Source organism: Mytilus edulis, chromosome 12 (assembly GCF_963676685.1).
Source record: "Mytilus edulis chromosome 12, xbMytEdul2.2, whole genome shotgun sequence".
Lineage (NCBI taxonomy): Eukaryota > Metazoa > Mollusca > Bivalvia > Mytilida > Mytilidae > Mytilus > Mytilus edulis.
Genome location: NC_092355.1, coordinates 33,305,410 through 33,374,808, shown reverse-complemented (window position 1 = coordinate 33,374,808; position 69,399 = coordinate 33,305,410). Strand labels below are relative to the sequence as shown.

The window sequence follows — 69,399 nt, the reverse complement described above, 5'->3', positions numbered from 1 at the left end:
TATATACCACTGTGCACGTCATATAGCACAACACCTAATGCCGTGTCTTTGATATACAACTCTGAGCGTCATAGAGCACAACACCTAGTGCTGTGCCTTTGATATACCACTGTGAACGTCATATAGCACAACACCTAATGCTGTGCCTTTGATATACCGCTGTGAACGTCATAGAGCACAACACATAATTCTGTGCCTTTAATATACCACTGTGAAGGTCATAAAGCACAACACCTAATTCCGTGCCTTTGATATACCACTGTGAAAGTCATAGAGCACAACACCCAATGTCGTGTCTTTGATATACCACTATGCACTACAGGATAGTCAATTAGTAATATTCTTAGTACTTTATTCCAATATCGTGATAACGATTATATATTAAGATAAACAAATGATTTCAGTTAGTGATCAAAATAAATGATAACCTTATACATGTTATAACACCTAGTTTTACAGGTAATATTTGAAATTCATTTTTTTTTCAAAACTATCACACGATGTCCTTGTCCTGACATGGATGGAGTTTTATATAACATTAATCCTCAAATTACGCTTTGATTTAATAATGGAGAAACAGATACACGTTTTTGAAGAATATTGTCCTGAGAGGGAAGTTACTAAATTTGAAAATTGCATGATCCCTCGAACTAGGATTAACATCTAAAGTATTACAGGGAGGTTTTTCTGAATTTTATTGATTAACGTACAAATTTGTTTTTGAATTTACGATTTTGCAACGGATAAATTAGCATACAAAAATTCCAATGACACATGATAAAGTAAAGCGATGACAGAGGAGTAAATATCAATTTTTATGCAAGTTTTCGTAATCATTTGAAAGAATTTAGAGAAAATTCTTTTAAACTAGGTAGAGGTAAACTCTTGACCTATTTATCAATTAAACATTTTTTTGGTACAGAAAAATATCTGCAATTAAAAACATTTAACGATATGAATCCCTCAAAGTAACAATATCCATTAGCTATTTCAACATTAAGATATAACGGTTAGTCCGTCGCTTGAAAATGTATTACTAATTAGTTTTCCTCATCAAAAATCAAAAGTCGCCACTTTGGTCGGATTATGATATTTTCCCTTCTTTTCTGGAAAAAAAGGTGGGGGCATTGTCGAGTAGATTTGGATTGTTACCACCGTTTTTCTCTCATGAAAAATATAAATTTGTAAACGATGCTTTTTTACTCCTTTCGTACTGATGAATTTGAATACAAGTATCAGCAACTCTTTAGTAATCCTCACATGTATAAAACATACTCTTATAATATTTTCTTAACGTCTCTGAGTTTTTTTTTCGTCATTTTATCATCGAGTGCGATTATCATAATTGATTTTTAAAACTAACTATTTTTTAACAACAAATTAAATTAACTGTTTAAATCTCACCAAATACTTTTTATCGTACAAACTTTTTTCTGTTTAATTTTAAAAAAATCCTATTATTCAGTTTGTCTATATATTAAATGTAACATTAAAAAATATTTCACTTAAAATAAATAAAAGGTGTAGGTAGATGTTGCACTTTAGTCACACATTACATCAATGTTACACATGTGTTGTATATCATACAACGTTCAATTAATTATGCAGAATCAATGATGACTATTCTAGACCAGGAAGTTTTGCTAGTAATTTACATTGTAGACAATTATAAATTCATAAACAAATAACGATTTCTAGAATGTGCAATGTGTTGTAAGCTTGATTTCACAAAGGAAGGGCTTCCAAAAAATATTTCAGCAAGCTGGACATCACGATTTCAATCCCTCAAGACTAAGTGGCAAAGGCAATTATTGTTATCAGTAGACCATCATATAACTAACGATTGTTATTAAGAAACATTATTAAACTTTAATTTAATATACATTTGATGTTCTAACGTAAAATGTTAAATTAACAGTGCATCATTCAAGGAGTGCAACATCACTGTACAACTATCTGCCTTAAATTCTATATTTACTAGAACACATCCGCGAAATCGCGGGCATATACAGCTTGTGGACAGTTGTAGGATGATTTTTTGTAAAAGATATTATGTATGGAGAATTTCATAAAAGGTATCAAAAGCCCTCTCCCTTTTTCAAGAGTCCGATATTTGTTTCCGTTCCGTTAAATTAAATTATTTCTCTTGTGACTGGCCTAAGACCATAATTATTCTTCTCCTTTGCTACAATGCTTCTTTTGGTAAAAGTTAAATCAAATTAACAATTTGCACCGTTTCAAACCACAGGGACTCGGTTAGCAGATTAAAATTTTGTTAATCAATGTTTTTTATATTTTTTTTTAGTATTTCAGTATACGGATATGGATAGTAAAGTGCACATTGCTAGAAAACAAAGAAAGATCGATTGCATCGTCAAATACGTTAATAAAGTAATACAAATAGACAGGAAATACTAAAAAAAAATATAAAAAAACATTGATTAACAAAATGTTAATCTGCTAACCGAGTCCCTGTGTTTCAAACATGAAGTAAATGTAACTGCTTTTATATAGACCATTATTAGTCTATAAAATATGCATCTAGGACAATCTATCAGTGTTTTTTTTTTCTTTTGAGAGCCTTATTAACATGCCAATGGTTGGATATGAGTCATGTATTTATAAATGACTAAGGCTAATTTGAGGGGTGGTCGGAGGGGTCATGATCCCGAAATCCCGGGCTTAAAACCATAAAATCGCAAGAAACAGAATTTAAAGAAATGCATATCCCGAAATCCCGAAAAATATATTCCCGGATCCCGTAAGGATCAATCCCCAAATCCCGAGCTTAAAAACAACCGATCCCGACGCCCCGAAAAAGGTCCTTCCTACTTCTAATCTTTACCTTTCTTTCATTTTTGCCAAATCACAATTTTCCCTTTCAACAATAAATTTGTATGCCCCATTTATGGCCATTTTGTTTTCTAGTCTGTACATCCGTTCGTTTGTTCGTCAGTCCGTCCGTGTCTGTCCCGCTTCAGGTTAAAGTTTTTGGTCGAGGTATAGATGAAGTTGAGCACGGTTTTCTTATTTTAATATATATGCAAGTGGTATGACCCCTTAATAAGTAAACATTTCAAAGAAAACAGTAGACATAATCAGGGCCGACTTTCTATACTAACATACTAACATAGAAAGTCCCTGACAGAATACAGAGAGTCTCTATATATTAAAGTAGTATAATCGTAGTTTACATGTAGATAAACGCGAAAAATAATTGTCTTCTCTATGGAGGTATAATAGTTGTGGTTCTTGCGATCTAAACACCATGATATGAGACGCGAAAAATAATTGTCCTCTCTAAGGAGGTATAATAGTTGTGATTCTTGCGATCTAAACACTATGATATGGAGAACGCTCTGAAAGGCTTATTTTTGTTCATTTTTGTTATCCATCATACGATTGGTTGTACTTGTGTCAAATGTTTTACTTATTTTAATATATATACAACTGGTATATGACCCCTTAAATAGTAAACATTTCAAAGAAAACAGTAAACAGAATACAGAGAGTCTCTTTATATTAAAGTAGTATAATTTAGTTTACATGTAGATACACGCGAAACATAAATGTCCTCTATAAGGAGGTATATTAGTTGTGGTTCTTGCGATCTAAACACCATGATATGGAGATCGCTTTGACTTGCTTATTTATTTTTCATTTTTGTTGTCTATCATACGATTGGAAGTGTTTGTGCATCATTCAAACCGGAAGTCTTATCTATGACTAAAAGTCAGTCCGATGACGGAATCATATCCGGACTTCTTTTTTGTTGTTTTTCTCCCAATATAACTCAATCTGAATAACCATAAGAATGGATGACAAATGCGACTATGCATGTTACCTATAGGACACAGAGGCATGATGATTGATTTATTGTGGAAGGAAGAGAAGTGACACACAAAATGAGGTCTTCTCGTTAAATAATGTAGATCGAAAATGATATTGTCGAAAAAGCGCATTTTTTTAATACTGGATGTTCACTTGACAATAGTGAAAACAGGACCAGAAATTAATTCGTGAAATCTGTGTACGTTTACAAAGCACGATTGAGTGTAAATAGCTCAATCCAAGTGATTTTTTTAAAAGAAAATACTTGAAATGAACGTTAAATAAACGTAGCAATGATAATCAGGTACATTTCAGCTGTCCGACATAGAAAATACTTTTAAAAATCATTATTCTGTATAAGACCATAATAATAGATTATTTAATATAATAAATTTAATAACACAAGCTGAGAGGGGCTTAGAGCATATTGTACCTATCGAAAAAGCATTGTGGCTTCGCCGCGGTTGACAATGTTTTCTCGGGGTATCAATCTGCTCTATCACCCTCTCAGCTTTGTGTTATTTATATAATATGGGATAGTTGAATTTAATTTTAGTAAAAAAGGTGAAGACTTGGAATGTGTCAAAAGTCTGATGGGATCACTAAACTTTTTAAGTTTTTACAAAATTGATATTATGATATTTTACCTTCTTTTATGATTGAAAAGTAAATTAAATCAAGGAAAAGAATGTATTGATTTGTTTGTTATAAAAAAAACCATCGTATACTCATAAATCAGGATATTTATAGCCGATTATACGGCTATATTATCAGAGCTACATGTAGTTTTAATTTAAAAAAAAACAACAGAATAACAGATAACTGTTAGAAAGCGGAAAGACATTCTTCAAACTAAATATCAGACTTTGACCTAAAATATAAAATCTGAATTAAAGTATCGGGAGTTTTTAGTTCGTTGGAAACATTTCTAGCCTTCAATAGAGATGTATCATTCGTAGAAATTCTATCAATTATAAGGCGAATAACGAGATTGTGAGGTACACTATGATACTCAAATTAATCTGTTTGGCGACTCATCTTGACATCACATGAGGTACACTATAATACTCAAATGAATATGTTTGGCGATTCATCTTGACATCACATGAGGTACACTATAATACAAAAATGAATCTGTTTGGCGATTCATCATGAATATGTTTGGCGATTCATCTTGACATCACATGAGGTACACTATAATACAAAAATGAATCTGTTTGGCGATTCATCTTGACATCACATGAGGTACACTATAATACGCAAATGAATCTGTTTGGCGATTCATCCTGACATCACATGGGTATACTATAATATTCAAATGAATCTGTTTGGCGATTCATCTTGACATCACATGAGGTACACTATACTACTCAGATGAATCTGTTTGGCGATTCATCTTGACATCACATGAGGTACACTATAATACTCAAATGAATCTGTTTGGCGATTCATCTTGACATCACATGAGGTACACTATACTACTCAGATGAATCTGTTTGGCGATTCATCTTGAAATCACATGAGGTACATTATACTACTCAAATGAATCTGTTTGGCGATTCATCTTCACATCACATGAGGTACACTATACTACTCAAATGAATCTGTTTGGCAATTAATCTTGACATCACATGGGTATACTATACAATTAAGCATCGAACATCAGAAACAATACTTTAACCTTTCAAAAAAGTTGTACAAGCAAATACTTCATTTAAAAGGGCATCATACGTTTGCACAGACACAACAAGAATGATTGATGTGTTCAAAGGATATGTCTACATTACATTGTATTATTGATAAAAAAAACAATGTTGAAAAAAAAATATATGTAATTACATTACCTATTCTCTGATACAATTCAAATGGTAAAGCGATGAATTACAATAGTGTAATGAAGACGTGTATAAAAATTTATGTTGATTAACCAACGTAAGTAATGAAGACAGCTGTTTACAAAAATCGAACATTGAAAATATTTACATAATTTGTTACAAGATTCAAAAGTGCATGCTTTTTGTCACTATAATATTAAACTAAAAGTACATGTACATGTTTATAAGGTCCGTATTCACGGAAGTTGTTTTAAAATTTGAATTTTGTTTTAATTCAAGGAATGTTCCACCTGCTAAATAATGCAGGGTCAAAACAGGATGTATTCCTACGATTCACATCGGTCAGTTTTATTGATGAGGACAATCGCATGTAACGCTTTGTATAATCAGTATGAATAAAATGAGAGTTCGAAGCAGGCCAATAAGACAGCTACCCACAGTAATCGTTATAGCAATAAAACTATACTTTTCTTTTTTTTATTTTACTTCAAATACTTTATTTCACTAAAAATTGTGAACACAGCCCCTTATAATACTATACTGACAACATATGTTTTTGTAGAGATGACACATATGATCAACTTTAAAAAAAAAATATACCCAACCAAGGTAAAATGATGGGCAATACAAACAAATTAAAGTTGAAGTTTTAAGCAAAATCTAAGAACGTATTAGAAATGAGATTTTTTATCATTTTTTTAAATAGTGGTAAAGATTTAATGACTGTTTGAAAAAAGAACTAGTATATCAAAAACATTATGGAGTTACATTGTAACCTTACTTTTTTTATATATCTCATTCAATGATATCTGGATAACTTATGAAATATTGGTAAATACAAATGTTTAAACATAATCAAAGGAATTGTTCATGTGCATGAATTGTCCTATGTGCATGTCGTCGTTGCAAGTCAATATAGTGTTAAAGTATTCAAACTACTATTCATACGAAACATATACTACACGGGTAACATTCTAACAACAGTAGATATGTATCTGTTAATCTCATGAACGTAATAGAGCACAACACATAATGCCACGCCTTTTATATACAAATGTGAACGTCATAGAGCACAACTACAAATGTACTAAAGCCATGCTTTTGATATGCTTTTTAAAAGGTAAAGAGCACATCTACTAAAGCCGTAAATATACCACTGTGAGCTTCATACAGCATAACACCTAATGCCGTGCTTTTGATATACTAATGTGAACGGTATAGAGCACATCTACTAAAGCCGTGCTTTTGAAACACCACTGTAAAAGGTATAGAGCACATCTACTTAAGCCGAGCTTGTGATATTCCAATGTGAAAGGTAAAGAGCACCACAACTAATGTTGTGTCTTTGATATACCACTATGAACGGTATAGAGCACCACAACTAATGTCGTGTTTTTGATATACCACTGTGAACGGTATAGAGCACAACAACTAATGTCATGTTTTTAATATACCACCGGTATAGAGCACAACAACTAATGTCGTGTCTTTGATATACCACTGTGAATGTTATAGATCACAACACGTATTGACAAGTCTTTGATATACCACTTTGCACTACAGGATACTTAGTGGGTTATATTCTTAGTACCTTATGAATGTACCGTGATAACGATTATATATAAAGATAAAAAAAAATGATTTCAGTTAGTGATCGAAATAAATAACAACCTTATAGCCTGATAACACCTAGTTTTACAGTTAATATTTGAAATTCATTTTTTTTCAAAATAATCACACGATGTCATTGATCTTTAATGGATTGAGTTTATATAACGTTAATCCTCATATTACGTTTTAACTTGATAATGGAGACACAGATACACGTTTTTTTAAAAGATATTGTCCTGAGAGGGGAGTTACTAAATTTGAAACTTGCATGATACCTCGAACCTGGATTATCATCTAAAGTATTCCAGAGAGGTTTTCTGAATTTTATTGATTAACCGTGTGGATGGCAAATCTCAGCAACTCTTTAGTAATCCTCACATGTATAATACATATATTTTACAATATTTTCTTCACTATTTTAGTGAAATATCAATCGCAATCATCCATGAATGAAGGTTGTTTATCATCGATTGCGATTATCATAATTGATTTTCAAAACTAATTATTTTTTTACAACAAATTAAATGAACCGTTTAAATATTACCATCTAATTTTAATCATACAAACTTTAAAAAAAAATATGCTTTTATTCAGTTTGTCTATATACGAAATGTAACATTAAAATATATTCACTTGTATATTTCACTTAAAATAGAAAAAAAAAGGTGTAGGTAGATGTTGTACTTCAGTCACGTATTACATCATTGTAAACATGTGTTGCATAGTAATTTACATTGTAGACAATTATAAATTGATAAACAAATAACGATGTCTAGAATGTGCAATGTGTTGTAAGCTAGATTTCACAAAGGAAGGGCTTCCAAAAAATATTTTAGCAAGCTGGACATCACGATTTCAATCCCTCAAGACTAAGTGTCAAAGGCAATTATTGTTATTAGTTGACCATCATATAACTAATGATTGTTATTAAGAAACGATATTAAACTTTAATTTGATATACATTTGATGTTCTAACGTAAAATGTTAAATTAACAGTGCATCATTCAAAGAGTGCAACATCACTGTACAAATATCTGCCTCAGATTCTATATTTATGCAAAATGATATTGTCGAAAATGTTTTTAAAAGAACATTTTTCTAATACTGAATGTTTAAAACAGGACCAGAAATTAATACGTGAAATCTGTGTATGTGTACGTTGTCAAAGCACGATTGAGTGTGAATAGCTCTATCCTAGTGATTTTTTTGAAAGAAAATACTTGAATTGAACGTTAAATGATAATCATGATTATTCAATTATTGTTGAAGAAATTAGGATGGTTAAGTAAATTTCATATTGCGCACATGCAACCTTTTGACTTGATAATAATTTGTTGCAAACCGCTGAAAAGTAAAAAGATTACTTTAAATAGATCTAGACCGAACAACAAATTTGGCTAAGTTTTTCATTTTTTGTATCCACATTGATAGTTCGTGATATACAGTATTTGTTGCATGCTCAGAATAACTAAGGGTTGTTTCTCTGCGAAGAAAGAAGTGTTTAAATAACACGATATATAACCATTAATATGTTTGATGATTATTAGGAGATTTCAAATACTCGTTCACCAGACAGCAACGAAACAACAGTGAAATTCACAATTACCAATTTAAACTTACTAGTATAAAGCAAGCCGTCGATAACAGCCGGTGCTTATATTTATGAGGTTAGCAACTTTCATATAGAAAGTTAAAAATAAATTGATAGTTGAATTTTACTTACGTAAAAAAGGAGAAGACTTAGAATGTGTCAAATATCTGATGGGGTCACTAAACTTTCTAAGTATTAACTAAATTGATTTGATGATCTTGTACCTTCTTTGATGATTGAAAAGTAAATCAAATCAAGAGAAACAAATATATTTTCTTGTTTGTTTTTAAGAAACATCATCGTATAATCATCAATCGGGCCATGTATAGCCGATTATACGGTATGGGTTGTTCTCACTGTGCATTACTTTGCCTATCATTACTAATATCCATTTCATTTAAACTTAAGTGGATTGTTGTTCCATTAGCACCCCCATTATCCATCTCCTTCTTTTGCATACAAACATCTTTTAGAAAGTTTGGTTTTCAATTATCAAATATTTACTGACATCTGTAGAATATTAAGTAATGTTTTCATATTGAGAATTTAAAAGATTCAGAACATGCACAAAATCTACATCATCCAGCCTATTTCATCAAAACTCCGCAAAACCTTTTTAATTTTTTGTTTGACAGTGTCAAAAAAATCCATAAGTATTGATTTTTGATTTTTGACAAATTTTTAGTATTTTGGACTTTCTCACGGTTCCCTTTGTTCTGAAGATAATGACACAAACAACTGTAGTTTCATTTTAATTCCATCTTTGCATAGTTTTGAGGTTTCTAATGGAAAAATTGAGTTTTATTCAAATATTGTTAACGGACTCGGGTATCTAATCATAACTCACTAAACGTCTATTCTTTGATATAGTTTTACTACAAGGTTATTGTTTTCCGTCCAGCACATTTCATAGGATATCATTCCATATATTACTCAAATAATAATAAAAGGATTTCGCAACTGGTGCATTATTTTAAGCTGGAATTACATATGAAATAGGACCCTCGGTTACTCGTCGGTTTTTGTTGGCTTCTTGTTTGACAATCTTTAGATTTCTTTGATAATTTAATATTAAAATTTTATTGGAAGAGACAATATTTGGCCATACAGTTGTTATTTTGTTATAAATGTCGAGTATTGCATGCCACTGTTTTAAATTGCGTTTCATTTTTCAAAGATTCGTTTTTACTATGATTTGAATTTAGTAATTGATGAAATCCTTTAAAAAAGAATCTCAATGCTATTCTTTACAAGAACAAAAATGAGTAAAGACAAAAAAAAAAACGTTTGCAAAGGGAACTTTAAATTCAGGTAATATCTTACAACTATTATGAAACATGTGAAACAAAAGGCCAAATAAAAAGGAACACCATTTTGCAAACAAGTGTAACTTTAACGGAATATAACACTTGTTATAATATGTCAGATATAAGTTGTATTCTTGGTTGAACATTAAGCAAAAACCTCTTGACCATATGTTAACATAAAACCAAGTTCAACAACAATAAGATACCAAAAAAGGGGGGTATTTAAACTCATTGATGACAAACTTACTAAACCATGGCAAACAACGAAACACTACAAAAAGACAAACAACTGTTTACAAAACACAACATAACTAATATTATTCAATAAATGTAGATAAATGTTATTACGCAAATTCAAAATTACTCAAGGATTTTAAAGAGTTCTCAATTTTAAGAATGGTCAAAAAAGACCAATTATTTTCAGGCTTCCCAATCATCAATAATGTTTTATTACCATTGATTGTAATAATTTTGAAGATTGTAGACATGACTGTATACTACTTTGATGAAATGTTTTAAAATAAGGCTTATCAAATGGGTTGACCGTTAATTCACCTTAGCACGTATAAATACATATTTAATTTTCAGATGCCCTTTTCAAAACTGACAAAACGTGAACTTTCAAATATCTAATAATTGACTGTAATTGGCCTTATTCACGTTTCTATCATATGACAATGACTCTATAAATATATGCACATTGTACCTTGAGAAAGCAGTGAGATTAGATTAGCCTGTGTTCATTTAATGATCAGACATCTCTTAGGTTAGTATTTTTTTTTATAGTATCCATGATCGAATAAATCATATATTACTTCTATGATTTCATGTAATATTGTACTCAAATTGAAAGATGTGTAAAAGCGAAAAAGTTACGTTTACATTTTAAATATTCTTACGGATTTGTGGGAATAGACGAATTTAAAAACAAATGCGTCAAAAACATTTGAAATTACACAGATAATAAATTTTGTCTTTGAATAAAATACATGTAATGCAATTAGATAAAGATTAATGAAACTTAAAATATCTATTGTATTACGCTAGTGAGTGAAACATAGTTTATACCTTTATCGGAAGAGAACTTTTTACGATCTGCATTTTTCATTTTTTTAACTGAATACATCATTAAAAACAGGGGATTCAATACTGATAAGGGACAGATACTTCTAGAAACATCTTGTACATATTTTGTTTTAAACTGGCCAAATGTGTCAGAAAAGTATCTGATGTGAAAATGCCTCTTTTTGATTTAATAAATCAATCTTTGTTTTCCAGAAAGTTTTGAATTCATATTCAGAAATCTATCATTCAACATACTGGATTTGTTGGTATGAATACAAATTGTGTACTACGTGTACTGAGTACAGTTTGTTTTACGTAAATGTAGGTTATTTCGACAACGTAAACGGCTCTTGCGATCCATGTATCAGCGGCCATGCACTTTTAAACTTATTGAAATGCCATAATGGGGAATATAAACGGGAGGACATTTCTATAATGAATTAATTCAAAATCTTACACATTACATTTTATTATTCTGAATATTTCTGATTTGCTCAAATACAAGTTTGGAAGATTTTTATTGTTTCTCAAAATGGCTCTCTTTTACAGCTAAACACGACGTTTGTAGTGGAAAATGTATTAAAAGGGTAATACTCGTGAAAAAAAAAGAGGCGAAAGATACCAAAAACATTTAATTATAATTTAATGTCCAAATTAAGGCATTATAAACTGCATTATTCAATGAATGTATGTATGCCATGAACATTTCAGAGAAGAAACAAAATAATTCTACAAAATTATTATATATTATTTTCCGTATAATATAGCACTATGGACAGGGTTTCTACAATTTTGTATATGTTTATACAGGACGAAATGGACAACCTTTTGCTGACAATCTTTGTATATGGATGCTTGTCATTGTTATCAGCATCAGGTAAGTCTCTAAATTGATACACACATGTAAATTCTTGATATTCTATACAAACAATGCATATTTAATATTCATTTATTTTTTAATTGAAAGTATTCTGGTAAACAAGTGAAAATACAACGGGGATCATGTTTTTTTCCAACACAAATGAAAATAAAACTTTGTTAACTGAATGAATCCGAACACGGTTCTTGTTTTACCTGCATCCGAAACGCTCAACAAAATATTCTGCTGTTTCAACAAAAGGGATCGCAAAATGATAGCCAAATCCATCTAATGTCAATTTACATGAGGGAGAGAGAACCTTAGTTTCTTAATATTTTCTTATCTTATAATCGTACCATGTATGTATCATTTTGTTACCAAAATCCATATTTACTGACTAGGGGGGTAATATTCCACAAGCACCGCCATTGTCCCATTCCAATACAAGGAAAATTAATACAACGTTTATATGTTGTGTGTTGATAAAAATGCCTTTTGGTATACCACGTATTAGGACAGGGATTGTCAATATACAATATTGAAGTAACATAAAGATACCGAAAGTTCCGAAGAATTGTTTTATTTTTTTCTTCAAAATATCAAGGAAAAATATTGCAAATATCATAAATATTCACAAATGTATATAAATTAATATATTCGTACAATATAAATATTTATTCATACATTATAAATATTTATCATATGTTTAGTAGTAAATACAGTAGTTTTGCATATGGGATAAATATCCTGCTGTTTAATCCATATCGCGCAACTTTGATGCGCACCCTTTATCGCATACCCTTTATCACACCCCTACCCTTTATCACACCCCTACTTTTTTTTTTTACTTAAAGTCAGTTTTGGTTTTTTTTTTTGCTAAAGAAAATTTTTCCTCAAAATAGATAATTTTTTTGAATGACGCCATTGTTTGGTATGTGACGTCACAAACGTCGAGTTTTCACATTGTATGTGACGTCACGAACGTCAAGTTTTTATATTTTTTGTCACACTAAATGCAACTATGAAAAATACAAAACACACAAATTAATACAATAATAAACAAAATATTTGTAAAACAACAGCACGCAACCTGTAAGGTAACCCAGGTGCTTTGGATAAGTAATTGAGCAGCTCTTTTTTAGGCTTTGAAACAAGACAAAAGTAGAACTGAAGGTAACCCAGTGTTATGGATCAGAAAACAGTTCATATAATATAATACTCTTCTGTTGAAATATATGATAAAGCGTATAATACATGGCAAAATCCGTATCACATGCCGTATCACCCTCGACCAATATCATCCCTCGGGCCTAAAGGCCCTTGGTCTGATATTGATGTCTCGGGATGATACGACATATGATACGGATTTTTCCATGTATTATTCTCTATATATTCATACATTTTACATGTATAACCTACGTTCATCTTACAGCGACCAAATGTGCAAGAAACCACGTAAAATGTCGGGATGGAATTCAATGTGTGTTTCACGGGTTCCTCTGTGACGGATTCAAAAATTGTGATGATCATTCTGACGAAGACGAAGACTTTTGCAAAGGTAAATCATAAAACTATATGTATCAGATCATGATATGCACCTTTCCACTTACTGGTGTTTTGTTATGTCCATAGGCTTTTACAGATACTAGTATTAAGTTTCATAACATTAAAATGGGTTGAATGCACCACCTCTTAATTGTGATAATCATTTTAACTATTAAAGACCACCCCTTCTGTAGATACGGTGAATGACCTTACAATATTTTATATCTGCATGATCTTTGAGACTGAAAATTTGCATGATCATTAATACCAAAATAATATCATGCCACGATGATTATATACTAGTATCCATTTACGAGAGTTTTATTAAATATTACAAAGATATGCAACTATTTTGCAAGCTCTGTAACTTGAATTGATAATACCTTACTCTATACCTAGCTACTCCCAGCATTTTCACCAAATCAGTGGTAAAACTTAAAACATAAGTTGCTGAACCAGTCTGATAAAACACTGTGTGTATAGGGAACAGAACACACTGCGTTCTATAATCTTTTCTAGTACTATGTTCTAATAGGAAAATGCATGTTTCACAAGAGTTCGTTACTTTGATTAGCGAACAATAATCGCGCGTCACATAACAATTAACATTCATATCAAAATGAAATGTTACGTTCGTGACAAAAAAATAAAGATAGATATAGAAAAACTGGATAAAACTTTACTGTGATTGTCTTTTTTATGTTTTTAGGATAAAAATTTATCATAAGAAATGAATGCTTGTTTTTGTAACTTTATTTGAGAGTAGAAGTGTAAATCGATTACACATTTTTAAAATGAAACATTTTTATATCCCAATAAAATAACAAAAAGAAGCATGCATTTCTTTTTATAAAACAACATAATCCAAGTAAGGTGTGTCATTACTACATACTATGGAATCTTAAAAGATCTTAACAAGAAAAAATAGAAGAGAACGGTATGAAGTCCATTTAGGAGAAAAATAGACATATTTTATTTCAATCAGAAACGGATACGTTTCCAGATAAAAGAATACATTTGTATTCACATACTTTTGATTATTAAAATAATGACATGGTCCAGATGTATACAAAGTTCTGTCTAAATGTATAAAAAAGTTTTAGAAATGAGTTTTTTTTAATTTATACAGCAAACATATGCCAGGATGGATATGTAAAATGTAAGGATAATCTTCAGTGTGTTCGTGCTATTGCCCTGTGTGATGGATACCACGGTTGCCGTGATAATTCTGATGAAGGTCAGGACTTTTGCAGAGGTAAAACACTAATGAGAATAAATTAAAACAGTTTCTACTGTTTATTGAATAATACAATTTTCACCTGGTTTCTACTCCGTACACAGTTTTTTTTTATACCTGAATTTACTGAGAAGCAAACGTTGCATAATTTGTTGTCATTTTAGGCAATATGTATCAAGCAAACATTTGCATAAATACCGACAAACATATTCAATAAAGCTAAAATAGGGAAACTGCAATCTACCAATGAATATAATGCATTGATTTAAGAGCAATATTTTATGAGTATCAGTATTAAAGAAATGCGAAGCCACTTTGTGTTTGATTTATTTTTCCAACAGTTTTGAATATAATCATCTTTGACTAAAAAAAATTGCACTAAAATTCTGTTATGTATACTGAGTTGTTATAAAGACATATGGATACTTTTAAATACTTCTTTTACTTTAAACAAAACGACAGGATGGTTTTTTTTCTAAACAATTGCTTCACTTATATTTTATAGCCAATAATATGACGTTAGTTTTACAAATTGTAGAAGAAACCTAGTGAATGTTCTAGTGATTTTGTAAAATCGAAGAATTTTAGGGTGATCAGGTTATGACCCTTACTTTAGTATTAATTATTAAGAAGCTTCTCACCGAATCTTTTGAATTTCAGTGGCCAAAAATTAAAATATTTTATTACGCGTATTGTTCCAGAAAGGTAGAAATTGTCACGAAAATATATATTTACAGATCACATATTTTCAGTTGTGATTGACTAACCTATACCATTTTATTAATAAACATTCTTGTTACAGCAACCAAATGTAAGGAACCATATGTAAAATGCAAGGATGGTCTTCAATGTGTACATTACGCGTTCAAGTGTGATGGAGACTATGATTGTCGTGATAAATCTGATGAAGATGAGGATGCCTGCCAAGGTAAAAGCTGCATGCATTACTACCAAATGTTGTAAAACATAGCATGACCACTGTCATGTCAAGGTCATATATTTTAGCTCACCTGGCACAATCGGTGCAAGTAGGCTTTGCTTATCCGCTTTTGTACGTCCATCGTCTTCTTTCCAACCTAAACGTTCGATATGCCTTAACAAAAATAATATAGGGGAAGGAGGAAATTGTTCAACGTTTATCTTGAAAGATCCTATAAATTAAGAAAATCTAACAGGAATGAGATATTCAGAATGATAAAATCTACCTACCGGTTATTAACAGTAAAACTATCAGACGTCTTGCCATTTCAATGACGAATTTTGTAAGGTAATGTTTATTATCTTTGAAATGTTACAGACATAGATGAACTTCGAATAGCAAGAATTGCATGAAAGACAATATCTTCAAGATTAATATTGTCATAATCGTAAAAGGACTTTTAAGAGAAGCCATTATAAAAGCAAGAAGAGGCAGTATGATTGAAAATTAGACAACTCTCCAACAAAAAACAGATGACGGAGAAGCTAACATTTATAGGGCAATTAAGTATTTCAACAATGGGACAAAACATACAGCATAGTAAGCTATAGAAGGTTACAACATTATCATGATTATAAATTAAAAAAAATGGGCGAAACTTAAATAACGGTCTCATTTACGAAAACATAAACCAAATACAAATATGGTATTAAGTAATAATTAGGGCTGGTACATAACTAATAAGTCTGGGTTTAACAGGTTTATATGAGAGATAAACTCTCTCCTCACCTTGGACGGTGGTGAAAAATTAGTGCACTAAAGCAAATTATGAAATTCAGAAAAGCCATATGTCATACATTTTGTCATATGATCGACATAAGGCACACAAAACAAAATCACAAAAGACACAATGAAGAGCTACTCACAGTTACTTAACGGGATTGCAGAGCCAATAACAACTTATTAGCAATCATGTCAATAAGACAAAATTATAAATCAGTACAAATCCATATTCCAAACCATCAGAGAAAACCCCGACCTCGTGCCACACCAATATATAGGTACCGATCGATTGTAGAGCAGTTAATACACATTATGTTCATAACAATGATATTTAGGATGGTTTTAATTTGGTGATAACAAAATCAATATATACCGATAAAAAACAATATAAATGATCGTATTACAATGATGAGTGTTAACCTTTTTGAAGATGTTCATCTACAGGATATATTAAGCCAATAACTTCCAATAAATATATGGCAGAGTATAATTTAAAATTATTGCTATTCAATGGAGATGTTTACCCATGTTATTAAAGTGTTTAACCATTTATCTTGAAATCTAAAAAAAATAGATATATTGACATATTTATTGCAAAATGATAAGCAAGACATGATTACCTAGGCAGTCAACTTGGTCAAGATTGTCCTTGATAGATTTCCTGCTCTTTAATGACAAAATCTCTTATTTGTTTAAGCATAACCAATAACAAAAGACAATGTTGAAATTAAATATATGTAATTTATTAATTTTGTAGAGCCTCTTCATGTTTAAGATGTACATCAACTTATATAAGTCAAAAGGACTTTTAAGATCCTTCAAAACAAAATTATATGACATGATTAAATTGTGTATTATCTCCTTCGATTTATGTATCTGTGATGGAAACATAATTTTATTTTCTTGTAATATTTTAGGGTCCCGTTTTCTTTAGCCTCATTTGTGGTGTTATGCTATTCATCTGTTGTAACGAGCGCTACTGATTTGTTTTATGGAGTCAAAATGCATATGCATGTCTTGCTTAACAAATTATCACTTTGTTTGTGCAACTAAATGTGAATATCATATTATTATATTATATTTGTTACACTTTTCCATTTTTAAAATGTTGTTTTCTTTCACTAGTAGCCAGATTAAAGTCTGAAACGGTCATTTTGGTCTGATCAAGTCTTGATTGACTTAATTTACCGCTAGAGAAATACGTTGAGACTTTTCAGATTTTAAGACACTGTTCAGATATGTTATGTCAAGTCTGTTCAGTCATGTCAAGTTAATCAAGATGGAAGGCTCTAGCGTTCAATCAAGTCTGTTAAGACTGTTTTGGACAAATTAAGACCAATCATAAAAAGTATCTTTCAAAACTTTCAGATCGGGTTAAGATCCGTTTAGTGTGTTAGAATGATATTAGGAGTTACGCCCCTTTATGTGGATGATACATTGTATTATAAATGCTAGAATAAAAAATGTATATTATTTTGAATTATTAAACATAAAATCATTCGTTGGCTTTTTATTTCTGTTGGTCTTTGTTTAAGGTGTAAGAGAATAAATTATATATTATACAATTTTGTTAGCTTGTTTTGTTTTGAAATAAATTATTCGCCAATAACTGTTTCTGATTTTATTTATTTTTTTTTTATTTTCTGGTGTTAATTTATGTATTTATCTACTTATTCTTTGAAAAAAGTAATTGCAAATTTTGGACGTAACACTAACAAAAGAGTGACAACAACATCTTATAAATTTCATACGTCCAAATCATGTTTCTGGATTATACTTCATCTGGAACGATCAACGCAAAATACAAGTATTTTGTATGTCAGATAATTTATATCGTTAATTTCGTTATCCTCATCAGGCCGCATCAGGGAACCATGTCTCCGTTTGAACTAAGCTTCTGAAACTGCTCTAAGGCCGTGAAGTGAGAGTGTTAAAACTATAAATAACATACCATCGGAAAGAGAAGGATGTCGATAGGTTTTACAGAAAAGAGAATGATCGGCTATAAATATGAATAATAGAGAAAATGGAAAAAAATATAAAGAATGGAGAATAATAAGGTGCTTGAATATAACGAATTGATAATAATAGACAAAAAGTATAAAGAAAAAACCCTGCCTACTAAACATTAAAGAATACAGAAATGAAGGACCCCCCTCCAGATCCTCATAGATTAAAACAATATAACCTAATTTTAAGTTCAGCATCGAGTATATGTCTTAGTACATCTTTTTGTAAATGCCGCTTATCCTTTCTTTCATTTGAATAAAAAACTTATTTGATATAAAATATGTATTTATTTGTTTTTTCAGATTGCACTATTATAAATAATTCTTCTTCGTCTTCTCCTTCTAAACTGTAAAAGTAACGTATGTATGCGTAATATTCGGTCTATAAAGATTAAGTTCGATGGCACGTGCCAATAATCCAAAGGTAATAAAATCAACGATCCATAAAATAACGTGGCAATTACAATGGCTATTTCACAGTTATATCATACGTGCACCTGTCATGGTATCATACATGTACCTCCGTATGTGTAGTATAAGGTTCTAAATCATTTTTGATATCTTCTTTCTAACACTATTGACGACATTGTTTAAACTACATGCTCATGTCACAAAACCGCAAATTTAGTATAGTTATTAAAAAGATAAACGATATTGAAAATGCATTTTTTTCTATCAAAAATGTATGGTCGTATATTTGTAACTCTAGGTGTTTACCTAAAATGTATTGAATATGTAAAAGTTGAGATTTTTTTTCAAATATTTGCCAAAAGAAACATTTTCCGAAAAAAAAAAACCAATCCATATAATAACGTTTTGTCCTTTAAATCTTTTTTTGGGGGTCCGTAGAAATACCGCAAAAGACCCCTTTAGTGCAAAGAACAAAAAAATGCACTAAGGACCTGATGGAATGATAAAATTGACACAAAGGACATTGCATAACTAAGTTAACGTTTTAGAAATAAATAATTTCAAGTTTTATAATCATATCTTAAGTAATTAGAAAGTTATTTAATGTTCTATCGACACGCGCCACACTCAGTTGATTGTAATCTATAGAAATTCATTTTCGTTCAACCATGACCCGTTTTGAATAGACTAGTATACTTATTAAAAATGTATATATTATGTTATTTTATGTTGTTCTTATTTTTTATGGTAAAGTTATTACTGCCGTATCTATTTTGCTTTTCTGTCTGCTATAGTTTTTACTTCTATGTAAAAGTGTATTTTCTACTTATTTTTGTTTCTTTTAATTTCGTTTGCTTGTTCCGTGAGATCACTTTTTTAAGTTTTCTAGTAATATTTTATAAAGATATTTTAAAATAGTAAAAAATGTATAGAGTTTGTTTACCAACACATACTGACATAGAAGATACACATGTTTCGCAAAGTATAACAGTTTATTACATTTTTGTTGAGCCTGCTACTTTTGTTGCAAAAGCGAGACATAGCGATCCACAAACCACAAATATTCACTTTGTGGTTAAAGTGTTTGAAACTATAATAACTTTCTTAAACTATCCTGGATTTCTACTAAACTAGGACAGAAGCTTGTTTTTGATCATAAGATAGCTGGGAAAAAAAAAAAAATTGTTTATCCGTATTTTTATTTATAACTGACTTTTTGGTTTTTCTGTAAGCTTATATGAATTCACTCTGTTTAATAAAAATCACATTTTTATGTCGGGGCCTTTTAATGATCGGTCGACTATATGGCAATGTTTTTCTCGTTATCGAAGGCCGTATTGTTGCCTATAATTGCTTTTCTACCTCAGGCATAGATTACCTTAGTTGTATTTGGCAAAACCTTTAGGAATTTTGGTCCTCAATGCTCTTCAACTTCGTACTTTATTTGGCCTTTTTAACTTTTTTGGATTTGAGCGTCATTGATGAGTCTTTTGTAGACGAAACGCGCGTCTGGCGTATATACAAAATTTAGTCCTGGTATCTTTGATGAGTTTATTTGCTATAAGACGTCTATGACTATTTTCGACCTTGTCGTCTTATTTTTTAAATTACGTCATTGATGAGCTGATCACTACAACGTTTAAACAAAATATTCGTTCCCGTGAAAACTATAAGATTTGTTTAACTTTCAAATTTCATCGTGATCTCTTCTCAGGATATAACGGCTATTTGTATGTTAGTTTTACAGCTAATTTCCCAATGCATGTAAAGCGAGACTTTTGTTAGCTTAATTGCTTAGTTTGTATATTTTACAATTGTAATTGGGATAATATCCAATCAAATTTAAATATAATATGTACAGATTAAAATGTGCCTCTACATTGTTTGAAGATGTCAATGTTATTTACAAAGCTTGAATTCATGTTTATACCAACAGAGCAAGCAAGCCTATCAAAATTTTACTCTACAAGCATTAGGAAATAAGCTGTAAAGTCGACAAGATAACAGGTTAATGTATTCAAGTGATTTTCAGAATTTAAGATTTGTTGCAATTCTAAAGTACAATGGTTAAATCAATCTTATTATCTTTGATGTGCCACATGGGCATCCCTATAAAAAAGACAGTCCAGTCCATGCGTGGCCCATGACATTAGATATTATGCATGTCAGTGGATATTTTCTTTGTGAAGCTAGCACTAATAACCTTGTCGTCTTATTTTTTAAATTACGTCATTGATGAGCTGATCACTACAACGTTTAAACAAAATATTCGTTCCCGTGAAAACTATAAGATTTGTTTAACTTTCAAATTTCATCGTGATCTCTTCTCAGGATATAACGGCTATCTGTATGTTAGTTTTACAGCTAATTTCCCAATGCATGTAAAGCGAGACTTTTGTTAGCTTGATTGCTTAGTTTGTATATTTTACAATTGTAATTGGGATAATATCCAATCAAATTTAAATATAATATGTACAGATTAAAATGTGCCTCTACATTGTTTGAAGATGTCAATGTTATTTACAAAGCTTGAATTCATGTTTATACCAACAGAGCAAGCAAGCCTATCAAAATTTTACTCTACAAGCATTAGGAAATAAGCTGTAAAGTCGACAAGATAACAGGTTAATGTATTCAAGTGATTTTCAGAATTTAAGATTTGTTGCAATTCTAAAGTACAATGGTTAAATCAATCTTATTATCTTTGATGTGCCACATGGGCATCCCTATAAAAAAGACAGTCCAGTCCATGCGTGGCCCATGACATTAGATATTATGCATGTCAGTGGATATTTTCTTTGTGAAGCTAGCACTAATAACCTATATTATTTACGTGTCTGAAATATTTTGAAAAGTGTAACTTAACTCTTGAACAGACCATTTATAAACGTCGTTTGTGTGAATTCGGGATTTACACGTATTAAAAACTCTTCGCTTTTCGGCATTCGAGAAAACATATATTCAGCAAGCACTATTGAGGAACACAAATAAAAAATAAATTTAATTTGTTAATATTTGCAACTCTTAAACCCAGCTGATATTTTTTTTATTTCTTACTTGACAAATGGGATATACACGACTTCCCAAATTTAATCTAATATTCACCTAATATATGCTCAAAGTCAACTTATTTTAAAGAAGTTTTAAAAATAAAATGGTTAAATGCATTTTTTTTTTACATAAAGCACAAATATATTTACATGTTTCATTATCAGATCAAAATATCTTAAATACCCCAGTCCAGAGATACTGTGTATATTCGGCTGAATATACATGTACCATATCGAGAATTTTACATTCATACTTGTTACGTAACGAGATATGTGCTCAGGTAAAAAGATCCAGCAGGTGGTGTATATTCTAAAGTGTTTATCGTCTTCTATTATACATGCCGATGACGAGGACATTTAGCTTGAGGGCCATTTTGTTTTCGCAAAGAAAAACAAAAAATTAAACAATTTTATAGATATAATATTCTGTTGAAAAATCATTTTTAAAGGTGAACAGATAAGCATAACGTCTTCGCAATTTCTTGTTAACAGCCATGGACACATATGTCAGAATGAATAAGAAAACACTAAATTCTTAAACAATATATTGTAAAATGGACACCAAACACATGTTGATAGAATAGTGTACTGATAGTATAAAAAAGAAGATGTGGTATGATTGCCAATGAAACAACTATCCACAAAAGACCAAAATGACACAGCCATTAACAACTATAGGTCACCGTACGGCCTTCAACAATGAGCAAAGCCCATACCGCATAGTGAGCTATAAGAGGCCCCGATAAGACAATGTAAAACAATTCAAACGAGAAAACTAACGGCCTTATTTATGTAAAAAAATGAACGAAAAACAAATATGTAACACATAAACAAATGACAACCACTGAATTACAGGCTCCTGACTTGGGACAGGCACATACATAAATTATGTGGCGGGGTTAAACATGTTAGCGGGATCCCCACCCTCCACCTAACCTAGGACAGTGGTATAACAGTACAACATAAGAACGAACTATAAAAATCAGATGAAAAAGGCTTAACTCATCAGATGGACAAAAATACAAGTGGACGCGGCCCGGTACTTATACATCCCGACACAAAAAGACACAATGAACAAATCTGAGAGTATTCGCAGTTATCTGACAGCTAGTTCAAAGTCACTAACAACTAATAAAAAAATCATGTAACTAAGACTAAACTATCAATCCGTACACATCCAACATCCATCTATCTTTTTCAGATATTTCTTTTCCGCCATTCATAAGTTTAATGTTTACTTTGACTTAATGCTATACATGTATAATGTGTGTTCAGAGATGGATTTATAAACTTTATGCTTAAAATAATAAACCCAAACAGACACTAAACAGGTGATTTGGTGACCATTTAGACTTCGTTTAGATAACACACGTCTTCAAAATTAATAGTTTAAAATAAAATGTTGGGGATTTAAAATGTATATCCAAACCTATTCTATTACTTTCCTCTGAGCAAAGTCTTAAGAAAAATATATATTGAAACTGTAGGAGATCATAGTGGGTTGAACGACAACGAGACACCCGCAACCAAACAACAAAAATCACATAGTCACGTTTCTCCAACATTTGATAATTAGACTAAAACAACATAAGGGATTAGGGGGTCCTCATAAGGACTGGCATCGTGATAATTACCTGTAATTCACCTATATCTTAACTCAAATATTGTAAAAAGGGGGATATTGTTAAAAAATATTTATATCAAAACATTAACAAACCATATATTTTTGGTCGAGTATAACCAGAAACGGTTACGTAATTATTTTCATCCGCCGTATTTGATTTACAAAATTAAAAAGGTTATTCAACAAAAAAATCCTTAAATAAACAAGGGAAATTCTAATCAAACTGAAAATTTCATAAAAAATTATGAAGAAATAATCTCGAAATTATTTTTTTTAAAAGATATTATTTTATTGAAAGTAACATGTTCACTGACTGTACCTCATTTTAGTAATTTATTCCATTACTTGATATATTTTTGTATTTCTGTTACATGTAGATGTTAAAATCTAAACCGATGCAAAACAGCAAAGTTTTATTTATGTAAAAAGTCACCAAAAGCGATTGTCTTCTAGTGCGAAGAACCATATATCTACCTAGTCGTTCTGTCTGTATATCACTAGAGCCGAAGCCAGTTTTCGTGGTATGCTGTCTTGGCAGATGAAATAGTCAGTCATATATCTGTTCACTTTTTCCTCGAAAACGGAGCTGATACAAATTGGGTACATCACGTCGCGTCATGATCTATATAGTGTTGAACTCTGGGAACTGGCTTGGTGAATATTGTGCACTACTAGTATTTTCGATCTGTTACTTAAGCTTTGGACAAGTTGACTAAGAATTTTGAATTAAACTGTATAGGTGATAATAAGCTGCGTTTTGTACTTTTATATAAGATTAATGACTCAAGATATATAAATTCTTAATAGCTCTCAAAATATTAAATGTTAATTTTTATTCAAGATCGCAACATTGTAATCTATAATACATTATTATGAAAAATAGAGAACAAAATTATGAAAAAAAGCAAAAAATTGCTTCCGGCCGTACGGTAACGGATACTGGATGTGTAGTGATTGATAATTTAGTCTTAGATTATTTGTTGCTTTTTTATGTATGTTTTTGTACAGTTCTTTTATTGTTCTGTTGCACCAATGTCTCAAGATAAGGGGGAGTGTTGGAGCCTGTAATTCGGTGGTTGTCGTTGCTGTGTAATATATTCGTTTTTCGTTCATTATACTGTACATAAAATAGGCCGTTATATTTCTCGTTTGAATTGTTAAACATTTGTTTTCTCGGGTCCTTTTAAAGCTGACTATGCGGTATGACTTTGCTCATTGTTAAAGGCCGTACGGTGATCTATATTTGTTAATGTCTGTGTCATTTGGTCTCTTGCGAATAGTTGTCTCATTGGCATTCATACCACATCTTCTTTTTTATGTATAATTGTTAACTTCTATTTCATTTGGTCTCTTGTAGAGAGTTGTCTCATTGTCTATCATACCATGCACATATAAAATAAAAAATTACATCACTGTGTTAGACTATATGGACTTTTACAATTTTGGGAGACTATTAAAAAATATTTATTTCTTTAAAAAATATATACCTTTTTAACAATATTTTGGTCAAGAACAGGTGAATTACAGGTAGATATCAAGATCCAGTCCTTAAGAGGACCCCATAATCCCTAGTGCTGTTTTAGTCTAATTACCAAATGTTGGAGAAACGTGACCACACCAAGGACGGCTAGTGGGCAACATATAAGTGTTCACCAATAGATAGGTGTATACACAACATGCCATTTCTAAATCATCCCTTATGTCTTTATTATTGTGAATAATTTATCCCGGATAATAGAATACATGTTCTAGTCATGTCTTTGATTTAACAGAACAAATGATAAAAGATTCAAAAATTTGTTGTTTGTGATTATTCATAGTTGACTAGTTCTATATTTACCAGTGACACGCGTCCTAATTTTCAAGAAAAGGGACAGAAAAAGTATTAAACAAAAATAACCGGTTTTTCAAAACTATATTTTTGAAAATTCACTGCATGATTTAAACAGCTTTAAAGTGTTTCATTTAATTCTATCTTTTAGCGTATACGAAAAATTGATAACAAGTTAAACTTCAGTGTTCATGACTTACGACTATTTTATATTTCTTGTGAAATTGATAGATGAGAAGGTTTTCACAAATACCGAACAAAAAATATAGCGTAAACGTCAATTAATGGACAAGCAACACAACGAGAAAAATAAAATTTATATGAAATAAAGTAACAACATAAGTTTACAAATACGTACTTACATGTTGTAGGTGCATTTAATAAAAACAACATTTGAACTTATTATTAACATTTTTTTTTTCAATTGTAATTTTATGTGTATGTATATTTAATGTTACCCGATATGGAGTTCTTCTAAAAATAAAAATCACTTGAATGGGTATTTCTGGTGTATATACATGTATCACACGTGCTATCTACATGTACAATATACGGAAATGACACGGCTGGGTATTGTAAAGTTACTGAAGGAAGATTAATGTCAGCTGCATATCCCCGGACGAAGAATTTACTGGTTTGTCAAAACGGTCAGTTGTAATTTGTCAAATTGTAAAGGTTTGAATCGCGCCCATCTCTTCTTTCTTTTTTATAATATTAATTGCGCCAATAAATGGAACTTTACACATTCCCCATTTCCATTTTCCATTTTATTAGTTGTGTCATATTTACCTCGAAACGATTTACTTATTTGCACGTACATGTTACATTAGAATACTGACTTCAACTGTTAAATAACTAAATATAATTACTAAAGATATGATTATAAAATTTGAAATTAAGTGCTTTAAGAAAGTCTCCATTTTATGTCATGTTTTTGTGTCAGTTCTATCACCCCATCAGGTCCTAAGTGCACTATTTTGTTCTAAGTGCACTAAGGAGACCCTTTGCTTGTACCTGTCAATACCGGAAAGGACCTCATCAATGCACTAAGAACAAACATCTGAAAACAAGTCTATAATATTTGCGCAATTAAATGGTTGTTTTATTGGCGCAAATGAATGCTGCAGTTTTTACAATAAAGCATGTAAAATAAGAATTGGCGTAATTAAGTTGTTGCGCAAATTCATTCATTTTCAGCGAAACTAGATATCCAGTGGCAGATTCAGAGGGGGCGTAGAGGATGTACGCCCCTCTTCAATGATATCTCAATGTAAATGTAGTCCTGCTTTTTTTTTAATTTTACACTCTATTCTGTCCTGCATTTCTTAGTTATTAATTTATCCTGACTTGTTTTTCATTAAGTCATCATGACTTTTCTATTTCGCAAGATGGCCATACTGCCTTTTTTCTCTTAACTCCCGTCATGCTTTATTTCAATTTTTATACGTCAGACAAACTTCTTCATGCATGTAACTTCATATTTCAAAATGGATACGAAATGTCTTAATTGATACGTTCTACATTGCATTTAAAACATCCATTGAAAGAATATTGTATAATAAGAAATCCTTGTCCGCTGTTGGAAGTTCTGTTTCGCCATTTTTCGTTCTTGTCATGAGACGATATTTCAGGTGTTTTGATTGTTAAACTCGTTAAATCAAATAACGAACATATTCCATCTCAACATGAGAAAGAGTGGCTCATTTACATTTATCAATGATTATCGTTTATAAGATGTTGTACTTTCAATGCTATTTATAAACACCGAGTAAAATTTTAAAAGTTTGGTATACAAATTTTAAATTATTGATCTTAAAAATATTCAGTAGACAATGGGACATATCAAACAATCATTATTCATCTATTATATTATAACAATTTTTATTCACAAAGGCTTACAATGATAAATGAAATCAATGTTTTGTTGTCAATGTTACAATTTATGTATTGTTCTATGGTGACGAGTCTTTGAGTTCTGACGAAAATTATAGTGTTTTTCTATCTTTCCACAAAGTATATAAAAGTACCAAGCGTTTTTCTCAACTTTGACAACCTTCTTCTGTAACAGATGTTGGCAAAATTTGTCAACGGCAATGTTCAAAGCGCTTTGACAATTCCAGTGCACCGTTACGATTCAAATATGATGTAATGGTATAGAAAAACCTTGCAGCTGAGTAACTTTTGACAAAAACATGCTACATTTGAGAAAAAATGGCTGTAAAAATTTTACATATATCTGCCGTCGCCATATTGGGATAGTCGTAATTCCAGTTACGGTTACCAGTTTAATACCAGTGCAGTTGAGAAATATGGTACATTTATTCAAATGCAGATATAAACCTTATCAATATTAAACCCAATCCCGCAAGCAGCTGTGGTCATCCTGTTGAGGATAGTATTCACTATTTCTTAAGTGCCCTTTTATCAACGAAGCAAGAGAAATATTGTTTTCAAAATTAGAAAGATCTACTATATCCATTTTGCTTTCATTGGCTGGTGACGGTGACCTTTCCTTTCAACTATTGTATCTGTAATTATAATGTATGTTTCTCTGAAAACTTGTATTTAGTTTTTAGAGAATAAAGTATCTATCTATCTATCTATTTCAGAAAAACAAAGATATGTTTGAGTCTGTACAATCATATATCAGAAATACACTAAGATTTAGAACATTCAATTAAAATTCGAAATTCCAACTTCCTATCTCTTCACTCTAGTTCAGTTTTAAATATTACTCTTATACGTTTTGTTTTTGAAACAAGGCTATTTTTTGTCAAAAGACAAGCGCAATAACCCCAAAGCGAATTGCGAGAAGTGGTTTCGTATTTCGTTAAAGAAAGAAAATACTAATAGTTTATGTAAAATAACGTACGGTGTCGCGTTTATATCTTTTTAATGCATTGGTGCAATTGGATGCAAACAATAATGACCATAAAATATCAGGTTTGCGAGATCAGACAGTAACCTAACAACTAAACAATTGAAAACTTAGAGATCAATGTTTAACATTCGCCAGCAATGAGCAATTTTCATTAATAAAACATGATTTAGTCGAATACTTTGCGAGTAAAGAAGAAGAGACTACCATAGATTTGTTATTAACCCCAAATGCTTGATGGGTAAAAATCAGTATTCAGGAATTAACTTTTTTTTGCATTACACCACATTACAACAGAAAATAGAATATACACGTAGGACCTTGAAGTATTTCTAATACATTGTTGTTTTCCTGTTCTATGTAGCTTTCTTTCTGGCAAACACGGTTTTATAAATGCTGACAGGCACCGACCATTGAAAAACAATCGATCTGTTATGTAATGCAAATAATTGTTTTTTTTTTATGGCAAATAAGAAAAAATACCGTTTGATTTAAAATTGTTTAAAATTATTTAGAATAGATTTATGAAAATAACGTATATCAATGTGAAAAGGCTAAACTTTAATTTGTGCCGTAGGGATGTTATTGAGTGGTAAAGTTTTGTTTACAATTATTTCCCACGTATTTCCCTAGTGAAATCTGCAATAATTATTATATCATCATGTTGTTGGATTTTCACATTATAACAAAACTAAGAATATGACGGATGAATTTATAGTTAGCTGTTCAAATGTCCAGTGGCAACTATTAGATGTATCATTAGGAGGACATGTACAATGTTATAATAACATTAGATATATGTTTCATTATAATGCGTTATTCTAATTGGCTTCTCTGCAATCTTGCGTTATTCCTTAATCAATTTAAATACACAATAAAATGTATCATTCATGATGACACGAGGTCCCACAATAGAGTGCACAAGTAAATAAACACAACCGTCCTTTTGATGATCAATTTGTTAACTTGCTGGGACTATCATTCTAATAGCATAATAGTCCCCGTTAAATCTGAGCTCTACCGTTAAATAGTACTGTAATTGTATTAATGTTATTATTTTATTTTTACGCTGTCTTAATTTGTAATTTAATATAGTTATTTTTAAAAGTATAATATAGTGTCTTGTAAGTCATTTTTGGGCAGGATATTGTTTGTTTTAGAGTGTATGAATAATTTTTATTGCAATCAACTTTAAAAAAACTAAACTATGTGGACCGTATGTCATAAAATAAATTTTACCTTATACAAGACAGCTGATTGGATAAATATGATAGGTTGTTACGCCTACATTGATACTGATGTCCAATCGAATACCAGCAAACACCTGTCAGTAAAAAACAAATTGCAAGCGTGGCCGATTTATGTGTTTATTCGATATTTGAAAAATAATTTAGATAGCCGCTATTCGTTTACTCTTTTTCAGGTGAATTCCAATAACTGTTTTTTCACTTTCTTATTAAACAGAAAGGTATTTAAATATGAGCGTACAACCAGTAACGGAATACTACAAGCATTTTATATACCGTGTGTATAAAAAACATTATCAAATTATATTTGTAGATTGTAAAAGATTAAGAATATTTTTATATCTGTTCTAAATCATCTGAAATAAAATAAAACATATTTCTCTCTGCCTGAATGCAATCGTAAGCAAATTTATTTTTACTTTTTTTTTTTGTCTATTTGCAAATGACGAAGAATTCTCCTTAAACTGAAATATTAAACAGACAGACTAACTTTAAAGGACAAAATACTAGCGTGTACTTTCATCCAAGGAAATGAATTTCTATAACGTAACTAATCTAAGTGGCCATCGATGTGTAATATTTGACACTGGACATTATTTTTGAAGCAATGCAATACGTATAATGTATACTATCAATCAAAATTAAAGACCTTTGAATGTAACAATATGGTACAAATCCATTTGATTTATTGAATTTTTATATATTTTTTTTTATCTAAATGAAAATGTTGTAAACTGCTCCCAGTTAATATAAATAAGAAGATGTGGTATGTGTGTCAATGAAACAACTCTCCATCATTCAAGTCACATGGTATAATTTAATAAGAGGTCAAAAGTACGACCTCAACACGGAGCTTTGACCCTCATCGAACAGCAAGCTATAGCGGTCCCTAAAACGACAAGTGTAAAACAATTAAAAATGAAAAACAAAAGTCTAATCTATAAATACGGTCATTTCGCTACGTTATTTTATAGCTTTTTGGTCAATTTCGAAATAGCAAGTAAGCGTCTCACTGTTTTTCAAAATGAGTAGTAACACTGGTGCTTCAAAATATCTGATACGAAACAGAAATATAAACCGTACATTAGATTTTATCAATCGTGTCTTAACTAACGTTGTTTGGTATTTTTCTATGATATGATTTACTCTTGTATTTAATTCGTGCTAAAAAAAAATGGCGAAAAAAAAATTCATATGAGTTATCGACATCGGTCTTTATATGTATATAATGGTCAATATAAACTGTCAATTAAATTTAAAAAAAAAAAAGCTAATATAATTGTTGCATTTATTAAAAAAAATATAAAATAATGTTTTATTTGTAAATGTAATAATTTAACCCGGTTTAACCTTATACATCTTATATTAAAGATAAAACGTGGAACTTCATTCATTATACGTCCAGTGACACGAATGCGTAATTATTTAGGTAGTTTATGCTCATCCGTTTCGGTTGACTGCTTAAATAATCCGTTTATTAAAATGTAAATAACTTTCACCAAGCATCTGTCATCTGTGTACAATTTTAAAATAAAAAGTAAATCATATACTTAAAATATACGTTTCTTGACCAAATATAGATAAGAACTATTACTCTACATTAGAAACAAAAAATGTTTAAGAACATCTTTGAGATATATTTAATACTGATCATTATATCTTTAGAGGCGGAATGCATACATACAGGACTACTTTATGTGAGACTGTAAAGTTTTTATGACAAATTTTCCGGTTACAACAATTAATCTTTTCTCATATAACCAATGAAATGTTAAAGATTCTATCGGAAATAAATGAATTGTTTTTAAAGTTTGCATACTTTATTTAATTAAATAGATATACAGTCATATTAAAAGATCACAAAAGAATGTCATCCAAGATATAGAGATTATATTCATAAAGGGGGAGTAACCCCTGATAAAAACAGATAAAGTGTCGCCCGTTTTATTCAAAATATTTAAAATCTTAACACAACTGAACACGATCTTACTGCAACTAGACAAGTTGTTCACCTTTGGTCTTATTTAATCTGAACGTGATCTAATCAAGTCTTATTTGGATGCTAGACGAATCTGTCTTATTTATCTTGACACGACTGATCTGACTGAACACAATATATCTTAACAGAGTCTGAGTGTCTAAACAGGTCTTAACGTTTTTCTCTAGCGGTAAATTAAGTCGATTAAGACTTGATCAGACCAAAATGACCGTTTCAGACTTAAATCTGGCTACTAGTGTTTATATTTCAGATTTAAGAAGATCTATTAATAAGTTCTAGGATTATCACAAAGCAAAGAACGAAAGTTGAAAAAATAAAAATGAAAATATCGAAAATCTTGATTTTTCAACACCTGTTTCTTAGGTGTTTTTTTTTAGATTTTGAGTAATTTATAATAAACTGTAAAGCAATATCAATGAATGAAGTATATTACTTCGGGCCGCTTCCGAGATTCTGAATGAGGTGTACAAAATAAAATATAATGCACATGCACTTCACTAAATGGGTCAAAAAGGACCACCGAAAAGATGTTTAGAAGATTAAGAAAAGAGAATTAACTATTTCAAGGGGGTGTTGAAACATAAAAAAAATGATGATAAAAAAGCATAAACATTTAACAACAGAAAAAAAAGAAACATAGAACAGTAATAGTTTAATGAGTTAATCTACAAACAGGAAGATCAGTTAATAAATCTGATTACCACATATTTGACAATATATATCTTATCCACTGCATTCAAAGTAATCTTTATTAAATAATTGAAGCAAAAGATACATTTAGACAAGACCAAGATCATTTTTGAATGTGAAATTAAAAAAACCACAATAGATGATCATGACATATGATAATGGTATATATATAAATACATAAGAGATACAAGTAAACAGTAGTGTATCTTCTTATTTCCTTTCATTACATTTATTTGTACATTTCAGAGCCATTTATTGCGGTTTGGGCTTTGCTCATTGTTAAAGGCCATATGTTACATTTAGTTATTAATCTATGTGTACATTTGGTCGCTTGTGGAGAGTTTTATCATTGGTAATCATACCACATCTTTTTTTGTTTATACATACATAATAGCAGGTGCGTTGCTTTATCCATAATATCTGTAACTTTGGATACGTAATCATAAAAAGAAAAAAAAAGAAATAGGTATTTCTTTTGATGCATATGTCTACTTCACGAGGTATTAATAGTAGGGTACCCAGTATCGAAAACGACGTCTAGGAATGAGTTTAAGTTAACGAGCTTAAAAATTAAATGTATCATAAAACAAAAGCTGAAAAGATTCATATAATTTAAGTATAATTATTTCATTAATTTATAAGACTATTTATTTAGCTGAAATTTACCACATTTTGAACGAAAGAAAATTTACTGCGTGTTACTTTTCCTGGATTTTTACTCTGCTGTCATCAATAAGAAATGGTTCATATGTGTGCCAAATATCTTTCGTGTAATTTTCATGTGTGCAAAGAAAATAGCAATTTAAATGTGATAATTCTGCCACGCCTTTTCTCGTGCCGTTAATCGTTTTGTAGCTTACACTATCAGGTCATTAGCTAGGACGATTTTCACTAACTTCATTTCTCTTTTTTGCATCGAATTGCATCTTTTGAATAGTCCAGTTAGTTTGAAGGTCGTTGTTTTGCTTAAGGAAATATTTTTTTTGTTGTTTTTATAATTTTAATTGATTGTTTTTTAATTGATAGTTTTGTTTTAATTGTAATATACAAATCAAATCCTTCGGTCACGTTTCAGACCCGGAATATGGGACACATTCACAGTCCTGTTAAACTATGCCCATCAAGTCCTAAACCAAGAAGGAATGACATATAATGGGATAAGTGTGTTATATGGAATTAGCACAAAAAAACTTTATCAAAGCTATGGAAGCACGGAAAGATCATGTACATTTTAATATACTGCATGATGCTTCAGACCTAGAACATCTTTATTCGTACTGATGATATAAACAAAATATTGCACCACCATTCTTGCTATAAATATTACACTAGCAGACGCAACTGCATTGATTTAAAAGCTGAATCAAGTACTTGTTCGTCTATTAAAGTGTTTCCGGTCATATATAAAGACCATCGATTCCTGACTGGAAAATGTTTCTTTGAGTCAGTAAAAACCAGCAGGCCTAAATCAGATATCTTGGCGAATCGATTGTTCAGCATCATAATAGATCAACAGTTACTATGATACACGAGGAAGTCATTTATCTAGCTAGCACTTCCAAGGAGCCTAAATCTGCCCAGAAGGAGTATTCAGATTTTAAGAATTGTTTTGTATGCCCAATGAAGAAGATACTCGCATGCTTTTACATGCTATTCATGTCGACAAAAAGCTCGATGTAAAAGGAATCAAGGGTAGGATAATAGTAAAGTCACAAGATACAGATGTACGCATGAGCTATGGTTTCAAGCAAGCACTATAACTTGTACACCAGATGAGGGCCGCGACATGTATATACCTGTCCACGAAATATAAAAAAGTCTCGGGTTTGCCATTTGTGACCTTTTACCAGTCGCTCATGCTGTAATATGATGCGATACGACGTCATCCCTGTTTTGGATCGGTAAGCGCACTGTTTTTTTTTGTGTTGAAGGACAACCCAGATGATTTCACCGATTTGTCAAACCTGTATAATTGTGACATCAATGAATCTATAGATGCAACTCGATATCTTGTTGTTAGGTTGTATGATCTCAACTCAAAACTCAAATATATCATAGTGACCTAAACAAAATTGAGCGTAACATTGGCTACTATTTAAAATTTCTCCCTTGTCAAACTTCCTCCTTGCGAATCTACTTTTAAACAATATGTAATAAGAGCTTCACTTCAGACATCTATTTGATGTCTTCCCATGTAGCAAAACTACCCTTACATTCTCCTCTTCAGATACAATGTAGGATGAGACAGAAGAATGACTTGCTCCTGTCTATCTCGAAGGTCAGATGTCATATGAATTTCAGGAAGATTTAGTTTGTACTTGTTAGGGGAAATCTGTGTTTTTAAAGGATTGCATTTGCTTCAAACAAAATCTGTCATATACAAATATATGGCCATGTCAGGCAAATGACATATTCCAAAATGTAATAACTCGTCTGGTTGCAGTTAGAAACATTCATGACGACGAAGATGACGATGTATACTATTTTATTTTTCTGTTTGTACCTTATTAATCATTGTTAGCAATCGAATTAACATTATGCAGTCCATAATATTTTCTAAACAATAAATAAAACATCTTCTCAATTCTGAAATCGTTGGAAATATAGTAATAATCTGTCTAGTGGTAAAAGATATTTAAAAAAAAACCTGCCATACGTTCTCTGACCTTGACGTGGTTAATTGGCTTAAATTACAGAAGAACATAGAACGTAGTAGGTAAAACTAGCTTCGATCATAATTTTCTATTTGCATTTCTTCTTTTTTTTCGAATTTTTGTCTTCAATTTATAAGTAAAATGTCTGTTTGGTTTCTCACGCCTTTTTTGTTTGCAATTGTTTGTAAAATTCATCGGTGTTGTACACAACCCTCTTCCTTATTATATTATTGGAATATTTGTAAATATTATAGCCAATTATTGCTCATTTAGTCATCTGTAAATGTAGGATGGGGTGTTTTATCTGTTTCGAATAGACGTTTTGTTTTCATAATTTTACCCCCCCCCCCTTTTTCTCCGTTTGCAGTAATGTTTAGCTATACACAGAGACTTATATTGAACGAAGTTTGATATTGAAATGTTACACAAATTTCGAACCACATTATTTATATATACTCTTTCACACCCAATAACTGATATTTCATATTCACCTAGAAATTGACGAACACCTTACTAGCAAAAGACATCAGAACACATTTTGTTTTCGACAAATTACTAAAGTTAAGATATAAAAAACATCTTTAGATCTTACTTGTAATTAAGTAAAAACAAAAATTTCAAACTTAGAAATTGAAATAGGTCAAGGTCATTGTTATTTAACAGCTGTTTGGAAATTTCAAGTTTGCACCATATATGCAAAAAAGTCAATCTAAAGTCATTTTTGGCGATACAAATATAAAAAAAAGTTCTAAACGTAGATACAAAAGATATTTTTCTATAAATAAGTTCTTTTTATTTTGCTTTAAACGCATGTATGTAGTAAGCACTTCTGTGTTGACTTGAGTTATTCATATGTTCATAATTATAAATTAACTTTAAAGTCATCACCGTTCAACTCAAACATACCAGCCAAATTGTGACGTTTTGTGTGTTTGCATCGTCTAAAGTCAAAACAAAATGTAGATAAGTTATAAAAAGAAAATGTTAAACAATTTATCGTCACGACTTAATGCCTTACAACGAGATGAAAATTCGCAATCGATTTATCACATGTTCTTTAATGTTATGTATAAAGCGTATCGAAAAAAAAAACCCCGAAGAGATGGTGTTCAAAGGAAAAGCTTGTTATCTTAAAGCAACCTTCTCGTGATAAATTTGAAGCCTAATAGTTTGCTTACTTTTGTTTGGATATTTTGATGTCAAGTCTATAACATACGCATAAATCTAAAACACGTCGCTTCCTTTTTCATCCTAGTATGTTGCATCGCAAAGAGTGAGCACTGAATTGCCAGCCCTGCATATTAGTCGGAATTTTTTTTCTAGTTGCACTGTTAAAACATAAAAGTTTGGTGTCAATAGATCTTTCGTTGTATCTGAGTGTTTTTCGATGAGCATATATGTTGACGAAAGAACCAATAAGATTTAACCATAATGTATAGACAGTTGAGATTTTACAACGTTGTTTGATTGCAGCAAAATAACAAGTTTTGTATTCTAGCCGTGTTTTTCTTTATTTATTTTTATCCATCATCCCTTACTGATCATATTTGTATCGGTTTTTAGATAACAATACAGACAACAGAAGACTTTTACCTTAAATTAAATGGCATCAACCGATTCGGAAGACAAATGAAGTTTGCAGCAATAAAAACCCTGAAGAAACCGTATAACTCCAGATAGAACAAGGCATGGTGCATTCATAGGAATAATGTATCCGATATCGCAATTATCACCCGTCGTTTAAATCGACACTCAATTGAGTATAGGACACTTTTCGGTTAGCATTTGTTGAATTGATTTGGTATTTAAAGATGTAAGATCTTAACATATATTGGTATGCAGTAGACAAACAGATATACGACATTGACTTTGATAATTGTTTTATTAAATCAGAATGTCACATTATACTACCATGTTCTGAAATCGATGACTGCTACTGTTGTCTACAAAAGATGAAACATAAGATTATATGTAAATACTTATATCTAATACTGTAAATTCAGAAATTATTGCGTGCACTTATTATTGCGATTTTGTCATTTTAGACTCAAATGCAATTATAATCTTTGCGATATTGAAAAAAAATCCTTTTTTATTTATATGAAATATTTCAAAATGCCAGTTTAAATTATTGCGATTATAACCCTGTCGCATTTTTCGCAATAATAAAAACATCGCAATAATTTCTGAATTTACAGTAATATATATTTAGGAAATGAGTGAATACGTAAATATTAAATCAATATATTATTGAGTGGCATACAACTGTTTGCTCACTTTTTTGAGCAATAGTAAAAGAGAAAGCTAAACAAAGATACCGGCCATTTTGAGCATAAGGGAAACAATAAAAACGGGTTTAAAATTTCCAAAAAAAATAATACATCAGCATGTGATCATTAATACTCTAATGCTTGTTGTCTAGCAATTGTAAGTTTGGGATGTGTCTTCAATTTAAGGTGTTGACAAGCCAACACATGTAGACATTCTATCACACATGTGTTTGAATAATCATGGTCGTTGTCAACTAATTCTCTAAATTTACATTCGGTGTCTGTTATTTCCAATATAAGATTTCACAGACACGTTTATCAAAGTAACCTGATTTGAGAGAAGGATAGATGTCGAAATTCCACAACATGCAGACAATTGCTTTTAAATGCTTAACCCGTTCCACAAACATTATAATATAAATAATTTGTATCAGATGTTTTCGCACCAATTAACGGAATTGAAAATGTTGACAAGAATGAAATAATGATATCATATTTAAAAATGTGTGTGAATACTTTCCATTTTATCATGTCATTTGAAAATAATGAAAAAAAACAATTATTTTGATAAAAGTGAAATGAAAAAAGAATGCAAGGATGTCAAAAATGTATAAGTTATATCTTTTTTTAGAATATATGTAAATACTGACCAAATTTCACACAATGCTTGGCAACTTTGAGCAGTCACGCAATTTGAATCAATCCATTGGAATAATATGCGAGGACTTAAGGAAACACAGTCCACATTAGTTGTTATTCCTGCTCTATCTTTATTATCCGGTTGACTGGGGGGACCTTGATACCAGTCAGTGTGTGACAGAGGATGACCCGAAATCCACTCAAATGAGCCTTCGGTCTTTATGTCTGTTAGACCTATCCACCAGTGATTACATTAACCATACGTTGATATTGATTTACTTCCTTAGTTAAAAATCGAAAGAAAATCAACACCACACAAAACATATCGTAAAAAAACATGTGAATAGACAAGATAATTTGTATGGAAAAAAAGAGAATTTATAAAGTATGAAAGTCATTCGTAAATTGATACAGCGCATCTACATGTATTTCTATGGACAAGATAACTGACCTAGTGTCTTTCTATGTGAAATAATAATTTGATTAAGTAGGTGCACATCGCAACGATTATTCGTGGTTGACCCACATATCGCAAATTCGTTTTAAGTCTTAAAATCTATCAAACATTCGTTATTATTATGAACGTTAGCATGCCACACTGACATATTAGTCTATTGGTAGTGATTTCAGCACAGCTCAGTCTAAAAATTCTTTTATTATAGACAGCAATATAACAATGCACGTATTATATTTACATGGACATCAGCTTATCATAATATACCGATACTATCTAAATCCTGCTAATATTACAAGATAAATAATTCATATCAAAATGTAGTATTTGTGAAGCATGAAATTTACGAAACAAATTGATAAATATTTGCTCTGTTGTTTTTTTATTTCAAAAGGTGAAATGATTTTCATGAGCGCAAAACTAGGTATAACTTTCATTGTGTTCAGTGATGCCAATTGATATGAATTTAACGAGCGCAATACATGTATTCCGAATACCTTCATTGTGTACTTTGATGCCAAGTTATATAATTTCCATGATCATAATATAAAGAAAATTCCATTAGTTTGATTCAACTATGATACTATTTCAGTGTGTATGTGTGTGTTAACGAGTGTATTTTGTCAATGGGTATCTTTCATCGATTTCAGCCAGGTTAACAAAATTGCATGTTCCTTAAACAATGTTAAATGATTCCGAAAAATAAGAATTCAAGTCTTATTATGTCATTTAAATACATAATAGAAACTTACCAATTGAAACACGCTGTTTGTTTTTTTTTTATTATTATTTGTATGTATTGGCATACAGTCGTTGTGTACAGCACGTAAAATTGTGTATTCTAAATTAAATCATAACGGCAATATACAAATCAACCTCAAAAATTTGAAATTTTAAAAAATATTTGAAAAATGATTATATAGAAACATAACCTTTAGATGATCTAGTAAATAATAAATAAATAATTCCTAGGATTAGCTTCTTTTGTTGTCCTTATCAAAGTAAGTACATATTTTAGAAATTGGTTTTCTTCTACAGTAGACAATATTCAGCTCAGTAAACACATTTTTTAACACAATTTCGTATATACATGTATAAACTACGTTTATGTAGTTTTTGTTTATGCTTTACTCGAGAACAAAAATATTTTAGATAATTTTTAATGATTTTGGGAATAGCCTACATTTACATTTTAACACAGTGTTGGTTTATCTCCTCTTTTCAAAAAGAAACCTCCCATGAATATGCGTTGTAAATATTTGAATTTTGATGAAAATCAAACCATCAAAGAGGGATGTATCTTTTATGCATTTCAAATTGACATCTGACTTGTTTAAAGTTTGATTTTTTTTGGTTGTTACGGCCAGAAATCGCCTTTAAATTGTAGCCAACAACAGACACAAATCAAAAGTAAAATTTAACAATATTTATTATACAAATATTACTGTCAACTTAACTGTCAAAATATGAGTCCAATCTTTTATCTTTATCTGTATCCGGATATCTTTCGGAATCCAATCTGAATATTACGGTCAGAATCCAGTATGATGTTGTTTGTAGAATAAAAGTGTCAATCCAAAGGCTATGAATATTAATGTCTATCGATGTCTAAGTCCAAATCCAAGAGTGAGAGTTTAACTTTAGTGTCTGTATATATATATATTTGTCATGGAAGATTCTAGAACAGTCTATAATGGAACATCCTAGAAAGTTACAACAGAAGTTTCTAGTAAAATGTAGAAGTTTATATAACGCATCTTTTATTAGGATCATTCTGGAAAATTCCAATCATTCTGTAATTGTTCCAGTGATTTCTAAACTGCACAGTTCTAAGATTATTCTGTAAACAACTATCAGGCCACACAACACAAATCAGGCCAACATAAATAAATACAATAATTACAATATCATAACACCTCCCCCCTTAAAAGAAGTTTTAGCGTAACAAAAACTTATCATGAATAATATGAACAAAAATACATAGTATATACAAAGTGTTTTAATAAGCTCTAGATAAAGCATCTGTTATTACATTATCCTTACCCTTGATATGTTTTACAATTACATCATATTCCTGTAACAATAAACTCCACCTAGTCAACCTCTTATTCTTGTTTCTCATTTTATGTATGAAGGTGAGAGGATTATGATCAGTACAAACAAGAATAGGATATACAGTGGGACTCAAATATACATCAAAATGTCGAAGTGCTGACAACATTGCAAAACACTCTTTTTCTGATGTTTATTTAATTTCTTGGAAAAGTATGATATAGGTTTCTCAACATTTTCAACATTTTCATCTGTCTCTTGATATAAAACAGCTCAAATTCCTACATCGCTTGCATCAACGGCAAGTTTAAATTGTTTTTCAAAGTCTGGAGTAATCAGAACTGGACTATTAATTAAAAGTGATTTGCTATTTTCAAAAGCGTTTTGACAATTTTCACTCCAGATAAATTTAGAATCTTTTCGTTAAAGATGAGTCAATGGTTGAACCACAGTAGCAAAATTTGAACAAAATTTTCTGTAAAATCCAATCATGCCTAAATATCTCATAAGTTGTTTTCTATTGGTAGGAGGAGGAAATTTGGAAATGGCTTCTACTTTAGCCATAATAGGTTTCACTTGACCTTGGCCAACTGTATGCCCTAAATAATCAACAGTGGCCTGACAAAATTAACTTTTACCAAGATTAACAGTCAAATTTGATTGTGACAGTCTATCAAAAGTATCATACAAATGTGTAAAATGCTGTTCCCAGCTATCACTACATACAATTAGATCATCAGTATAAGCATAACAACAGTTTAAATCTTTTATAACATTATTGATCATTCTTTGAAATGTTTAAATCTTCCATTTGTTGTGAAGTTTGATTATCTTTTATGAAAGTAATGGTTATAACCCTTAAGTTATTGCCATTACATGACAGTGTTTATACTTTCGTAGTGTGCGGCAAAATATTCAAGAGAAAAAGAAAAAATATTGACAAAAATGAGATTTTAGTCATGAAAGATATTGTAGAATTAAGAGCCTATAGTTACCCTTAACTTCCATATCCTGATATCAAAGATATAATTTGCCTTTGAGCAAGTATGCATAGAGCTATAACTGATATCGTAGTAACATGACATCATCCCTTGTTTGGAAAATTACCTGTATCCTCGGACTAGAAGTTTAAAAAAAACCTTCTTAAATGACTTTGCTATATAAATTTTAGTAACAGTTCATATATCTTTTTCGCAGTAAGCCGTGAAAAAGAAGAAAGCCTATAGTTGAAGTATGTTTCGTAGGATCGTATTCATGAAACAAATAAACCTGAACAAATTACCTAGAAACATTTACCAACCGATGAAAATGATCCATAATGTTGTGTACAGAAATCAGTTGTAACTGGTGCAAAACACGCAACATAGTATTTCCCATAGAACAATGCCAAGAGTTAAAAGAGTCATATTGCATTAGTGCAAAAATAGCGTCAAATTATTGCCATAATCAGTGAAAAAATATGCTGGGATGAAATAAGTCTATCTAGCATTGCTGCACATATAAAATGATTTATGGATGGATACTGGTTAACAATATCCCTCGTAGATTATAACTACTGTATATACTACTCGCAAGCTCGTGATGTACACACAATTACCAATATTGATGTAAAAACAATATATAACAATATAATGATAAACGAAAAATATGAAATCGATCATATTGTAATGATAAATATTTCGACTCAAGAAATGGTTTTCGTTAGTGTCATCATAATTCATATTCATTCTTAAAGTAATATAATCAACAACTTTTTTTTTTTCTAATGATTACATCCGCCCCGAAAAGGTCAGTGACAAAATATAAGGAAAAAAGATAGATTGGTATTTTTACCACGTGTGTTGCGTTAAAGGAAAAAAGTCAATACAATTTTCAAAACAATTTTGCCATTTAAACGCATACAATTTATAACGACACCAGTAGATATTATTAATAAATAATTTCTAATTATTCCAAATTCTATTTAAGTATTAGAAAACATTCTCTATTCTAAGTTTTTTTTCTAAATATACACAAAACGAAGTAAAAGCCAAACAAACAGAAACGCCAATCTATATTTAGAATCTAAAGGTTGAGGCAACTCAGTTCCAGTAAAGACTATTTGATTTATTCTTGTGTGCTCACAATAAATATTCTCGTTTAAAATCACGAAAAAAGTGTTCTAGAAGTATTGAAATCGTAATTATATAAAAAGATTAAGCTTTTTATCGCTGATATGCAATTCGATTTCTTTAATTTTACCATGATGAAAACAATAATCTCATGCATTAAATAATATCTCCAAAACAGCACCAACGGTTGTGTTACGTACCAACCGTACCTGATACGTAGCAAATTGGGAAATCTCTATCAAACTTACGAAGGTATAATTTGAATTTCACAACTTGGAAAAATACAAAATAAATTCGATGAAAACCAAAAAAAAAAAGACAGAAAATCACTGAATTACAGGCTCCGGACCTGGGACAGGCACATTCTAGATAGTATGTTAAGTTGATATTCTTCAATCATACCATTTCAACTGTAAGATAGCAATTATAATGCATACTTACAAACACAACACGATCTTTTACCACAGCATTTGCCTTTCTCTGTCCATCCTGGACCAAACATGTTAGAACAAGTTAAATCTGTGTTCTTTCCGCATCTTCCATTTGAGACCTTACATCGACGATTGAGTCCTTAATAAAAGTACAATATGAAACAGGTTTCTAGAAAAACTTTTTAAATTTTTGTTCAAAGCAAATACATTGTTATTCATATACAAATATTTTGATAACTATTCTAATCCGTATGACTTTTTTCTTTCGAACTTAAATGTATGCAACACGAAATGACATGATGTGACGCGAAATAATCGCTAAGAGGCAAATGCTATGACCGCATAAACGTAAAATAACAAAAAAAACGAACTTCAAGGAAAAATTTAAAACAGAAAGTCCCTTAGAAAATTGCAAAATCAAAAGCTCAAACACATCAAACGAATGGATAACAACTGTCATATTCACGACTTGGTACAGGCATTTTATAATGTTTAAAATGATGGATCAAACTTGGTTTCAAATCTTTGTATATAAATTACTTTGTATTTGCTATGACAAAAGATTATATGCATGTATTCATTGATTGAAAATTACACCAACTTAGATTACATTGACCCGAACTTCATAATTACGTTTTATAAGATTTATGTCGTATAACAATAGACTTACAATAATATAGTGGTTATTGTGATGTATTGTGACCCTAATTTACAATTAAGCCAGTTGTATATGTAAGCCTCAAATCTAAGTCCGGCCTCAAATGTATGTCCTTTCCCAAATCTATGTCCTTTATTTGCTCAAATCTATGTCCTGTATTGTCTCACATATATACTCTTCATTTACTTAAATCTGCGACCAAATTTGTCTCAAATCTATGTCCTTTCATCGACGTGAAACATAACAAAACGTTATTAAGTATATGACGTCACTACATAAAAGGAATGATGGCGGAGTAGGACACTATTCCAAATGAAGGATACATTATATCTAATAAGCGCAAAAAAATGTATTTGAAAGGATCCAATTCCAAAAACGTTTTTGACGGATATGACTTACATTGTACTGATTGGGAAGGCCACAAAATTTGGGAGTAAACAAATTAAAATTTGTTGAGGAATGTGCCGTTTTCTGACAGAATGGTAAAAAGTTTTTGTCGCTTTACTCTTATGATCAATGATCTAAATGTATATAAAGGAAATCTCAAGACTTAAATAACAATCATAGGAAATGTTTGGACAACGAACAATTATTCCAAACTTATTAGACGGGCATAAATTTGCGCATTGCGAAACAAACTTGAAAAAAAGATTTCAAACATAATAAAATGCAGATTTAAGACTTTATCTTTTTAAATACACATATTTGCGAATGGCGTCACGATTGAAAATCGGATACATATTTGAGACCGAATCATTTTAATGGATATAGATAATCGATTGACGTCACGATGAGGCATATATTTGAGAAACGGACACATATTTGAGGCCTTACACAGATCTGAGGTTTACATATATAAAATGATACTTACTACTTCCTGCGTTCGATACATGGTATACGAAGAGGGCAAACATAATCATGTACCAACAATTCGACATGGTTTGATGCTGAAACATTTACATTGGTCTTATTACATAAGTTACAAATTTTAAAATGAACGTATACTATAAAAAAATAGGAAGATATACTATAAAGTCAATAAGACAACTCTCCACAAGAAACCAAATAGAGACACATAAATTAGCACGGATTCAACAACGAGTAAAACCCATATTGTAATCATACCGTCATTGATACAAGACCTCAAAATTACATATTTTAAACAAATATGATATATAGCAACAAACGACAACCACTGAATTCCAGGCTTCTCACTTCGGACAGGCACATACATAATAGGGCGGGGTTAAACATTATAACGAGCGCCCAACCCTCTCACTACCCTGGGATAGTGGTGTGACAGTACAACTTATGAACAAACTATATTAATCAGTTGAAATGGGCAGAACGCAAGTCAAGCAAGTAACAAAACACAGAGTGGACGTGGTATGGTACTTATACATCACCACATGAAACAAAAAATGCATTACGTACATACTAGTATCTGAAAGTACTCACAGTCTCTGACAGCTAGTCCTATGTAATCGTTATTCCAATAAAATTATACTTTCTTTTTTTTAATTTAACTCAAAAAAAGGTATAGGTAGATGTTGTACGTTAGTCACGCATTACTTCATTGTTAAACATGTGTTGCATATCATACAACGTTCAATTAATTATGCAGAATCAATAATGACTATTCTAGACAAGGTGGTTTTGCTAGTAATTTACATTGTAGCCAATTATAAATTCATAAATAAATAGCGATGTCTAGAATGTGCAATGTGTTGTAAGCTTGATTTCACAAAGGAAGGGCTTCCAAAAAATATTTCAGCAAGCTGGACATCACGATTTCAATCCCTCAAGACTAAGTGGTAAAGGCAATTGTTGTTATCAGTTGACCATCATATTACTAATGATTGTTATTTAGAAACAATATTAAACTTTAATTTGATACACATTTGATGTTCTAACGTAAAATGTTAAATTAACAGTGCATCATTCAAAGTGTGCAACATCACTGTACAAATATCTGCCTTAGATTCTATATTTATGCAAAATGATATTGTCGAAAATGTTTTCTAAAGCGCATGTTTCTTATACTGGATGTTTACTTGACAATGGTAAAAACTGGACCAGAAATTAATACGTGAAATCTGTGTTCGTTTTCAAAGCACGATTTAGTGTAAATAGCTCCATCCAAGTGATTTTTTTAAAAGAAAATACTTGAAATGAACGTTAAATAAACGTAGCAATGATAATCATGATTATTCAATTATTGTTGAAGAAATTAGGATGGTTAAGTAAATTTCATATTGCGCACATGCAACCCTTTGACTTGAAATCAATTTGATGCAAACCGCTGAAAAATTACTTTGAATAGATCTAGTTAACATGTTAGCTGAAGAGGTACATTTCAGCTGTCCGACAATTTATTAGCCGTGCTTCAAATGACAAGGTATTTTTGATAGTTATTAAACATCATATCACTGTTATAACCGGAAATGGGTGGCTGTTTAACAGTTAACACTACCTTATATGGATAGGTATTAATTAGCAGAATTATGTCCTCGCGCAAAAAAATGTTTATTTACGTGTGACGCAATTTATTTTTACTTAAATTCTTGACCAATCCACTGAATCAGTTACAATGCATGATGGACTACTGCGTTATTGCAATCAACCGAAAACACGTGTTATTTACTGATATACAACACATTTGTTCGTGCATTGCCCGATTAACAATTTCGCTTAGTTTTTCATTTTTTGTATCTACATTTATAATTCTTGATATAAAGTATTCGTTGCATGCTAAAATTAAGGTAGGGTTTCGTATGCGAAGAAAGAAGTGTTTGAACAAACCGATATATAGCCATTATTTTTTTAAATATTCGTCCACCAGACAGCAACGAAACAACAGTGAAAATCACAATTACCAATTTAAACTTACTAGTATAAAACTAGTCTTCAATAAGAGTCAGTGTTAATATTCATGAGGGCAGCAACTTTCATATAGCAAGTTAACAATAAGTATTATACTTCACGTAAAAATGCCATATTTTGATTGGCTAATATGAGGGTGTTAATGTATTTACTCTATCACATGGCTAAGCGGGTGACATTTTTTTCAAGTGTTAAGCCCTGTCACAACGATCGTACGACACATATATACAGCGACACGACATGGAATTTGGTTAAATCGCGGGTCATCTATGGTCGTCGTACGATAATCGCATGACAGTCGCACGATATTTTGAGCATAGTGGCACTGTCGTGTGTCGTGGGACGAAGATTGGACATGCACCTTTTTTGCTCTACGATTTTTTTTATTGTGTCACTGTCTTGTGGCTGTCGTGAAAGTGTCTTACAATCGTCGTGCGACTGTCGTGCGATAAACACATTGTCGTGGGTATCAATATAATGCATTTTAATCAAAGAATAGTCGCACGGTTGTCGTACGACAATCCAACGACTATCGCAGGACACTAGTGATACAGTCGCACGATTGTCTCATGAATACCAAATTTCCTACGATGATCGCACAACATTGATTGTCTGTCGTACGATAGTGGTACGTTTGTCGTGCAACATATTTGCGTTGTATTTAGAAGAATACAATTCAGTGGATATGAATGTTTGGAAAAACATACCGTCTACCGTTTAAACAGGATGGCTATTTCATCAGAACGATAATGCTTGGCCATGTTGAATATGCGCCTTGGGGGACTACAACAAGAGCAAAATATGGTCCTGTTAGCGTTGATCAGAGCCCGTAAACAGTATAGGAACCGGCGAAACGCCCAACGTTGGTGGGTTAGGCCATGGATCGAATGGCGCCCGATGTTTGGGCAGTATAGTACACTGATGTAAGAGTTGGAGCGGGAATCTGCCGGTGATTTCGTTGGATCCATGCGGATGGAGCCTGGTCTGTTTCAAGAGCTTTTGTTGAGAGTCGCATCACAGTGGCACGACAGTCGTACGACAGTGACACGACAGTGACACGACAGTGACACGACAGGGACATGACAGTGACACGACAGTGACACGACAGTGACACGACAGTAACACGACAGTAACACGCGCATCCATTGACATGAAAACCTGAAAAATAGCCCCAAAAAACTCACGATTGTCGTACGATTATCACACGACTGTCGCATGACTGTCAGACCACCAACTTGCGACAAACTCACGACAGTAAAATTTAAATTATTTTTTTCTGTCTTTAACCAATCGTGGAACCATCTTGGACATGTCGTAGCTGATGTGACCACTCGAAATATGTTTTTGACATTTTGCACGACAGCGCCACGACAACTATTTTGTAGATCTTCCAAGACAAAAAAAATCGTACGATCTGTTGTGATTGGGGCTTTATCCTCTCGTCCAGACCAATCAAAAACCGATAAATTAATGGACAATTAATTGAATTTACATCAATTTATTAAAGATAATGCTTAAATTTTACGTTTTGCCTTAGATTCTATTATTTGACAAAATAAATAAAAAAACATATCAAGATTGCTCGGGTCCATTCGAAGTTTCTATCAGAAGTGCCGTTTTTTTGTTTGTTATTTTATTCTTTACAGAAAGTGAATCAAATTGGTCTAAATAAAATTTACGGACCATTTAAGCTCAAAATTTGACTTTTAAACAGGTATGTAAAAGGGACCATTTTTCAATGAAATGATAAGGAAAATAGAGGTGTTGGCATATTTTCATCGGAATATTAGAAAAACATTCCATGACACTTAGTCAAAGAATGAGCAAATGAAAAACATAGGTTACCGATAAGGAAAAAAATATATTTTTGCCTTAAACCCAAATTTGGGCGGGAAAATGGTGAAAATGGGTGAAATGTCATTTCGACCCTTTAACAAATACGGATAATAACAAAAATATTCTATTAGTCACATGACAACAATGATTTAACATTTCTAATCAATCAAAATATTTAAAAAAATTATATCGAATTTACCACAAATACTTTTGTAATGCATGCGTGAAATTATGCGCAGTCATAGAAAATAATTTAAAAAATCATTATTCTGTAAAAGACTATAATAATAGGATATTCAAAACAATAAATTGAATAACACATAGCTGAGAGGGGTATAGAGCATATTGTACCTATCGAAAAAGCATTGTGGATTCGCCGCGGTTGACGATGTTTTCTCGGGGTATCAATCTGCTCTATCATCCTCTCAGCTATGTGCTATTTATATAATGTGGGATAGTTGAATTTTATTTTAGTAATAAAGGTGAAGACTTGGAATGTGTCAAGTGTCTGATGGGATCACTAAACTTTTTAAGTTTTCACAAAATTGATTTTATGATATTTTACCTTCTTTTATGATTGAAAAGTAAATTAAATCAAGGAAAAGAATGTATTGATTTGTTTGTTATAAAAAAACACATCGTATACTCATAAATCAGGATATTTATAGCCGATTATACGGCTATATTATCAGAGTTACATGTAGCTTTAATTTAAAAGAAACACATCAGAAAAAAACAGATAGCCGTTAGAAAGCGGAAAGACATTTTTTAAACTAAATATCAGACTTGGACCTAAAATATAAAATCTGAATTAAAGTATCGGGAGTTTTTAGTTCGTTGGAAACAATTCTAGCCTTGAATAGATATGTATCATTCGTAGACATTCTATTCATTATAAGACAAATAACGAGATTGTGAGGTACACTATAATACTCAAATGAATCTGATGGCGATTCATCTTGACATCACATGAAGTACACTATAATACTCAAATGAATCTGTTTGGCGATTCCTCTTGACAACACATGAGGTACACTATAATACTCAAATGAACCTGTTTGGCGATTCATCTTGACATCACATGGGTATACTATAATACTCAAATGAATCTGTTTGGCGATTCATCTTGACATCACATGAGGTACACTATACTACTCAAATGCATCTGTTTGGCAATTCATCTTGACATCACATGGGTATACTGTACAATTAAGCATCGAACATCAGAAACAATACTTTAACCTGTCAAAAACGTTGTACGAGCAAATACTACATTTAAAAGGGCATCATACATTTGCACAGACACAACAAGAATGATTGATGTGTTGAAAGGATATGTCTACATTATATTGTATAATTGATAAAAACAACAATGTTGAAAAAAATATGTAATCAAATTACCTTTTCTCTGATACAATAGAAATGGTAAAGCGATGAAATACAATAGTGTAATGAAGACGTGCATAAAAATTTCTGTTGATTAACCAACGTAAGTAATGAAGACAGCTGTTTACAAAAATCAAACATTGAAAATATTTACACAATTTGTTACAAGATTCAAAAGTGCATGTGTTTTGTCACTGTAATGTTAAACTAAAAGTACAGGTACATGTTTATTAGGTCCGTATTCACGGAAGATGTTTTAAAATTAGAATTTTGTTTTAATTCAAGGAATGTTCCACCTGCTAAATGATGTAGGATCAAAACAGGATGTATGCCTACGATTACCATCGGTCAGTTTTATTGATGAGGACATTCGCATGTAACGCTTTGTATAATCAGTATGAATAAAATGAGAGTTGGAAGCAGGCTAATAAGACAGCTACCCACAGTAATCGTTATTGCAATAAAACTATACTTTTCTTTTTTATTTATTTAACTTCAAGTACTTTATTTCACTAAACGTTGTTAACACAGCCCCTTATAATACTGTACTGACAACAGATATTGTTTGTAGAGATGACACATATTTTCATCTTTGAATAAAAAAAAAAATACCCAACCAACACTACTGGACGAAAAAACAACTGTCCATACCAGTAACAGTCGTTGTACGACTGTCTTAGTCTGTAAAAGACAATTAATGACTGTCAAATCTGTCATATTTCGTTGCAACAGTTCATTTATGTCTGTCCCAACTTTTCTACGGGTTGTGAAAGTCAAAAAATGCTACCATCAGTCATTTCAGAACTGTTGCAGTGGTTTACGGTGTTGTCACAGTCAAAATCTATTTATTACAGTCTTTCTAATAGTTGTGGCAGTTGCATAATGTCCGTCCCAACCTTTTAATAGTTGGGACAGTTAAAATTTGTTTGTGTCAACTTTTCAGACGTTGATGCAGTCAAAAAATGTTTGTCACAACGTTTTTAGAGTTGGGACAGTCGTTAAATGTTTGTTACAACTTTCTAAAGGTTGGCACAGTCATTAAATGTTTATTACAACTTATAAAAGGTTGACACAGTCGTTAAATGTTTAAAACAAACACTTCATAGGTTGATACAGTCGGTAAATGTTTTAATACAAATATTTTAGCGTAACGGTAGTCCATCAGTGTAAAAAAAAATCACGTCTCACCCGGCTCTCAAGATTTGTTGTGAAATAGTCCATTACTTATACTATTATCGTCTATCGTGCGATTGTAAACTTGTTTTGCTTTTTATTCACTTATTTTGCGATCGTTGTTTGTCTTTTGTCGTTTTCCATTTATTGCCGTAGCATTGTCCGTTCATTTTTGACAGTCATGTGCGTTTGACTTTAAACAATCCTTTTGATATCATTACTTTTTATTTTATAATATCTGTTTTATAACATTTTCGTTCATAACTGGTTTTAAAAACCAGAAGCTTTCGTTTAAAATAGAGTTTTAATATTATTGCAGAAGAATGAGAACTCGCGAATGAGAAGATGATAATGGATTCATTCAAATTGATATTTGATAAATTCTGCGCAATAGAAAAATGTACAAGGGTGTACCTGAAATAAATTTAAAGATTATGACTAAGTTACCAATATTGTACAGCATAATAAACCCGTTTCAATTCGAATTACACCAAGAGGGAAATTTCCGATGATTAAAAAAATAATTAGTAAAATCTGTCAAGTTTCTTTAAAAACGGAAAACAATTCTTCACCGTAAACGATTTATCCACTTTAATTTTTTGTCGGCAAAAAAACAAAAAAAACGGGACCTCAGGTCGGCAAACTATATTTTTACACAGGTAACTACAGATGTTAGACCACATGTTCAATAATCTGAGCTGGAAAATACAATCGGTGTGTAGAAATTATCAATATTTTAAAGCATGTCTATCGAATAATCATGGATTCATAATTTTGAAGGGAAAATGTGCACATTTGTCGGCTTACAGACCTAATGTGTTCTCATTGGCGGATCCAAAAAAAGGGGGGGGGTTCCAAGGGTTCGAACCTCCTTTGTTTTGGCCGCTCAATGCATTTAAATGGGGACATATAGTTGGACCCCCCCCCCCTCTCCCTGTTTCGTTCTTGGTTGGAACCACCCCCCCCCCCCCCATTTTTTAGAATGGCTGGATCCGCCACTGATCCTACGGAATCTATATTGAGATACTCCGATAGGCTATATATAGCTATGAATCGACGTTCTATATTACCACACTCGTGCATAGTTGCATGTTCCAGGGAAAATATAAGCTTTGAGCCACCTTTAAGCTTCAATGTTAAAGTTGTGCTTCATAATAAATCATTGAAAGTCATGAAGGACACCGTCCCCCCCCTATTATCATGTGTATGTCATTTATTCCCTTAATTATTTTGCATACATCACCCTGAGTGGAATACATAAAAGGTTACTCTATATTTTCCCCTTTTTTGTGGGAATAATTTGGTCGATTATATAGAGAATCACTCAAGCATGACTGGATCCGTGCCCCTAAGGGCAGTCAGGGGCCCTGTCCCTTATGAAAAGTTCTGGGTCTGCCACTGACCATGCTGACCTATACATCATGTAGTGTACATATTGTATGTTAATGTATTGCTAACTCGGGTCATAAATTTGCATGAAATACTTGTCACTGGACATTTTATAACCAACAACCAACCGATCTTAACTTTACATGTACGTATCCATATAAATGTGTTTCTTATCATGCTTATGCTGGATTACTAGTATTTCCCTAGTTTTGCTTTATCAGCTGATAGTTTTTGTTCTATTTAGAATGCATTGTGACGTCACGATTTCAATAAAAAAACATGCATAGTACAAACACATATGATTTGATCATAAAATGTTAAGAAAATTATTAACTTAAGATTAAATAGTGACTTATTTAGCAAGTGTCCATTTTCATTTAGATTTTAAATAATTCTCAAATCATGGACAACAAAACATTAATATATTTGATAATAGCATGCATATGCCAGGCATTGAAAGTGAACAAATATTTTAAAAATGGTTTAAAATAGCATTAATCATCAAAATAAAACAATATTATTAAATTAATGTTCCTGAAACAAGGCACAGAGTCATAAACAGTTGCCATTTAAACACAGTTGATTAAACAAATTGTGCTAATTAGGTCTTTCCACTTTTCTGTGGAAAGACCTATTGTTTTTCTTCTGATTATTTTTTTTTTTTTTTCTTCCGCCTAATTTTGTTCTTGCGATAAACATTTGTTTCGCAATATGTCGCTTAGATATTTGGTATATGATATCGAACAGTTTATGCACTTTTGAAATTTACCCTGCGTAAACGAATACTTTTCTTTGTAGGAGTTATCTCCCCAAACACTGTTTTCCTTGTTAGCGCATCTCCTTCGCAACCGTAAAAGATTATGACAAATTTATTTTACAAAATTGCTCGTTATATCCTTCGCATGATTTGTCCTATTTTGACCGAAGCGATATGACCGCTCCATATGAGAGTTATTTCCCCTTATGCATCTGATATAAGTGATATGAATTTCTATCTTATAAATCATGAGTGATAGAGACCTAGGATCTTTTGATTTGAGGTCCTTGGTCCCAAAAAATGAAAATTAGGTCAAGGTCAAAGGTCAAGGTCATATTCTAATATTTGAATTTGGCTTATTTTCACTTATATCCAAAGACTGTATAAGATATCAACAAATTATTTTTACTAAATTGTTAGTTGCGACATGTCGTAAGATGTAAATTTTGATTGCAAGCGTACGTTGAATGTAAAAGGGAGTTTTCTCCCCTCTTGTATTTAAAAATACGCGTTTGGTGATATAACTCATTAACTAAATATAATAAAGACCTATGGTCTTTTGATTTGAGGTCCTTGGTTTATGACCTTGAAACTGATCTCAAGGTCATAGCTTAATTTGATGTTCTAGATTTTGACCTTTGCTTTTATTCTATATGTATACATGATAAAGATATACAACTTTAAGAAAAAGATATCAGACCTTTTGTAAACCGGAAATAGCTATTTTTTTGTACTTTTTAATATAAAAGTATATAGAACCAGATATTTTTGGAATCAGTGTCAAGTAAATATTCAAATATAATCGGAAGTAACATTTTTCAAACCGGAAGTAACAAATTATCTCCCTTATTTAAAAAAAATGTATGGAAACAATATATTTTTGGAATCAGCTTACTAGGAGCTATCATTTGACGATTGAAATGACATTTTAAACTTAGTTTTACAACTTTTCATATCAAAATACATTGTTTTGATGGAAAGACCTTCAATTGTTCTCTGAACAATTGGTTTTTAATTCAAATAGTAATTGTTTTATCATGTACTACATTGTTTAAAAAACACATATTAAAAGAGCAAAGCTAGCATCATAATTTTATTCTTTTTAGATTTAACATAGAATTTATATTAAATCACTATAATTTGTTAATACTTTGAACCCAAACTATATATTTTCATGTGAAATTTTTATTTAAATTGTGCCCTGTTAGCATTGTTTTTCAAAATTCATGTGTGCCCTACATGTTATCTAATTTACAAGTAGTAACATTCAATGGTCATTATATTTATTCCGCAATGATTAAGGACCTTCTAATCATAAGTCATATATATTTTTCGACACGCATTCAATTGTGTTTTGGTTACTTCATTGTTGCCTATTAAACTGTTGGGTTGATGCATCATTGATATATCCCACATCTCCTTTGATCATGTGCATTCACATACGACTGCAGATTTTTTGCATTTTTTACATAATCATGATAATTATTTTATGTAAACATTCAATATGTCAGGAAAACATAACAAAAAAATCTATCTGTATGCATATTTTTTTATGTTAACATGGTATAAATTTTTTTAAAGTATTTTATGTTTTATGAAGCTCAAAATATTTTTTATAGATATAGTATTATCCAGTAAGTTATCATAAAATTTACTGTGTTAACTGCATTGTATGTGTTGTATCTACTCATTTAGTCTAAAACAAATGTTTTTAATTAAAATTCAAAATTAACAATTAAAATATTTGTATTTACTGAATATGACCATGCAAATGTGACATTAAAATAGGTAATAATCAGGATGTTCATGATGTTAACACTGGATATGCGATAGGTTATAATCAGAAATTCTTATATGATCTAGCTAATATACAAATTAAGACACAATAGTTTATTGCCCTGGGGGATGATATTTAATCTGTCATTGGTATAATGATACAATTTTATAATAATGTTCACAAATTATCATGATTAAAATTGTCCTCTTCAAAACTTTTTCAAAACAAATTATAATTTAAGAAAAATATGAAACAGCAGGATATATATTATTTTGGATATTAAAATGCAAATTTTAAAAGTAATCTGAATATTGATTTATTAAAATAAAATTGGGTAAATAACTAAATTAAATAAAAAAGTGAGCTGCAAAGCATTATTTAATGCAAGCTGTTATAACAAATGAATAAGTAAAAAGTATTCAGGGTAACACAAAAGATGTAAAAATTATTAAACTCAAGGATTTAAAACATTAACTGGGATGGTTAAGTCTTGGAACAATATTTTTACATCACAAAGGTTTATTCATTATATGCACTGGACAAAGGTAAAGTCAATATCATCTACATGTATATAGTAACAGGGCATTTATTTATTTTATTTTTTCGTTCCTTAAACTTTTCTTTGTCATGTTTGTAGTATCAATATATTTCATTTTAAATCATAAACATAATTAAAATAAACAAAAGAAATAACCTGTTGTGTTTTAGAGAGGAATAACTATGTCCATGATGTCTGACTTTAAAGAATTGATGAAAAAAGTATGGTGTGAGCCTCAATGAGACAGTAACCCTTCAATGAAAGTACACAATCACACTTAACAAATCATTAATGCAGGATTAATACACTATATAGAATTTAGACCCCCTTAAAAGATTTATTTTTCTTGTTAATAGGGACTTGAAAATAGAATTGTATTAGTGCTAGAATTTTTTGGTCAATCAAATGAGAAGTGCTAGTTTTATCTAGGTAAATACAGTTATTGTATTAAATTGACTTTCTTATTATTGCACAATGTATATACATGTAGTATTATATATTTATTATTAGTTAAACATTTACTGTACTTGAGTCTAAATGTATATTTTATTTTGTAGAATCATACTGAATATGTATTGGTTTGACCATGATTCCCACTTTAATAGAATATGACACCTGCTAGTACATGTGCACTTTGATGCATAGAAAATATAGATGTCACTGAGTCGCTGTATAGCTGCAAATTGTGAAACAATGGATTAATTCATTATTTAATGCTAGTTATCTATTGTTTTTGGAAATTATAAATATGGCGTGCAGCATTATTCCATGATGATAATGTGATGTTCTGATTAAATTGGACAAGAAGAAAATTGTGCCTTGTACAAATAGGAAAATTACAAATTGTATTAAAGGAGGACCACATTACTGGAGGACTAATTACCTTGGATTATCATGATCAATTGTGAATTTGGAATAACAAAATTTCGTAGTTGCAGTGAATATTAATAGTGCAATCATGCATGTACATTATTTCTGAATTCCATTACTACCCAGGATAACTATTCATTTGAAATAGCAATTTGGAATAATGAAAATGCATAGTTTCAGTGAATACTACTAATAATAGTGCATCACATCTGAACTCATGAATACTTTTAATTAGTGGATAACCAGTCATTTTAATATAATAACAATATGGATAATGTGAATTTCTAGTTTCAGTGAAATTAACAAAACAGTACATGTATATCACATCTGAAGTTTATGTTGGCATTGCAATTGTTAACTACCGCCAGCATGTCCAGGGTGTGTAAAAAGATCTTAACCAACTATGAGGGTCTCGTGCAGTCCGTGTCAATTGTTTACGAGTCAAATGACTGCTTGCTGTACTTAAATTATTAGTCTGAATTAGAATTAAATAAAAATCTTAATTAGCATGATTAGTCATGTTAGTGGCCAAGTGTTCATGGTTTTTGAAACAAATAAACCATGCACGTACATTAAAGTATAATTTTATTATCCCTCCTGCAACAAAAGTTGAAGTACATGTATGCAAGCCAAGAAATATGTATTACAATCTGGCAGTGGCTACAGCGTACCGTTTTGTATTTAAGCTTCACCAGATACATTTTAGAAGCTGAAATGCCTGGATACTTCCTTTAAAATGTTATGAAGTTTCTGTTATTGATTTGTTCATTGCACTTCACCTAGTTTTCATGGTACACTACATGTACATGTAACTGTTTACAAAAAAATATTACTGTTTGAACAGTCACAGTGAAATACACTTGAAGTCTTAAATGTATAACGTATGTATATTAATTGAGTTACTGGATTAATTGTTATGGTATCTTGAAAGGTGTACATGTCTCAGTGTCTGTCAGGCAGGGTTGGCCTGTCCTGATCCTGACTTCATTTCATGGATCAGTGATTAAGGTTACTTCAGTTACATGTAATTATACCCCCGCTTTAAACCCGCTTTAAAAAAAGGGGGGGTATACTGTTTTACCTCTGTCTGTCCGTCCGTCAGTCCGTTCGTCCGTCCGTCAGTCAGTCAGTCCGTCCCATGAAACTTTCGTCACATTTTTCTCAGGAACTACACATCCACCCTTTCTGTAATTTGGTATCAACATTTATATATGTCAGCCATACAGTGTGATGCTTTTTTCAGATTCATCACTTGACAACTTCCTGTTTACCAAACACTTGTCTGATTTTACACATGATAGCCAAGTTGAAAATTTTCGTCACATTTTTCTCAGGAACTACAATACAAGGATTTCTGAAATTTGGTTTCAGGATTTATATAAGTCAGCTATCATGGCTATACCATGTGATGCGTTTTCAGAATCATCACTTGACAACTTCCTGTTTACCGAACACTTGTATGATTTTACACATGATAGCCAAGTTGAAAATTTTCGTCACATTTTTCCCAGGAACTACAATACAAGGATTTCAGAAATTTGGTTTCAGGATTTATATAAGTCAGGTATACCGTGTGATGCGTTTTCAGATTCATCTCTCGACAACTTCCTGTTTACCGAACACTTGTATGATTTTACACATGATAACCAAGTTAAAAATTTTCGTCACATTTTTCTCAGGAACTACGATACAAGGATTTCTGAAATTTGGTTTCAGGATTTTTATAAATCAGCTATACCGTGTGATGCGTTTTCAAATTCATCACTCGACTACTTCCTGTTTACCGAACACTTCCATATTTTTACACTATTAATATTATCCACTTGCGGCGGGGGTATCATCAGTGAGCAGTAGCTCGCAGTTTCACTTGTTTGTCAAGTTTGTTTCTCACACATGTTTAAAAATACTACAAGCAGTAGGAAAAGTAGGTCAACTATATTTGGTTTATGAAATGAGTGTAAGGTGAATATGTCTAATTGCAAGACTTACATCAGACTTTGACCCCAATGAAAATGTCATGGTTCATTGAACAATGCTTAGTTTTTGTGGGTTACATGCATGACATGTATAGGATCACTATTTTTGGCATATTATTGGATATTCATAAGTTAGTTTTCATGGTTTGGATGTTAAGAATGTTAAGTCTATTTCACAGACAGTATAAATCACTAAATTTTGGGTATCATGGGTATGGAATGTCAGTTTGTAGGGTGTGGCATGGTTAATTTGACTGCAACTTCATTTTCAAAGGTTAATGAAAATTGAAAGTTTATGTGATACTTGTACATGTAGTAAAACCTTCATACATGTAGGCAAAGCAGAGATGATTTTCAGCATTTGCACAGTCACTCTTGTTTACATTTGACACCAGTGATCATGTCTACATCTTGATTATACACATGTACAGTAGCTGCTTTTTGATAACAAAAGTCTGACAACTATTAACAATTGTTATAATTCATTTTATAATACTAGGTATTTTAGTCTTGTATAACATATAAAAAAGAAGATGTGGTATGATTGCCAATGAGACAACTATCCACAAAAGACCAAAATGACACAAACATTAACAATTTAAGGTAACCGTACGGCCTTCAACAATGAGGAAAGCCCATACCACATAGTCAGCTATAAAAGGCCCTGATAAGACAATAAAACAATTCAAACGAGAAAACTAACGGCTTTATTTATTTAAAAAAATGAACGAAACACAAATATGTAACACATAAACAAACGACAACCACTGAATTACAGGCTACTGACTTGGGACAGGCACATACATAAATAATGTGGCGGGGTTAAACATGTTAGCGAGTTCCCAACCCTCCCACGAACCTGGGACATTGGTATAACATGTATACTGTATGATAACCAGAATAAGGAGATGTGGTATGAATTTCAATAAGACAACCATCAACCGTAAACCAAGACAGGGATCTCCATGGATGAAAATTGAACGATGGAGGAACTTCAAGTGAAGTGATGTAATTGTTAGTAACTGTACATCCTTCAACAATGAGCAAAATCAGTTCCCCATAAGTGTGATAATGAAAAACCTATAACAGGCCTAGCTATATTAGATAATGTAACACCGTGTAAACAAGTTCAGATGAGAAACCCAAGTTGGATTTTTATACCATGTATACAAAAGCAACATTGATACGTCAGTGATGACAAATATAATATTGTGGTTAATCAAATACTTGTACTATAATAGTTGATCATCTGCCCTTTAATATTCATGTTTTTCTACAAATCAATTCTATCTGCTTTTGAATAAATGCCTTCTTAATATATATCCCAAGATGTTAAGCAACATTTTCCCATTGTTTTCCATAAACACAATAAGCATTACAAAGTCATACATGTATAACACACTAAACCATTATAGGTCAATGTATAGCCTCAGGCGCAGATCTAGGGGGGGGGGGGGGGGGGGGTTCCGGGGGTTTGAACCCCCCTTTTTTGGACGATCAAGGCATTTGAATGGGTACATGTAATTGGAACCCCCCTTTGTCCTGGGTTAGTAACAACTCCTTTTTAAAATGGCTGGATCCGCTCCTTGCCCTTTAACATGGAGCCTCGGCTCACACCGAACAAAACAATATAAAGGGACCCAAAATATTGTCTGTACATAATTATCTATCTATCTATCTAGTAACATTGTTAGTTTTCTTTACTGATTGAATAATATGTCATTATTGTACAAGCATTTATGGGATTAAATAATTTGAATTTGAACAATTGAAATGGGAAAATATTTTGGATAAACGTTAGTACATCCAGAGACATATAGTATTATATGTCTCTGGTACATCTGATCAACTGAAACCACACAACAGAATCCGATGTCAGTCTTTAGAATTTAATAAGACCGGAGTCTAAAGAATACATCAAGTTCTAAAAAGTGATGTGAAAAAAAATAAAAGAATTAAGATTTGATTTCCCTGTCTTAAACAATGCGAGTTTTCATGTTTTGAACATTTGAACTTTCACTTTCGCTAGTTATTTTGTCGGGTCTTGAACAGTACGTCCATCTACTAGTATTTACATTAATTATGTATGGTAAATTATTTGCGAAAAATCCGGTGAAAATATGAATTTTTCTCGCGAGTGATAATATTTTTTTACCTCAATCATGAATGCTGACGTGCTATTTTCCTGTATCATGTGTATCAATTACAATTGAACTTCAAATAGACTATTCCGTACAATGTACAATACAAAGTCGAGTTAATATTGACCTATTCAAAAAGAAAATACGGTAAAATAAAATAAATTAAATTCAGATAGATTTAAGATTTGTTTTCCATAGCTGCAAAAGATGTGTTAAATGTTTGATTTTTTTTTTTTACATGTATAGAAATCAAAATGATTATACGGCAATATTTATAATTTTACAAGAAATGTAGCCCCCCAAAAATTAGTGTGTGAAATAAGCCCTCAAGAAAATATAAAGCAGTTTTATGTGGGGATAAGTTTGACAAGTGCGTGTATTAGGAATTCCCCGCTAGGTTTAGAGTATATCATGTATATTCAGCGTTAATATGAAGTGATGTGATTCGTAAAACTACGGGTATTGAAAACAACCGTGTATGCATGAATGATTTTACACCTAACTAATTTAATAGAAAAATAATTGAATTGTTATTTAGATGATATAAAAATTGTCAACTTTTAATTCAGTTATAAAGATACATTTGGCAACAAATATATTGGGTAACGTTTTTCGATTTTTCTGTTAGTAGATATATCTTTTATCTAGTGAAATTGCAGGTATCTAGTGCTGGTTCCGATTTTATTGGTTCGAAGAGATAAGGGCGAGGAAGTGTTAAAAAAAATATATAAATTCAGCACATTCACTAAATAACCGAGGAATACAAAAATGTGTTCAGCGGCAAATATTTCAAAATACTTTTATTTTTTTAAATCAATATCTATCTAAAATTAATGTATTACATTGGAGTGATAGTTGTTTCTCTTTGTTACAACCTTATATTTCACACAGTAATTTTTTTTTTACAAATAATTGAACCTATATCCCTGACTGTTTTGTATCCGTGACTTTTAAGTGTACATGAAGATCAATGTTTGGAAGTTGCTACGCTTATAAATTAGCTATGCCTATACACTGGTTGTAGCTATCATATTTTAACTGTTACAACTTTTTCTGCGTTTAAACAGTTTATTTATGACTGTTTCAACGTTTTCCGTGATGGTACAGTAATTAAATGACTGTTACAACTTTCAAATGGTTGCATCAGTTTTATTACGACTTTGACAACCCTTTAGGCGTTTAATCAGTTTATTTATGACTGTTGCAACGTTGTTCGAGTTGGGACAGTTGTAAATCAACTGTTACAACTTTGAAATAGTTGTATCAGTCCTTTAATAACGATGACAGTTATTTCTTGCGTTGTTACAGTCGATTTATGTTGTAGACAAACACTTTTAAAGTTGGGACAGTTACAAAAAAACTGCAGCAGTGAAATTTAACAACTGTTACAACTTTAACAAACATTATCAGTCTTAGAACGACTGTTACTGGTATGGACAGACGTTTTTTCGTCCAGTAGTGCAAGGTAAAATGATGGGCAATACAAAAAAATTAAAGTTGAAGTTTTAAACAATTTCTAAACATGTATTAGAAATTAGATTTTTTATCATTTTTTTAAATGCTGGTAAAGATTTAATGACTGCTTGAAAAAAACGTAATAGAGCACAACACCTAATGCCATGCCTTTGATATACCACTGTGAACGTCATAGAGCACAACTAATAAAACCGTGCCTTTGATATACTACTGTGAACGTTACAGAGCACAACACCTAATGTCGTGCCTTTGATATACCACTGTAAACGTCATAGAGCACGTAACCTAATACCGTGTTTTTGATATACCACTGTGAACGTCACAGAGCACAACTAATATAGCCGTGCTTTTGATATACCACTATGAACGTCATAGAGCAAAACACCTAATGCTGTGCTTTTGATAAACCACTGTGAACGGTATAGAGCACCACAACTTATGTCATGCCTTTGATATACCACTGTTAACATCATAGGGCAAAACACATAAAGCTGTGCCTTTGATATACCCTATGAACGGTATAGAGCACAACACATAATCTCGTGTCTTTGATATACCACTGAGAACGTTATAGATCACAACACGTATTGTCATGCCTTTGATATACCACTGTGAACTACAGGATACTTAGTGGTATACATTCTTAGTACTTTATGAATGTACCGTGATAACGATTATATGTGAATATAAAAAAAATATTTCAGTTAGTAGTCGAAATAAATAATAACCTTATTACACCTAGTGTTAAAGCTTATATTTGAAATTCATTTTTTTTCTTCAAAATAATCACACGATGTCCTTGACCTTTCATGGATTGAGTTTATATAACGTTAATCCTCATATTACGTTTTAACTTGATAATGGAGACACAGATACACGTTTTTTTTTAAAGATATTGTCCTGAGAGGGGAGTTACTAAATTTGAAACTTGCATGATACCTCGAACATTGATTATCATCTAAAGTATTTCAGAGAGGTTTTCTGAATTGTATTGATTAACCGTGTGGATGGCAAATCTCAGCAACTCTTTAGTAATCCTCACATGTATAAAACATATATTTTACAATATTTTCTTCACTGTGTTAGTGAAATATCAATCGCAGTTAATCCATGTGTTTTTCTAAAGGTTGTGTATCATCGATTGCTATTATCATAATTGATTTTCAAAACTAATTATTTTTTTACAACAAATTAAATGAACCATTTAAATCTTACAATTTAATTTTAATCATACACACTTTAAAAAAAAAATGTTATTATTCAGTTTTTCTATATACGAAATGTAACATTAAAATATATTTACTTGTACGTGTATATTTCACTTAAAATAAAAGGTGTAGGTAGATGTTGTACTTTAGTCACGCATTACATCAATGTTACACATGTGTTGCATATCATACAACGTTCAATTAATTATGCAGAATCAATGATGACTATTCTAGACCAGGAAGTTTTGCTAGTAATTTACATTGTAGACAATTATAAATTCATAAACAAATAACGATGTCTAGAATGTGCAATATATTGTAAGCTTGATTTCACAAAGGAAAGGCTTCCAAAAAATATTTCAGCAAGCTGGACATCACGATTTCAACCCCTCAAGACTAAGTGGCAAAGGCAATTATTGTTATCAGTTGACCATCATATAACTAATGATTGTTATTAAGAAACGATATTAAACTTTAATTTGATAAAACATTTGATGTTCTAACGTAAAATGTTAAATTAACAGTGCATCATTCAAGGATTGCGACATCACTGTACAACTATCTGCCTTAAATTCTATATTTACTAGAACACACCCGCGAAATCGCGGGCATATACAGCTTGTGGACTGTTGTAGGATGATCTTTTGTAAAAGATATTATGTATGGAGAATTTCATAAAAGGTATCAAAAGCCCTCTCCCTTTTGCAAGAGTCCGATATTTGTTTCCGTTCCGTTAAATTAAATTATTTCTCTTGTGACTGGCCTAAGACCATAATTATTCTTCTCCTTTGCTACAATGCTTCTTTTGGTAAAAGTTAAATCAAATTAACAATTTGCACCGTTTCAAACCACAGGGACTCGGTTAGCAGATTAAAATTTTGTTAATCAATGTTTTTTATATTTTTTTTAGTATTTCAGTATACGGATATGGATAGTAAAGTGCACATTGCTAGAAAACAAAGAAATATCGATTGCATCGTCAAATACGTTAAAAAAGTAATACAAATAGACAGGAAATACTAAAAAAAATTAAAAAAAACATTGATTAACAAAATGTTAATCTGCTAACCGAGTCCCTGTGTTTCAAACATGAAGTAAATGTAACTGCTTTTATATAGACCATTATTAGTCTATAAAATATGCATCTAGGACAATCCATATGTGTTTTTTTTTCTTTTGAGAGCCTTATTAACATACCAATGATTGGATATGAGTCATGTATTTATAAATGACTAAGGCTAATTTGAGGGGTGGTCGGAGGGGTCATGATCCCGAAATCCCGGGCTTAAAACCATAAAATCGCAAGAAACAGAATTTAAAGAAATGCATATCCCGAAATCCCGAAAAATATATTCCCGGATCCCGTAAGGATCAATCCCCAAATCCCGAGCTTAAAAACAACCGATCCCGACGCCCCGAAAAAGGTCCTTCCTACTTCTAATCTTTACCTTTCTTTCATTTTTGCCAAATCACAATTTTCCCTTTCAACAATAAATTTGTATGCCCCATTTATGGCCATTTTGTTTTCTAGTCTGTACATCCGTTCGTTTGTTCGTCAGTCCGTCCGTGTCTGTCCCGCTTCAGGTTAAAGTTTTTGGTCGAGGTATAGATGAAGTTGAGCATGGTTTTCTTATTTTAATATATATGCAAGTGGTATGACCCCTTAATTAGTAAACATTTCAAAGAAAACAGTAGACAGAATCGGGGCCGACTTTCTATACTAACATACTAACATAGAAAGTCCCTGACAGAATACAGAGAGTCTCTATATATTAAAGTAGTATAATCGTAGTTTACATGTAGATAAACGCGAAAAATAATTGTCTTCTCTATGGAGGTATAATAGTTGTGGTTCTTGCGATCTAAACACCATGATATGAGACGCGAAAAATAATTGTCCTCTCTAAGGAGGTATAATAGTTGTGAATCTTGCGATCTAAACACTATGATATGGAGAACGCTCTGAAAGGCTTATTTTTGTTCATTTTTGTTATCCATCATACGATTGGTTGTACTTGTGTCAAATGTTTTACTTATTTTAATATATATACAACTGGTATATGACCCCTTAAATAGTAAACATTTCAAAGAAAACAGTAAACAGAATACAGAGAGTCTCTATATATTAAAGTAGTATAATTTAGTTTACATGTAGATACACGCGAAACATAAATGTCCTCTATAAGGAGGTATATTAGTTGTGGTTCTTGCGATCTAAACACCATGATATGGAGATCGCTTTGACTTGCTTATTTATTTTTCATTTTTGTTGTCTATCATACGATTAGAAGTGTTTGTGCATCATTCAAACCGGAAGTCTTATCTATGACTACAAGTCAGTCCGATGACGGAATCATATCCGGACTTCTTTTTTGTTGTTTTTCTCCCAAAATAACTCAATCTGAATAACCATAAGAATGGATGACAAATGCGACTATGCATGTTACCTATAGGACACAGAGGCATGATGATTGATTTATTGTGGAAGGAAGAGAAGTGACACACAAAATGAGGTCTTCTCGTTAAATAATATAGATCGAAAATGATATTGTCGAAAAAGCGCATTTTTTTAATACTGGATGTTCACTTGACAATAGTGAAAACAGGACCAGAAATTAATTCGTGAAATCTGTGTACGTTTACAAAGCACGATTGAGTGTAAATAGCTCAATCCAAGTGATTTTTTTAAAAGAAAATACTTGAAATGAACGTTAAATAAACGTAGCAATGATAATCAGGTACATTTCAGCTGTCCGACATAGAAAATACTTTAAAAAATCATTATTCTGTATAAGACCATAATAATAGATTATTTAATATAATAAATTTAATAACACAAGCTGAGAGGGGCTTAGAGCATATTGTACCTATCGAAAAAGCATTGTGGCTTCGCCGCGGTTGACAATGTTTTCTCGGGGTATCAATCTGCTCTATCACCCTCTCAGCTATGTGTTATTTATATAATATGGGATAGTTGAATTTAATTTTAGTAAAAAAGGTGAAGACTTGGAATGTGTCAAAAGTCTGATGGGATCACTAAACTTTTTAAGTTTTTACAAAATTGATATTATGATATTTTACCTTCTTTTATGATTGAAAAGTAAATTAAATCAAGGAAAAGAATGTATTGATTTGTTTGTTATAAAAAAAACCATCGTATACTCATAAATCAGGATATTTATAGCCGATTATACGGCTATATTATCAGAGCTAAATGTAGTTTTAACTTAAAAAAAAACAACAGAATAACAGATAACTGTTAGAAAGCGGAAAGACATTCTTCAAACTAAATATCAGACTTTGACCTAAAATATAAAATCTGAATTAAAGCATCGGGAGTTTTTAGTTCGTTGGAAACATTTCTAGCCTTCAATAGAGATGTATCATTCGTAGAAATTCTATCAATTATAAGGCGAATAACGAGATTGTGAGGTACACTATGATACTCAAATTAATCTGTTTGGCGATTCATCTTGACATCACATGAGGTACACTATAATACTCAAATGAATATGTTTGGCGATTCATCTTGACATCACATGAGGTACACTATAATACAAAAATGAATCTGTTTGGCGATTCATCATGAATATGTTTGGCGATTCATCTTGAAATCACATGAGGTACACTATAATACAAAAATGAATCTGTTTGGCGATTCATCTTGACATCACATGAGGTACACTATAATACGCAAATGAATCTGTTTGGCGATTCATCCTGACATCACATGGGTATACTATAATATTCTAATGAATCTGTTTGGCGATTCATCCTGACATCACATGAGGTACACTATACTACTCAGATGAATCTGTTTGGCGATTCATCTTGACATCACATGAGGTACACTATAATACTCAAATGAATCTGTTTGACGATTCATCTTGAAATCACATGAGGTACACTATACTACTCAAATGAATCTGTTTGGCGATTTATCTTCACATCACATGAGGTACACTATACTACTCAAATGAATCTGTTTGGCAATTCATCTTGACATCACATGGGTATACTATACAATTAAGCATCGAACATCAGAAACAATACTTTAACCTTTCAAAAAAGTTGTACAAGCAAATACTTCATTTAAAAGGGCATCATACGTTTGCACAGCAGTGTTTTCATTAAGAACCGGCCGCCGGCCATTTTGACCTGTTCAATTCAATTTCTGGCCGGTTCAGTTGTCCTGAATAAAAAAAAAAAGTCCTATTTTTATTTATGAGATCTTTTTATATTAAAATCATGACAACGGAGTTCGAGGGAGTTCGAAGATTTGTGTTTATATTTTAAACCGACATGCGGTTGCAACGACGATTTTCATTGGCTGTTATTTCAGACTTCCTGTTTGACACACGTGTTTATCGTTGTTATGATTGAATGAATAGTATGTACCCTCGCAGCTCTCGAGTCTTCATTATGTATGTATGTACGTAGATCCCTCCGTTTACGGAGCACCCAGAACACTACATGATTTTTTTCACTTTCACAACTACCACGTCAAAGAGTAGAAAAGGTTTGGATTACTATGTAGTTTGACAAGATTTGGAACAGTTTGAATGACGTTATAGTTTTACTGTTTAATTGATGTCTACAACTGGCCCCGTCGATCTGCCGGCAACTACAGAGCATCCGAAAAGGGGGCAGGGTACATCGATGAAAAGTTGCATTGACAGGTCCCGTTCCAAATCATAGATATATTTCTGGTCATAATACTTTCAGTTGTGAGGTATGTAACCCTTTTAAAAGCTATCAAATGAAATTAAGAAGAAGTGGAAGCTCATGTTTTCTTATAAATGAGCCTGGCCAGCACTTCTTCTTCTTCTTTCTTTACACATCTTTTCATACCACCGGGATAATGGGAAGGGAGATATTTAAAACTGCTGCGTGCAGGTGAAGTGCTGTCCAAATTTTTTAGGGGTCCTCAAAGGTAGGACAAGAATCTGGTTTTAAATGTAAATAGCACCATAATTTTCTATTGTCCCAAGTCCCTATCTAAATAAAATTAACCTCTTGTCAGGTTCAGAGTTTTTGCTACTACATGTACATGTAACCTTTTATCAACAATATAAAGCCAGAAATAAATTATGATGCTCAATGTAGTATTTTTTTATTCTGAGGATGAATCAGATTTTGAGGACGATTGTTGCTGGTGAACTCTATTTTGGCATGGATAACAAGTTGTTATACATAAGTGTCATTGAATTGTATCCATCAATCATTATAATAATTAATCTCTTATTAAAGTGATAAAAGTGAAAATATTTCAATATTATACTTTCTGACTTGGTGATGTTAGATAATAATTCATTCATTGACTTAGAAAAACTTTAGGTTGCCTACATTAACAGTAGTACTGTAAAAGTGACATTTTAAGAACAATAATATTTTTATACCATGGCCAGAATTCAGAATTTGCACAGACACAACAAGAATGATTGATGTGTTCAAAGGATATGTCTACATTACATTGTATTATTGATAAAAAAAACAATGTTGAAAAAAAATATATGTAATTACATTACCTATTCTCTGATACAATTCAAATGGTAAAGCGATGAAATACAATAGTGTAATGAAGACGTGTATAAAAATTTATGTTGATTAACCAACGTAAGTAATGAAGACAGCTGTTTACAAAAATCGAACATTGAAAATATTTACATAATTTGTTACAAGATTCAAAAGTGCATGCTTTTTGTCACTGTAATATTAAACTAAAAGTACAAGTACATGTTTATAAGGTCCGTATTCACGGAAGTTGTTTTAAAATTTGAATTTTGTTTTAATTCAAGGAATGTTCCACCTGCTAAATAATGCAGGGTCAAAACAGGATGTATTCCTACGATTCACATCGGTCAGTTTTATTGATGAGGACAATCGCATGTAACGCTTTGTATAATCAGTATGAATAAAATGAGAGTTCGAAGCAGGCCAATAAGACAGCTACCCACAGTAATCGTTATAGCAATAAAACTATACTTTTCTTTTTTTTATTTTACTTCAAATACTTTATTTCACTAAAAATTGTGAACACAGCCCCTTATAATACTATACTGACAACATATATTTTTGTAGAGATGACACATATATTCAACTTTAAAAAAAAATATACCCAACCAAGGTAAAATGATGGGCAATACAAACAAATTAAAGTTGAAGTTTTAAACAAAATCTAAGAACGTATTAGAAATGAGATTTTTTATCATTTTTTTAAATAGTGGTAAAGATTTAATGACTGTTTGAAAAAAGAACTAGTATATCAAAAACATTATGGAGTTACATTGTAACCTTACTTTTTTTATATATCTCATTCAATAATATCTGGATAACTTATGAAATATTGGTAAATACAAATGTTTAAACATAATCAAAGGAATTGTTCATGTGCATGA

At 31.4% G+C, this 69,399-nt stretch overlaps 1 protein-coding gene and 1 long non-coding RNA gene across 2 annotated transcripts; one reads left to right on the top strand and one right to left on the bottom strand.

Moving 5' to 3' along the window:
• Nucleotides 1-10,876: 10,876 nt before the first annotated feature.
• On the top strand, nucleotides 10,877-32,040 carry LOC139499540 (low-density lipoprotein receptor 1-like). The gene is made up of 6 exons (XM_071288261.1): nucleotides 10,877-10,941; nucleotides 12,051-12,117; nucleotides 13,532-13,657; nucleotides 14,774-14,899; nucleotides 15,684-15,809; nucleotides 31,883-32,040. Exons 2-6 carry the CDS (start codon nucleotides 12,057-12,059, stop codon nucleotides 31,909-31,911), a joined length of 468 nt encoding a protein of 155 aa, XP_071144362.1. The 5' UTR covers nucleotides 10,877-10,941; nucleotides 12,051-12,056; the 3' UTR covers nucleotides 31,912-32,040.
• A 10,875-nt stretch (nucleotides 32,041-42,915) lies between these two features.
• Nucleotides 42,916-68,622, bottom strand: LOC139499538 (uncharacterized). The gene is made up of 3 exons (XR_011658210.1): nucleotides 68,530-68,622; nucleotides 44,463-44,538; nucleotides 42,916-43,072 (listed from the first exon to the last, which is right to left on the bottom strand). It is a non-coding gene; the product is annotated as an uncharacterized lncRNA (long non-coding RNA).
• Between the last annotated feature and the right edge of the window lie 777 nt (nucleotides 68,623-69,399).

Coding starts and splice junctions, on each gene's coding strand:
- LOC139499540 (XM_071288261.1), top strand. CDS start 12,057: ATGGACAACCTTTTGCTGACAATCTTTGTATATGGATGCTTGTCATTG. Junction 12,118..13,531: donor GTCATTGTTATCAGCATCAG/GTAAGTCTCTAA, acceptor TTCATCTTACAG/CGACCAAATGTGCAAGAAAC. Junction 14,900..15,683: donor AGGTCAGGACTTTTGCAGAG/GTAAAACACTAA, acceptor TTCTTGTTACAG/CAACCAAATGTAAGGAACCA.